This window comes from Cajanus cajan, chromosome 4, assembly GCF_000230855.2.
Source record: "Cajanus cajan strain Asha chromosome 4, NIPB_CcT2T_4, whole genome shotgun sequence".
Lineage (NCBI taxonomy): Eukaryota > Viridiplantae > Streptophyta > Magnoliopsida > Fabales > Fabaceae > Cajanus > Cajanus cajan.
In genome coordinates this window covers 45963196-46035284 of record NC_138520.1, presented here as the reverse complement: position 1 = coordinate 46035284, position 72089 = coordinate 45963196, and the positions used below count along the sequence as shown (strand labels likewise).

Genomic DNA, 72089 nt, shown 5'->3' with positions numbered 1-72089 from the left:
TATATATATATATATATATATATGAATGCTGATAAATATTTTATTAAGCAAACGAGTTTTGATAAGATTACATTTGTGGTGTGTTTGTATGTACTTTACATATGATTGTTTTCTTTTCTCACCGTACGATTTGTGGATGTTTTAGGTGAGAAAGATCCAGCTTCGAGTGGCATCTAGAATGCCAACAGTGGAATTGCGGGATGCTCTGATAGTGTGACATCGGGGAAAGGATTTTTTAGAATATAGGTTTTATATGGATTTGGAATTGTAAATGTTATTTTTTGAAAATAATTTGAAAACTATTGCATTTCATTTTTTATTATTATTGAAGGATAATTTTTAAGATTCTCATGTGAACCCTTTTACCGAAATTGAAAAATTTATTTATAAGTTTTTATTATTACAATATATATATGTTGGGGTAGTAAGGGTGTCACAACACCTTTGTCTTCTGCTCATCCAGGTAAGGGGGGAGTGAGAAACCTCGCTCTGGGTGTGGGATTGTATGTTGGGTAGTAGGATTGGCCCCCAATCCTGTGTTTGCTGTATTTTTATGTATGCTCATGTATGAGGGGTTTCTCTCAATTGTATATGTTTTGCTTATTATTTTTCTTATATGCAATTAATTGTATGACTTGAGATCTCTATGGGTTCCTATGAGAAACCCTATGAGAAAACGGGCAAAATATGAATGTTTTCTATTTTGCCTTCTGATTACTTTGTTGTGTTCCTTGTTGGATGTGATGCATGAGTATGTTGTTAATTTTGAAAATAAATATGTTTTAATATGATCTAGAGTGCTCTATGGGTTCCTGCGGGAAACCCTATGAGAAATAGGCAAAATATGAAATATTTTCTGTTTTGATTTCTGATTTTTCTGTTATATTCCTTGTTTGATGAGATGTAAAAATATGTATTTAATTTTATAAATAAACGAGTTTTGATATAAATTAAAGTGCTCTGTGGAGGCTTTGTGAATATGATGATGTAAAGTGAAATGTGATTGAGACATGGGATATGAAATGTGATAATGAAATATGATGACGAAATGCGATGATGTGATATGACCATGGGAAATGATAATGTGATATGAGAATGCATAGAGTCTTGATTGACATGCATCATTTGCATAAGTGTTTTAAGGGTACGATATGGAATACAGCGCCAGAGAAGGCCCCCTAGTGTAAAAGCTTTGGGGATTAGTCCTTGGGGATACCTCGGTTTGGAAGTCCCAGTCTCGCCCATTGTGTGCATGGGATGTATCTTGCGCAGCTTAGCTATCCTGACGAGACTCTGGTAGTATATCCTTCTAGTGAGAGTGCGCAGAGGGTGTGACCCGGCATGTACTCCTAGACTACTCTTCGTGTATTGCTAGCGGCAATATGCCATGTGATGTTTTACTAGCGTCACATGCATGATAATGTGAAGCTCGTGTCCATGCATGTGCATCCTTATTATTAAATGATGATAAATTACTATTTGTATGACTTGGATGATTGGATAAACTATTGTTGTTGATTGATCTATGAGGTAACTGTATTATTTGTGTTTGGCTATCCGGTGTGCGTTCCTACACCGTAAGCCAGAGTGAGATGTTTCTCACTCCTTTCTTTTGTGTTGTTTCCCTTGTTTGATATACAGGAGACCATCAACAGCATGAGGCTGAGGATGTGGACGATGGAGCTGAGGCTTCTATGTGGGATTTTGCTCTGATAGGACATGTGACATCGGGACATAGATAGAATTAGAATATGACATTGTTTATGATTTATTAAAGTATATATTTTGGAAAATTCAATTTTTATTCTTTGTAATTTTATTTGCTATTTGGATTAAGGACATGAATGTGAATTCTCTACTCACATGATTATTGGAATTCTCGTTTCAATTTTAAATATTTTTTTTATCCAATAAGATATTTCTTTTTATTATTATATATATATATGTTGGGGTAGAGGGTGTCACAAATCCCATGGAAATAATCGATTATGTGGGGTAATAATTGATTATCTGGAACATGGAGAATTCCAAAAGTCTCTAAAATAATCGATTATTTGGGTAATAATCGATTATCTGGTAAGAAGGAACTCAAGAGTCACTGTAATAATCGATTCTCTTGGGTAATAATCGATTATCTGGAAGTTGGAATCTGAGAAGTCACTGGAATAATCGATTATTCTATAAATAATCGATTATCTGAGTTGTGTTAAGAGAAACTACCTTCTGTAATAATCGATTATCCTTAAAATAATCGATTATCCATATCAGATTGCGTTTTTAAGTGATTTTACTGATGCAAATAATCAATTATTTGCATAAATAATCGGTTATCTGGGCGGTGTGTTTAAAATTTCCTGAAACGGTTATCTCCGCGCCAACTTTTAAAACCACCCATTACCCTTATACCCAGAGTGTGCTAGGGCATAAAACACTTCTCTCAACTGATTCTTGCTCATTCTCTCATTTTCTCTCAACCCTCAAAACCCTAACCCTCTCAAATCCTCTCAAAATCTCTCTTCTTCTTCATTTTCTTCAAGACCCATCCATGGCAACTTCATCCAAAAGACCAAAGAAGCTTGAAGTGAGGGGGAGAAAACGTCCTCTACCCTCTGGGCAACTTATTTCTAAATGGTTCCCTGATGAGAAGACTCAAGAGTACTATTTTGAGTGGTATGCTGGCCGGAGAATCATTCCTCCGAAGACCCTAAAGCTTGATTGGTTCAAGAACGAAGGTTTTAGTTTTCCAACCCTTTTGGAGCATCAAGGGCTGAAGAAATTTTTAGAGCTGGATGGTCCCTATTATCCTGAGTTGATTAGGCTTTTCCTCTGTTTTGCCACTAACAACGATGGCATTATGCAATCGGTGGTAAAAGGGAAAATGATTCGGTTGGACAGACCGACATTGGCGGCTGCTGCAGGGCTGAGCGACACTGGAGCAGAGAAACCCCAACCCTTTAACTTTGGGGATTTTGAAGAGCTGACCACATTCCGGGATTGTCAAAGGAACCCGGTGAACACCAATTATGAGAAATTCTTGGCGGGAGGTATGAAAAAGAACTCTCGTTTAATTTCTTTTATTATTGCTTGGATGTTAAAACCCAGGTTACACAATCATGCTCAAATGTCAAGGGATGACATTTTGTTGATGCATGTCATTAAGAAGAAAATTAAAATCGACTGGGTATCGGTTGTGAATGATTGTATATGGAAAGCAAGGAGAAAGGAAGATGGTCCGATTCCATATGCTCTTTTGCTATCTAAAATTTTGAGAATGCTGGAGTAGATTTGACAGGTGAAAGAAAAATTGTGTTGCATGCTTCGAATAAAATAGAGAAGTCTTCTTTGCATCACATGGGGATGCTCAAGCAAGAAGACAAGTGGGTGTTTAAAAGAGATGTACCCCCTACACCGGAGCTGGCAACAGATGAAGACGGTGTTCCGTCCCATGATGAGGATCAGCCACCACAGGTGGAAGCTGAGTCTGGAAGGGAGTCTGAACCGGAACTGAAGTCGTTCTCACCGTTTGAGCAATTGATGATCAACAAAATTGATGCGGTTATGGAAATGTCGAGAAGACATGAGTCCTTGTTTTCCGCTATGCTTGACAGATTTGATGATCTGGACCATGAAGTGAGGCTGATCAAGGCTCAACTTGGGATACCGGAGGATGAGGATTGATCTTTGTTGTGTTTCTGTTTTAATTAGGAGTTTAAATTCTGGTTTGGAACAATTAATTTCAATTTGGTTGTAAGTTTTTTTTAATTCTGGTTCTGAACAATTTGCATTCTGATGAAATTTGGACTTTATTTTGCTGATTTGATGGTCTGAATGTGGTATCATGTTATGGTTTGCTTGACTGATGCAAAAGTGCTCTGTTTTGTGAGCATATGAGTTGCTATTTTGGTTTTGATTGGAATACTCTATTTTTAATATTGTGGACATGTTTTTCTTGACTTGATTTGGTCTGAACTGTGGCTAAATGGTGCACATATGATTGATTTGGTTTGCTGAATCAAAGTTTTATTTTGGTTATTACTGGACATACTCTATACATGGCTTATATTTGAAAAACTTGGCTTACTTTGTTTTTGATAATGCCAAAAGGGGAGAAATGGTATGGTGTGTGGTATGGTGTGTGTATAGTTGTTTTTGCAGGTATTGTGCTTGTGTGTGTGTATTGTGCAAGTTGGAATGAATTGAAGGCACAATGGCTGAAATTTTTTGAAGCACAATAGCATTGGGTTGATACAATATGAATCATGGGTTGTCATCATCAAAAAGGGGGAGATTGTTGAGCTTAGAAGAGCTTGAATCTTAAAGGAGTTTTGATGATCACAACAAGTATACAACAACAACTTGGAGCACAAAAACAAAGTTAAAGAAGAGTCAAGAAAATGCTACGAAATGAAGCTATGTAATAGAGCTTAGGAAATAAATTTTTTTGAATGTGTTTTTATATTTTGTGTGCTTTGTATGCTTTGTGCATAAGCAAATCTATATCTAAACTAAGTAGAGAGTATATGATGATGAATTAAAAAGATTGGAAACTTATTTTGAGGTATAAAATGAAGTTTTAAAAACTAACTCAAAATAATCGAGTATCATTAAAAATAATCGATTATTCCAGCTAATAGGCTAAGTGGAATGCCTTGCTATAATAATCGATTATGTGCCAAAATAATCGATTATCCCAGGAACAACTCTCTGGAATAATCGATTATCCAGCTAAATAATCGATTATATTGTTCTTGGTTGATTTCTAGAAAATCTGAAGAACAAAATAATCGATTATTCTTTAAAATAATCGATTATCTGTGTCTGAAACTTTTATAAATAGTTTGAACTTTGAGAAACTTCACACAAGGAGTTAGAACTGATAATCAATTTGTGAAAAACGTTTTTGTGAGTCTTTGTGACATCTTAGAGAGTTTTCTTTGTGAAATCCAAGAGTGAAAACGTTTGTGAAAAGCTTTGTTAGAAGATCATCATCATCATATTCTTGAAAAGGGAAGATAAGGATTTGTTCAAGAATTCCAGGTGAATTCGTTCCTTTTATTCTTTGTGAATCTTTGTGGAAAATCTTGAGAAGGGTTTCTCAAGTGGTAAGGTTTCTTGTAGTGGGTTCTATAAGGGGTGCTTTCTTGGGGTCAAGAAAGTGGTTATCTTTTAGTATTGAAGTATATGCATGTGTGTGTGCTTGTAAACCTTCTTGCTTAAAGATAGTGGAACAAATCTTAATCAGGTGGTGATTAAGGACTGGATGTAGGTCACAAGTGGAGTGGCTAAACCAGTATAAAAGACTTGTGCAATCTTCTTCTACCTTATCTTTTACTTTGTGTAATTTCTTGGTTAAACTTTAAAGAAGATTAAACTTGATTAACAAGTGTATGTGAATCTTGATGGTTTAAATCTGTAATTGAACATTATTGTTGAACCTCATTATGTTGTAATCAAGTGAGCATATTGCATTCATATTTTTGTAACAAGTCTTTAGAAGAGCTTCATTTGGAAATTCTGTCATAGAAAAGTTTTGATTGAAATTAAGATCCAAAATACTCTGATAAATTTTTAAAGGGTTATTGAATCCAATTCACCCCCTCTTGGATTGTGCCATTCTTTTCTAACATTCTGGACCCCCCAGAACCAAGAAAAAATCTCAACTGGAACAGCCTGTTCCAAAATCGGAACGGCCCGTTCCAAAACCCAACAGAACGGCCCGTTCTCCAACCGGAACGGTCCGTTCTCCAACCGGAACAGCCCGTTCTCCAACCGGAACGGCCCGTTCTCAACTACGTTTTTTAGGCAAATTCTTTATTCCGAAACGGCCCGTTTCACTTTCGAAACTGCCCGTTCCATGCAACGAATTGGGCCCACGGCCCCGAAAAAATTAGCACATAACGTTTGGATCCGGAACGGGCCGTTTCGGATCCAGAACAGGCCATTCCGGCCCACATCTGATGCCTATAAATAGAAATCTTGGGCACAATTCTCAAGACCCCAAAAATTTCGTTCGGTACTTTTTAGAGCTCGAAATTTCTCTTTCTCTCTCTCCTATTGTATTTCTTGGTATTGTGAGGCAATTTAAGTGTGAAAGGTTGCCACAAAGCACCCAGATTTTCCATATCTGAAGATCTAACAAAGCTTGCCACGAGGTATTTCATTTAATCTTCTTCTGTCTCTTTTATTTCTTATTTTTAATATACATTGTTATAACAAAAGCAATCATGTAGACGTTTTAAGCCCAATCATGTAATTTAAATTTCAAGCATGTAAATAGTAATTCATAAAGGGGATCTAATATTTAATTTATTATTTCTTATCACATTAACTTCATCATAGGGTACCAATTAAGAGCACTATAGGGTTGCTTAATACCTTCCATACACGTAACCGACCCCCGAACCCAATTCTGGTTATCATGGCCATTATTGAATTTTTAAAAAACCTTTTCTTTTTTCAATGTTTTGAGTAAAACATTGGTGGCGACTCCAAGAACCTATTTTCAAAACCATTAATTAAGGATTAGTCTGGTGTCCGGGCATTCCTTAATTGATGAAATCTTTAAAAGGATGTCTAAACCATAGGTCGCAAGATCGGAAATTTTTGGGTAGCGACAGATGGCGACTCCACTAGGGAAGTTTAAAGAGGGTCAGACCCATTTAATTGATGAAGTTAATAAAATAAAAATAATAATTTAAATATTTTCCCCTTTACTTTGTTTGCTTTATTTGTTTGGCTTTAATATATGTTTGTCTGTTTAAATTTTGCATCTTTTTGAATAAAAATTGTACACAAACCTTTGCATACAAGAGTTCCCCTTACACCCGGGGGCATGAGGGTATTAAACAAAGGGAGTGGTTGATGTACGACCGGCCCAAGTTTGGCCTTGGAGCCTGCAAGCCTTGTCGGAAATCACACTCAAGTTGATAACCGGTTACTCTAGCCCGAAATACTGCGACAGACCTTAGAGTTTGTCAGGTGACGGGGATAGAGATACTGGGTCCCTATAATGGGGGCACCTTCGAGGCCTTAGAGACCAGTGAGATTAGAACTGTCCTATACAATGCACTTTTCTTGCAAGGACCACAGACCAAGGATTTAAACGTGACTGTTCGCGGGTGTACATTTGTCTGAGCATATGTGTGTTGCATTTGTTGTGTTCTCTTTTTGTTCATTTCAAATAGATAGGAATTATAGACAAATAAACAATATCACTAAAAAAAACTAACACTCTTCTGTATACCCTAACTCTAAAGCATCATATAGCACTACTACAAGATGCATATTCTACATCGGTTCTCTAAAGTCATCTACATCGGTTCTAAAACCGATGTAGAATAGAGCGACGTAGAAAATGTATATATTTTTACATCGATTCTGAAAAACCGATGTATATTTATGCTTAAATCTACATCGGTTCTGATTACCTGTAATTAAATACAAATGTATGCTCATTACATTTCTTTGCTAATAGGAGATAAATTTATAGTGTACATAAAGCAAATAGGAGGTATATTATAGTAACATCTCATACTCCCACCAGCAAGCCTTTCCCATATGGATAACAAAATTAATAGCTTACAAAATCATCATTGCTAAATTAGAGTGCATAGATTCTTTTGACAAGATATAATAAACTAGATTAATTAAAGACGCCTATAAAAAAGATGCCATACATCCACTCAGTACACTAACAATTCTATTATCCTTCTAGATCTCAAACATCAAAACCAATGCTACTGAAATTACCCTTTTGTCTCATTAACATAAGCTCTGTCAAGCAATCAACAAACCTCAGTCATGACCAAGATCTCATCACCACCACACCAAAAATAAAGAATAAAATAGCTGGCCCATATTACAAACATTAGCTAATGGCCTTCCACCAAGTAAGTGTCCGCATACCAATCTCTTAAAACAAAACATTCAAGTTCATAAACTTTCTTCAAGCAGTATTCATTCTCTGATCTCTCACTCAAAGACAATACACACAGGATAAGAGACATGACTTCTGATATCCTTAAAAATTCTGCATGGGGTCTGATCTTTTATTATTTAAAATGAGTACCTTGAACCCAAAAACATTACACTACAAACAATCAAACAGAGTGCCATGAGGTATCAGAATGGTAAGTTGTACTTATATAAGGTTAAAGCAAATGAGTTCTACCCTTGTCATTCCACATAGACCTGACAACAGGTTTGAAAAGGACTCACACTCTTGCCATATCAATAATGTGTAACCAATAAAGTAAATCTAGAATAGGCTAAGGTCTTGAAAAACGTATAACCAAATTCCTAACCAACCAATAAATGAAAGAACAACAGAGGTCCAAGCAAATACCTTAATGTATTTACAAATTAACAAAGATAAAGGGAAAGGGACCAACTCAATAGACTATTTCAGAACAAGAAAAGCCAAAAAAATGTTCATCAATACCTTGTTCCAGACCATCAATCTTGGAATTGATGATACATCTAGTTCTGACAAGACTTTGTCCACAAAATTTATCTCCTGCTCAGCCAGGGGGTGACTGCAATTCAAAAAAATAATTAACGAAATCCAAAGTCAACACCACTAATTTCACTAACTTTCTTTTCTCTAAAAATAAAGTTCCTCACAGCAGTTTCACTTGTATGTATATAACCTGATGTCAACCACATGCACCAAGAGTGATGACTCTGTTATCGCCTCCAGTGTAGCTTTGAAGGCAGCAACCTACAGAAATCAGAAGGTGGTTTTCAGTGATTACTTGGCTCTTGGGCTTAACTTATTCAACATGTTAAGTTGATAGTAAACCATGTTTTAAAAAAAATAGAAAACTTCAAAAGCATAATTTTTGTCAGACATCAAGGGAAAAATTGATTGTAAGAGAGTTATCTTTCTTACTAGTGTAGTAGGTAACTTCTGAATAAAACCAACAGTGTCATTTAGGAGGAACTCCTTTCCATTCTTCATCTGGATGAAAGCAAAGGAGCAAAGCACAACATGTTACACAGAAAAAACTATATATGTCACCAAACAAGTAGCAAAATTTATGAACGTAAAGGGAAATAAAAAGGTTGAAAAGAACAAAGAAGCATTATAATACAAACATTATTCTTTAACTCCAACTAAGTTATTACTTATTACTTATTCTCACACATCTCAGAAAGGAAATGAAGTTTGAAAAATTAAATAGAAAATTAAAATTCTATGACAATATTAGACAATTAATTAAGTATATTAATATGAAATTATGAATTTATTCAGCCACGGATATGTCAATCTCTAAGCTAAAAGGGCGGCTAGGTACAAGGCTTCCACCTAATGTGGTATGGGAAGATGTAGTCTAGTGATAGATATACGCAGCATTAGCCTCACGAGCAGAGATATTTCCAAGATTTAAACCTGTGACCTCCAGGTCACAAGGAATCCTTACCTTTGCACACAGGATTACCCTTGTATCTATCTCCAAGCTACTCGACTAAAAAGCAAAAGGGCCCTTTAATTAAAATTGTGAAAATGATTAACTATCCTACGATAAATGAAAAATGGGATATTATTTTTTTGCAATAATAAACTAATCAATATAATGGCTGCATAACAAAAGTGGTAAACTTTGTTTTATACCTGTCCAGCATCAATGAGAGCCAGCATTGCCCACCTATTGTTCACCACATGAGACCTGTTGCTTTCCAGATTTGAATACACCTGAACAAAGACAAATTGCTAGGAAGATAACTCAAGAAATCTCATCAATTAAATCGCCAAAAGTAATCCAGTCAGTGTTGATTTAAAATCTTGATGTAAAAGTTCATTTCCAAGAACCACTTGTAAGAAAGAAATATGTTTCATTAATTCGTCTTCTTGAATTGTGCTTTCCACTTATGTTTTAGCATAAGATTCCTGATTGAGTTACATCATTACAATACAAGCGACTTTCATACCAACAACTATATTTCACCAAAAGGAGGCTAAGAGTTTACATTTTGTTTTATTTGTTGAGCTTTGGAAAAGCTTAAAGAGTTTTGATGATCACAACATGAGAACAACAACTTGGAGCACAAAAACAAAGTCAAAGAAGAATCAAGAAAATGCTATGAGATAGAGCTATGTAATAGAACTTAGGATATAGATTGTTTTGAATGTGTTTCTATATTCTGTGTGCTTAGTATGCTTTGTGCATGAGCAAATCTTATCTAAACTAAGTAGAGAGTATATGATGATGAGTTAAAAACATTGAAAAGTTATTTTGAGTCTTAAAATGAAGTTTTAAGAACTAACTCAAAATAATCGATTATTGTTAAATATAATCGATTATTTCAGAAAATAGGCTAAGTGGAATGCCTTGCTGTAATAATCGATTATTTGCCAAAATAATCGATTATCCCAGGAACAACTCTCTGGAATAATCGATTATCCAGCTAAATAATCGATTATATTGTTCTTGGTTGATTTCCAGAAAATCTGAAGAACAAAATAATCGATTATTCTTTAAAATAATCGATTATCTGTGTCTGAAACTTTTATAAATAGTTTGAACCTTGAGAAACTTCAGACATGAGTTAGAACTGATAATCAATTTGTGAAAAACGTTTTTGTGAGTCTTTGTGACATCTTGGAGAGTTTTCTTTGTGAAATCCAAGAGTGAAAACGTTTGTGAAAAGCTTTGGTAGAAGATCATCATCATCATATTCTTGAAAGGGGAAGATAAAGATTTGTTCAAGAATTCCAAGTGAATTCGTTCCTTTTATTCTTTGTGAATCTTTGTGGAAAATCTTGAGAAGGGTTTCTCATGTGGTAAGGTTTCTTGTAGTGGGTTCTACAAGGGGTGCTTTCTTGGGGTCAAGAAAGTGGTTATCTTTTAGTGTTGAAGTATATGCATGTGTGTGTGCTTGTAAACCTTCTTGCTTAAAGATAGTGGAGCAAATCTTAATCAGGTGTTGATTAAGGACTGGATGTAGGTCACATGTGGAGTGGCTGAACCAGTATAAAAGACTTGTGCAATCTTCTTCAACCTTATCTTTTACATTGTGTAATTTCTTGGTTGAACTTCAAAGAAGATAAAACTTGATTAACAAGTGTATGTGAATCTTGATGGTTTAAATCTGTAATTGAACATTATTTTTGAACCTCATTATGTTGTAATCAAGTGAGCATATTGCATTCATATTTTCATAACAAGTCTTTAGAAGAGCTTCATTTGGAAATTCTGTCATAGAAAAGTTTTGATTGAAATTAAGATCCAAAATACTCTGATAAATTTTTCAAAGGGTCATTGAATCCAATTCACCCCCCCTCTTGGATTGTGCCATTCTTTTCTAACATTATTATATTCAATACAATTTACAAATACACAAAAAAAGTAATAGAAAAAAAAAACCAATTTAGATCAAAACCTTGGCAACGTCGAGACTTTGGCAATCCATAGCAGCAACTGCAACCTGCTCACACAAGGTCCATTCTGCACAAAAATTAGTCAAAAGTCAAATTCAATAAAGGTAGACCTGCAACTAAAGCATAGTAGTAAAAAAAAAGTGAGGTACAGAACAAAACAGCGCAATTAGAAGCTCCAAACATCACCGCGTAAAATTAAAAACAAGAGAATCACACAATTGAAGAGTAATAAGAAAAATTAGGTCAGTGGCGTGAGGGAAGTAACCTTCGTTGCCGATAGTGGATCGTTGTTTGGGGTCGTTCATGATGGAGAGGCCATGCTTGAGAACTTTCTCGGAACGGCGAACCTTGAGCTTCCTGACAAGGTAGAGGTAGTCCCACGCGCCGCCAACGGCAATAACATAGTGCCCACAGCCTCCTCACTCCCAACAACACTCTTAACCCCCGAATTCAGCTCAACACGCATCCACGAGTGCACGGCTTTAGCATACTCCCTGTGAATAATCAATTTTATCCAGACTCACAAAAGTGATGAAATAGACATCTACTATGAAGGGAAGGAGCTCCCGAAACATGCCGACAAGAAGACAAGACTTTAGAGGGCCCAAAAGCACAAATTAAGTATTTTTTTTTTGGGCGTTCCAGAATTGGAACGGGCCGTTCCAAGGTCCAGAACGGGCCGTTCCAAGGCTCCAAAAAGGCCAAAAAACCTTAATTTGGAACGGCCGTTCCTAACCGGAACGGGCCATTCCTACATCTGGAACGGGCCGTTCCAAGGTTGTTCCGGTCTAAAAAATTGGGTGTTATTCTCAATACTGGAACGGGCCGTTCTGATTTCAGAACGGGCCGTTCCAGTATTGAATTTCTCACACAACGGCCATGTCCAGAACGGCCGTTCCGATTTTGGAACGGGCCGTTCTGGACCCCTTCCCGAAGTCTATAAATAGACAGCTGGGGCTCATTTCTGAGGCCCCGAAAAATTTCGTCCAGTACTCTTCAGAGCTCAAAATTTTTTTCTCTCTCTCTCTTCCCCCTCTCTTTTGTATTTCTTAAGATCTGTGAGACACCTCTGTAGTGTGAAAGGTAGCCAAAAAGCACCTTCTTGATCATCATATTCAAAGATTCAACTCATTTGGTATCGTTTCTTCTCTTAATTTTTCTTTTATTTATTTATTATTATTATTATTTTATTTTTGTTTGTTTATTTATTTTTGTTTATGGTTTGTACATAGTGAATACGATTTGTTCCCTTTAAGATTATTATTTTTAAAAATATATATATTTAATATACGACCAATAATTATGTTAATTGAATAACATTTTTATCTTTAACATTATTAGGTCTTGGGGTTTAATGACTAGTCATTTGCTAGCTTAAACTCTCTTATATGAAATTTCTTTCTAAAGGGTAAAGATCTGTTGCAACCAATAACGTTAATTAAATAGCATTTCTATTTTTAACGTTATTGGAGGGATTTATTGATTAGCCATTTGCTAACTTGGATCATTGTGCAAAATCTATTTCTTGCAATAAAAATATAAACATAAATTTTCTTATGTACACTTATTTTTATGGTTAATGATATTAATTGAGTAGCACTTCTACCCTTTAATATCATGTAAGCCGTAAAAGTTAATATAATACTTATTCATTGTCCTATGCTTTAAGCATAATTTAGTATCAACAAATAAAAGTCAATAACATGGATTGAATAGCAATTCTATCTTTCATGTTATTGGAAGGGTTTATTAATTAGCCATTTGCTAACCCAAATCCCTATAATTTTCTAATAAAAATAAAAAAGAGGCATCTCAGATTAAAGAAATATATCTCACATACGTTTTTTTTAGGAATAAATTAAATATTTATAAATTTATATAATGTTGCGCAATTAATTAAAGGTACTGTTTTACAGGCGTTGTAGGGTGCTAATACCTTCCTTACACGTAATCGACTCCCGAACCCAACTTTAATTTTAAAGATTATCCTTTAAAGGGTTTTCCAATGTTTTTCCCTTGAAATAAAATATTGGTGGCGGCTCCATTGAATATAAAAATGTTAGCGTCATCCCGTCGTGATCCCGGTTACGACAGATGGCGACTCCACTGGGGATTTTTGAGAGTCAGGCCTTATTAAATTAATTGCGCAAGATTATGACTTTATAAATATTAATTTTCCCTTTTATTTTATTTTAATTTTGTTTTATTTATTTATTTTGTTTTTTTTTTTCTACGCTTGTTTTGTTTAGATTTAAATTTAAATTAGAGTTTTATTTATTTTATTTGCATGTCTGTTTATTACCCCACACACCCACTAACACTTGTACCTCACACACTTTGGGCTCTATACCCGAGCTTGTGCGAACCTAAGAAGAGAAAGTGGCTTGATGACTGTTATTGAGGGGCTTGATGCTCACTTGACCGTTGTTGAGTCACTGCTCAGGTTGTTACTAGTAGCCTGGTTTAATCATATTGAGAGGGTATGTTCCCTACTTGTGATTGATTCATGCGCTAGGTCCTTATTTATATGATAAGGGCAACCTGGGGACCAATAAATCTTGGGGAGTTTTTAGATCCACCCACAAAACCATGCACTAATAGGTGGACTTAATGACCTTCCAAAGTAGGGTGTTAACCTTAAAAATTTCCTACCCTAGGTTTGCCGTAATAGGTCACATTATACTACTCTCTATCCCTCTTCTTATATATATTCATACCAAAAAAAACTGTTAATACATTCATGCATCATACATTTATATCCAATATCATTTTTTAGGTTACTTTTCTTGCCTAAAATAATTTTTTAACAAATAAAAGATAAATGATAAAAAGTCATGCATATTAGGGGCATAGTAAGTCACATTTTAATTAAGTCTTTGTCTCATTTTTTTTCTTCTTTTCATTTAATTTAAGTCTTCATCTCATTTTTTTCTTTCCCTTTTAAACCTTAAAATAATTGATAATATTCAATATGGAGGAGATTCAAAATCATACTAGCAATGTATCAAGGTTAAGCAAGAGTATCAGGATAAATGTGCGAAAAAATGATCTCTAAAGGGTAGGTAAGATCTGCCAAAATAATAGCACATTTGACTTATAACTTGTGGTAGACATCATTTATTGAGGAGAGAATTCTCCCTTGAGTGATTGTTAATCACATTTTGATCTTGAGATGATTGATCCTTGTTTGAAAATGTGGTTCGTACTGCTACATTGCTAGTAAGATGACCTTATCCATTGAGGAGTGAATGCTCCCTTGAAATAAGTGTCAACCATTGTATGACCTAAGGGGTTTTTGCCTCTAGCGTTAAGATGAGGGGAATCGCTCTTCAATTTGAATACAAAATCAATCTTTTCCAAAATTTATTTTTTTCCTTTTCTTTCACTTTGTATTTAGAAAGTAATAAAGCAAAAAAACAAAGTGTTTCCTCGGCATCGTTACAGAACACGTTCTCAGGCCAAGATCATGGATGAGATGGAGGAACGCAACGAAGAAATGAGAAATGATATCAATCAACTGAAGGAACAAATGGCCCAAATTATAGAGATGTTGCAATCTATACAAGTGAAAAACATGGAAGGGACCCCTCCAGTAGCTAGAGGAGAATCATCAACCTCTCCTGCGTATCCACCTGGCTTTACCCCAGCCCCAGCACAACCATTAACTCTACATCTTAACAATCCCGACCAACATGTTGACCCTCCAGAGGTCCAATGGCCACAATATGGCCTTCCGCCCAACTACACACCTCCAATAATCATGGATCCTTCGGATAAGCACCAACCATTGGTGAACCAGCCGCCTAAACAAATGCCACCAACCCAACATGAGGTTCCACCCATGAATGCCACCTCTTACAAACATCAAGTTCCCTACCAAGCCCAAAATTCTAATTTCACCAACCAAGGGAATCCTCACCAAACTTCTGGGGGATATCAACCAACCTCAGGAATTGAGCATGTTCAGTCTAGCGAAAAGTTACAAATGCTAAAAGAGAGGCTAAAGGTTGTGGAAGGAGGTAGCTATGATATCGGTGAAGCTGTCGATCTTTGTTTGGTTCCAGACATAGAGTTCCCCCCAAAGTTCAAAGTTCCTGAATTTGATAAATATAAAGGAACAAGTTGTCCAAAGAATCACATGACCATGTACTGCAGAAAGATGGTAGCGTATGCTCGCAATGATAAGTTGCTTATTCATTGTTTTCAGGATTCTTTAACTGGGGCAGCTTTAAATTGGTATATGCATCTTGAACGGGCCTATATCCTCTCCTGGAAGGATTTAGCTGATGCTTTCCTTAAACAATATAAGTATAATCTTGACATGGTTCCAGATAGGTTTGAACTACGTAACATGTCTAAAAAAGATGGTGAAACGTTTAAGGAATATGCTCAGAGATGGAGAGAAGTGGCAGCACAAGTGGAACCTCCTTTGTCTGATAGAGAAGCAGTAGCCCTGTTCATTGATACTTTACAAGCACCGTTCTATGATAAAATGATTGGGAATATTTTATCAAATTTCTCTGATATAGTCATCATCGGGGAAAGGATTGAGAATGGCATGAAGAGTGGGAAGATTGCGGTTAACTCTATTGAAATAGCTGGTTCAAGAAAATTTTCAAATGGTGCAGGAAAGAAAAAAGAAGGAGATACAAATGCAGTGACATTCAACTTCCCTAGGTCACCTAACAACCAACCTCCTTATTTCTATACCCCTCACATGGTCTACCCAAATATCACTACCGTCTCACCACATCCTCAACAACCTATCCATCAAGCTCTGCAAGCTTCACCCACAATACCTACCGCACGACCACCTCAATCTACCCAGCCATGGAACCAAAATTCTAACCATGTGAGGTCACAAAATACCCAAGATCGAAAACCAATTGAGTTTGACCCTATCCCTATCTCCTATACTGACTTGTTCCCTCTCCTGCTACAAAATTCACTAGTAGTACGTTGCCCGATGAAGCCCATAGAACCACCATATCCTAGGGGATACGACGTTAATGCCAAATGTGATTATCATGCGGGAGCTATTGGTCACTCCATTGAAAATTGCAGGGCACTAAAAACCAAGGTACAAAGTTTGACTAAGGCTGGGTGGTTAAACTTTAAAGAGGACAATCCTAACATTGGGAATAACCCTCTACCAGGTCATGGAGGGCCGACAGTTAATTCTATTGAGGAGAGTAGATGGGGTCCCTCTCAGTGATCTGTGAGAAAGCTTTTGGTGTGATGGGTTTGAGTTTCCAAACTCAATAGCTATTGTTGAGCAAGACTCTTGCGAGAATGAACATGCTAGTCTGGTTCACGCTTGTCCACTGAACGTGGAACTTAACAATTGGGAGATTGTCAAGCTGCCTGTTGGTTTTTAATTCAAATTTTAAGTAATTTTCTTGTAATGTCAGTCTTATTGATCTGCCCAAGGCTTTAAGATTTATTTCTTTAAATAAGGGCTCATGCATTTCCTTTTAAATGTTAAATAAAATGCATTCATTCTTCCTTCATCTCTTGCCTTTTCCTTTCTCCCTAATCTCTTTACCAATCTTTTTCTAACTTTAAAGAATGCGAAAAAATGTGCTCGAAAGTGATAATGCTAGTGTTGCATCAGATAATTTTGATTGTGCAGTTAATCAGACTTGTGAGGAAATGGAAAATGATTGCTCTAAATACTAGATGTATGCTGATAACATCAATGCTTTACCAAATTTTCTTAATGTTTTCTCACCACCTTGGACATTTTCAATGTGGGGAATGGATTTTATTGGCCCTATTGAGTTGAAAGTGTCAAATGGACATCGCTTCATTCTGGTTGCTATTGACTATTTCACCAAATGGGTTGAAGCCGCTTCATATGCCCATGTGACTTGAAATGTGGTTGTAAAGTTCATCAAAAGGGAATTAATTTTTCGTTACGGTGTTCCAAGCAGAATCCTCACTATTAATATAACCAACTTGAACAACAAGATGATGACAGAATTATGTGTTGACTTCAAAATTCAGCACCATAACTCTTCCCCATACCGCCCAAAGATGAACGGGGTAGTTGAAGCAGCAAACAAGAACATCGAGAAGATTATTCAGAAAATGGTAGTGACATACAAAGATTGGGATGAGATGCTTCCATTTGCTTTACATGAGCAGCAAACAAGAATATCAAGAGGATCATCAACTGGGGCAACCCCATTTTCCTTAGTTTATGGAATGGAAGCAGTCCTTCCAATCGAGGTTGAAATTCCATCTTTAAGAGTATTGACGGAAGCCAAATTAGAAGAAGCAGAATGGGTCCAAACCCGTTTGGATCAACTAAATCTCATTGAGGAGAAAAGTTGAATGCAATTTTTCATGGCCATTTATACAAAAGAAAAAATGCTCGCTAGATTGAAAACCCGAAAGGGCAATCTAGGCAAAAGTTAGAGCGGCCCGCTAGATTGAAAACTTGAAAGAGCAATCTAGGCAAAAATTAAGGTCAACAAAAAAAGGGGGAAGCTCGCTAGATTGAAAACCCGAAAGGGCGATCTAGGCAAAAATTAGGGTAAAAAAAAACACAAAAAAGAGCTGGTTAGATTGAAAACCTGAAAAGGCGATCTAAGCAAATTGAAAGCGACATGCTAAGTTGAAAACTCGAAAAAGAAATCTAGCAGATAAGCATCACGCCAAATTTCAAGGTATCAATTGGGGCCAGACACGGTAGAGCAAAACAAACTGGGGCAAATACGTTGAATTATCCTCTCAAGTTTATTGGCGAGCAATCAAGGCTATTGAAGTGTAGTACTAGCATTGTTCATCTAGAAAGTATCATTCACATAACAATTACCTCCTATTGCTACCCTTGTACATATTTGTCATTCTTGTCATACAATGACTTCCTTTGTAAACACATTCTTACTCTCTTAAATAAGATTATCCTACCTCTTTGTTGCCAATTCTTTTTGCATTTTATGATAATATACTGAAAGGAAATGCATGTTACATCTAAAAAAGAAAAATTCAAGGCATTACAAATTATTTTTATGAGTTTTAAAAGCCACAGTATGCTTGATAATTTCTTGATAAATGTTACAAAGCGCAACCAACAGGATAATGTTGTTTCAACTCATAAGTGTTTACAACAACTTAAGGGTAACCCACAGGAAGTAGCCAACTATCATTCAAGACGAAAGTATCCAAAGACCTCACTCATCCATGATCCTTGACTGTGTGTCACGATGAGGAATTTCTGAAAAATAAAGCAAAAGCAAAAACAAAAAGGGAAATAAACAAAAGTTTAAGTCTTGAAAGTTGTGTCTCATAACATTTTGCATTATTGCATCACATTTCATTTGCATCCCTTGCTTCCTAGAACTTATGACGTAGAGTTTTTAGGCTAAGCACTTACTTCATATATGACTTCCTTTTTAAAGCCCAGTATCTGCTTGGCACCAGTTATATCTTTCTTTTTAAAGCCCAGTATCTGCCTGGCACCAGTTATATTTTTCTTTTTTTAAGCCTAGTATCTGCCTGGCACCAGTTACATTTTTCTTTTTAAAGCCCAGTATCTGCCTGGCACCAATTACATTTTTCTTTTTAAAGCCCAGTATTTACCTGGCGCGACCCATCGACTAATCCAGCACAAGCATTTGGTCGATCCAATATCAACATTCAATCAACCCAGCACCAGCATTTGATTGAATTGGCACCAACAATCGGTCGATACAGCACAAGCACTCGACCACTCCAGCATTAGCATCCAGTCCATCAACATTCAATCAATCCAGCACCAGCATTTGATTGAATTGGCACCAACATTCGGTCGATGCAGCACAAGCAGTTGACCACTTCATCAAGCACAAGCATTCAACTACTTCAGCATAAGCATTCAGTCGATCCAGCACAAGCATTCGACCACTCCATCAAACATTGACATTCGATTGATCAAGCACAAGCATTCAACATTAACATTCGGATGATCCAACACTAGCACTTGATGATTCCAACACAACATTCTAGCATTTGACTAGCTTCAAGCAAAAGCATTGAATCTTTCAAGAACTTACTTCATCAACAATAGCTGGATAAAATTAATTCACATCTTTATTTCTTTCTTATCATAAATGATCTAAATTACCTTATTTAGATTATTTAATAAGAAATAAATAAAGAGGGGCAACTGTGAATAATCAATTTTATCCAGACTCACAAAAGTGATGAATAGACATCTACTATGAAGGGAAGGAGCTCCCGAAACATGCCGACAAGAAGACAAGACTTTAGAGGGCTCAAAAGCACAAATTAAGTATTATTTTTTTTTGGGCGTTCCAGAATTGGAACGGGCCGTTCCAAAATCGGAACGGGCCGTTCCAAGGTCCAGAACGGGCCGTTCCAAGGTCCAGAACTGATGGGTTCCTTCTCCATGAAATGATGTAGAGATGAAGGAGAGGGAGCCTTGCCCTTGATCTAGGTTCAACAAGGAAGACAAAAGGAAGGTTTGTGGTGACAAAGGTGGAAGTTAGGCGTGAAGATGGTGTTTGGGCGGAAGCTTTTTAGGTGATGGTGTTTGGTGATTTAGGTTGGCTCACTCCAAGGTAGGTGGAGGCCACTCTAGGTTTCCTACTCTCCAAGGGTGGAGATAGGAGGAGGCTAGCCGAACTAACCTAGGGACTAAGGAAAGGATTTGAGGCAAAAATGCTCTCTCAAATTCATATAATCCAAAGTATTTACAAGTGGTGGGGTGTTGGGTATTTATAGGAGGGGAGGCATCTAGGGTTGCATTTGGAGCAATGCATGGCCGAAATTCACAAGGCAAATGCACTCCAAATGCAATGCCAAATGAACCCTAGATGCTACTTGGTGGCCAAGGATGGAATCTAAGGGGTTAGATTGGCTACAACTAGGTGCATGATAAGTCCATGCAACCTTTGCCCTCCACTTGGGCCTAAGCCTTTCTAACACCAAAAATAGATCCAAAAACCACCAAAATAGGCGTCACCTCCTAATGGAATACCCTAGCCCAAAATAAAAACCCTAATCATCTAAAGCACCCCATAATACAAGGGTAAAATAGGAAATACAAAGAAAATAAATCCTATGACTAAAATACCCCAAAATACAAGGGTAAAATTGGAATAAACCAAATAAATCCTACACTACTCAAAATTAGTCATAGCATTGGACCATGTGATGGGTTTCTCATGAAGTACCATGGATGGTCCTCCATCATACCCTCCTTCTTGAGAAGGATTTGACCACAAATCTTCAAGTTCTTCCATTCCATTGATCCTTCAAAAGAAGTGAAACCACAATTAGGGGAGTAAAATATTAAAACTTAACTATGCAATCCTTAAGTACATAATTTGTTGAATGAAGGTGCTTAGGGCAAAAGGGAAGAGCCAAAGAGGCATCACCATTTAAAATTTATTGACCCATGCAATTCATTCACCAAATCATCTAACTTAGGATTGGGTGCCTTTTATTCAATGATGGCTTTTAAAAAGGTGCTCATCCTCCATTGCCATCTTTCTTTGGCACCAAAGAAAAGAGGATGGCACAAGGGTTAAGGTTCACTTGAACCTAGCCCTTTTTCTTCAAAGGAAAAATTCTTTTTATCTTTTCTTTTCTTTTTGTTTTTGTTTTTGCTTTTCTCTTCATCATCTTTCTTAGCCTTTAGTTTGAGTTGGTCCTCATTCACTTGAGAGGGTGATAGAGGACACCACACAAACTTCTTACCTAAGTGTTGGAAACTTATTTTATTGGTGAGGCCATTATGGATTATGTGCTTGTCAAATTGCCATGGCCTCCCAAGCAAGACATGACTAACCTCTAATGGCACTATGTCACACAAAACATTTTCTTTATAGTTGCCAATAGAGATTGGTATGCTTGCTTGTTGGTTGACTACAACACCTCTTTCCTCATTGATCCATTGCATTTTGTAAGGTTTAGGATGAGGTTTTGTAGTTAAGGCTAGCTTATCAACCAATCTAGTACTACAACAATTAGAAGTAGACCCACTATCGACAATGAGAGAACAAGTACTTTCTAAGACCTTGCATTTTGTTTGAAACAAGTTCTCTCGTTGTGATTGGTCAATTTCACTAGATTGATTGTTAAGGAGCCTTCTAACCAACAATAAGTCTCCTTCACAAGGTAAAATTTCTTCCTCGGAGTCTATGGCTTCTTCTTCACTAGAGGAAGATGAAGTAGCTTCATCAAGGCTACTATAGTGATCTTGGGCTTTTAAAACCATGGTTTTCTTTGTAGGACATTGAGAAGCAATATGTCCTCTTCCAAGACACTTAAAGCACTTGATTTCACTTGACTTAGACTCTTTGGAAGGTGCTTTAAAAGATAAATTTTCTTTTTCTTTTCCTTTTTCTTTTTCTTCTTTGGGATAAGGTAGGGAAGAGTGGCCCTCCTTCTTAAAACTCTTGGAATAAGAGGGAGTGGAGTCTTTTCGAAAAGGTTTTCTTGTAAGTTGATGCTCCACTCTTGAGCAAAGTTGAACAAGTTCATTCAAATCCCTATAAGGTAGAAGTTCAACTTTGTCTCTTATCTCAAGATTAAGACCACTTTGAAATCTAGAGATTGTGGTCCTCTCTTCCTCCCTAATCCCAGCCCTCATCATTAGCAACTCCATAGATTGCCTATATTCTTCCACACTAGAGGACCCTTGTTTCAATCTTTGAAGCTTATCCATAAGCTCTCGGTCATAGTATGGAGGAATATGCCTCCTTCTTAAGGCACTACGGAGCTCATTCCAATATTGGATTGGGGGCTCATGATTTATTCTCCTTTCTTTTTCTAAGGAGGTCCACCAATACATAGCATGCCCTTGGAAGCTAAGGGTTGCTAAAGAAACCTTCCTATCTTCACTTATTCCATGGCAAGAGAAAAGTTGCTCAACTTTCATTTCCCAATCTAAATAATTTTCAACATTATCCTTGCCATGAAATGGGGGAAGATTGATGTTAGGTTCCCTATTGGAGGACTCCCTATTTCTATGATGTCTTGGGGGCCTTTGATAGTAATCATCATTGTGATGACTACTAAAGAAGATATCACTTGGAGGTTGGGTATGATGCCCTTCCTCCTCATGAGCACTTGCATACATGTGCCCCTTGCCTCTTGAAGGTTGAGGAGAAGTGACTTTTGGTCTTGAACCACTAGCCTCTCCTCCCACAACTAATCTTTCTAGCAATCTTTTTATTTCATCATTATTCTTTTCCAATTCTTTTTCTTTTCTTCTTAATTCTTCTTCTCTTTTTATATTTTCCTCTTCTTTTTTTCTTAGGTACTCTTTCAATTCCCTAAGTTCATCCCTAACACTAGACCTAGTGCTACGAGAATTATGACCATGGACACTAGAATGATCACTCATCTTTGATCAAGAAAAAGGTTTTCACAAATTGTTTTCAAAAAGGGATTGAAAATGGTTTTCACAAAGAGTGAGTGATAAAAGGTTTTCACAAATTAAAGGTTTTCAAGGTGCAAGATAGGTAGGAAAGGCCTAAGTGCACAAAGTGAACTTTCAAGGGGAGGTGGACTACAATGAATCACTTAATAACCAAGCCCTATCAAGTAAAAATCACTAAGCCTTTTCTACTTTTTCTTACAAAAACGAATTGGCACAATTAAAGGTGAGTGTGTGCACGTTACCCCTAGTAGGCAAAACAAGCCTTCTAAACGTAATTGCACAAAGATAAAGTCCTAAGCAATTATACTACTAAAAGCTTTAAAACATGCAAAAGGAAAGCACTTAAAATATGTTCTAGTCGAGGTCCTAGGTGAAGGTTTTCAAATCACCTTCAACTACACGAACTAAAACCAAGTTGAAGAGGTTTAGAAATGGCCAAATTACAAACCAAAAGAATGAAACCAAGGCCAAAAACAAAGAGGCCGAAAATAGAAAATTAAGCAAAAATCAAGTAAAACAAAGATTCAAGTCTTCAAACTCCTCCAAATGGGTTCCTTCACAATGAACAAACGTGTTAGACCTCTCCAAGTGTTTGTTCACTCCTTTATGTGTGGTGTAAGTCCCTCCAAAGGCTAGGCTTGGATTCGGTTCACCCCTCCACTCAAATCCACCAAAGGTGTGAAAATTGACTAGAGTGGGTTTTGACCTACAATGAAATTAAAACCAACCCAAAGCAAGAGTCCAAGAAATAAAAACTGAAAAGCACAATTAAGAAAGGCTAAACTCAAAGAGAATTTAAGATGACAAAACAAAAGAGGCCAAGAAAGACAAGCAAAAAATTAAGACTCAATCAAAGAAAGGAAGCACACAAAGAGAATAATCCTAGAAAAGCACTAGAATGAATAAGTGTTTAAGCTCACTTGATTAAGTCCTTTATAGTTTCGGTCCAGCCAAAGGAAAAGTCCCAAAATAAGGTCAAAATGTCATAGGTCCAACTCCCAAATGCATAGGTATTTGTCCAAGTCCACAAGTCTAGCAACAAGTCCTTTTTTGGTCCAAGAATTTTTTTGTTCTAGTCTTTTTCTTTGTTGCTCACGGCATTCTTTCTTTTATATGTCTTGGGTCCGAAAATTTTTTTTAAATTAAGCCCAATTGTTGCTTAGGTTTTGCACTTGTGGATGGTCAAAAATTAGGTTAAACTTTTAGGAGAGGAGGTGATGACAAGTGGCGTGAAATTAGAGGTCCAAAGGGAATCTTTTTAGTGGAATTGGTTTTGTACTATTTTGGACAAATAATTTTGCACAAAAATTCAGCACACCTCTTATATTCTTTTAGGGTTTCTTTAGGCATATAATAGACTAATCAAGTGAGAAATGCAAGGAAGTGGGGCGGCAATGCATGTGCAAGAAGGCATTTACACATGGATGACAAAAATCACTTAGAACATGCTAGAACTAAATAGCATGCATGAATGACTCCTAGATGGTTCATGTATGGCACGCCCACTATGTAATGCAAAATGGCATATTTTTTTGATTTGTTTCATGCAAAGTGTTTGGCACATACATGGAATTTATGTAGACAAAATTATAGGAAACAAAAAAATGACAAAACTATAGGTGGATTCAAAAATTAAAAAAAAAGCATGTTCTTCATGTTCATATGAGACTCAAGAAAATGAAAAGCATGGCAACCCTAAAACATGGAAACCTAAAATTGCATGGAAGGCTCACAAAGAACAAGGTGTGAACCCTAAAGCTATTCGGCCACACAAAGAAAGCAAGGAGTAGGGAAGTGACCGAAAGCAAAAAAAACTCAAAAAGACTCAAAGAGACTCAAAAGGATTAGATGTTACCCTTGTAGAACCTTGGCTCTTGATACCACTTGATGGGTTCCTTCTCCATGAAATGATGTAGAGATGAAGGAGAGGGAGCCTTGCCCTTGATCTAGGTTCAACAAGGAAGACAAAAGGAAGGTTTGTGGTGACAAAGGTGGAAGTTAGGCGTGAAGATGGTGTTTGGGCGGAAGCTTTTTAGGTGATGGTGTTTGGTGATTTAGGTTGGCTCACTCCAAGGTAGGTGGAGGCCACTCTAGGTTTCCTACTCTCCAAGGGTGGAGATAGGAGGAGGCTAGCCGAACTAACCTAGGGACTAAGGAAAGGATTTGAGGCAAAAATGCTCTCTCAAATTCATATAATCCAAAGTATTTACAAGTGGTGGGGTGTTGGGTATTTATAGGAGGGGAGGCATCTAGGGTTGCATTTGGAGCAATGCATGGCCGAAATTCACAAGGCAAATGCACTCCAAATGCAATGCCAAATGAACCCTAGATGCTACTTGGTGGCCAAGGATGGAATCTAAGGGGTTAGATTGGCTACAACTAGGTGCATGATAAGTCCATGCAACCTTTGCCCTCCACTTGGGCCTAAGCCTTTCTAACACCAAAAATAGATCCAAAAACCACCAAAATAGGCGTCACCTCCTAATGGAATACCCTAGCCCAAAATAAAAACCCTAATCATCTAAAGCACCCCATAATACAAGGGTAAAATAGGAAATACAAAGAAAATAAATCCTATGACTAAAATACCCCAAAATACAAGGGTAAAATTGGAATAAACCAAATAAATCCTACACTACTCAAAATTAGTCATAGCATTGGACCATGTGATGGGTTTCTCATGAAGTACCATGGATGGTCCTCCATCAAGAACGGGCCGTTCCAAGGCTCCAAAAAGGCCAAAAACCTTAATTTGGAACGGGCTGTTCCGAAATTGGAACGGCCGTTCCTAACCGGAACGGGCCGTTCTTACATCTGGAACGGGCCGTTCCAAGGCTGTTCCGGTCTAAAAAATTGGGTGTTATTCTCAATACTGGAACGGGCCGTTCTGATTTCAGAACGGGCCGTTCCAGTATTGAATTTCTCACACAACGGCCATGTCCAGAACGGCCGTTCCGATTTTGGAACGGGCCGTTCTGGACCCCTTCCCGAAGTCTATAAATAGACAGCTGGGGCTCATTTCTGAGGCCCCGAAAAATTTCGTCCAGTACTCTTCAGAGCTCAAAATTTTTTTCTCTCTCTCTCTTCTGATGGAAAAAGGTTAGGAGGAGTGGTAGATGATTTCTCCTTAGCTTCTCCTTTGCTCGGATCTTCTTCAAGGAGATGGAAACCACAATGATGAACACTAGATGGAGGATGATTCACGGATTGGAAGAAGGCTTAAGCCTTGGAAGGAAGCATCCAAGCTTAAGGTTCAAGGGAAAGCTCACTTCAAAGAAGAGGAAACCTAAAAGGGTTCCTAAAAGTGTAGCTCTCTAAATTTGGTGACTCTTGAAGAAATTTGGCTGAATAAGCTCTCAAATTTCATTATTCTCAAAAGTGAATACAAAAATGTGAAGGGAGGACTTAAGTATGCACGGAAATGAAACACATAGGCACCTAAACCAAAGCTACACAAATTGGCGCCTAAAGTTTGAATTCAAATTTGAAATTTGAATTCAAACTTTGGTGCACATGTGTAAGTCCGAAAATTTAGGTACCAAGGTGCATTTAGGTCTGATTTGAGAGTCATTTAGGGTTAATTTGAGTGTCACATGTTCAGCCACCAATGGTGCAAAACATGTGACTCAAATGTAACTTAAATGGCTTCCAAATTAAACCTAGTTTAACCTAATTAGCATACTTTAGTATTCCTTGTATTTTCCTATTCTAATGACCTAATTACATTGGTCAAACAATTACAATGGAAAGGAAAAATTACAAGAATGAAAATGAGCCCAATATTGGGTACCAAAAGCCCAAAGGCCCATGAAGCCCAAAACTAGGCCCAACAAGCCTAAAACCTAAAATGCTACTCTATGTGGTCCAAAATACAAGACCAAAATATATGATACCTATACTAACATGATGTATACAAAACATATGAAAATAGCTATAACAAAATATGGCCCATGAAAAGTTCAACTTGGGCCTTCCCAGGCCCATCAGGCCCATTGGGCCCTGACTGGCCCAAACCTTCATGTCTAGCCAACTCCTCTTGGCTCCTTCAATATGTCACCTCTTGCCTTCCTAGGCATGATTCCATCATCCCCTCCCTCTTGAAAAGGATTTGTCCTCAAATCACGAGGATGCATGGAATAAGAAACATCACCTACATACACAACAAACCATGTATAAGAAGTGACATGTTTATGATGAGAAAATGGATTATGGATCCTAAGAGGAGTCCTTATATCTAGCCTAAGAAAAAATAAACTATCAAAATTAGACTCCCTAAAAGTAGAAATAGGCTCCTCTCCTAAGCATAACCTAGAAGTAAAACCTAAGAATGTAATAACACTATGACTAAGACAATGAAAAGAATGATTTTTAAACACTACAATATCTTGCCTAAAATACCCTAAATGGTAGCCTAGGCTTTTCCTAAAATATAAACAAAAGAATACTAGAAAACATCCTAAACAATTTTGAATCATATTGTTTGGTAGATAAAATGTCTTGGAAAATCTTGAAAACTCATATAAACTATTTTTGTCTTGTAGGGAAGGGTGCAAATTAAGTTCAAATAAAGATGAACTTCCCATAAGATCAAAAATAGAATATGAAATATGACAAGATGTATCTATCAAACAATATATTCCAAAATTTGGGTGCTTTATTAGAACAACTATGGTAGAAAGATTCCTAAAGAGAGGAAGGCTATCTTCCTTGGGCACCTCCAAGGAAGTAGCACAAGAAGTGGAACTAAATGTAGTCCACTCCTTCTTCACTACATCTTGAAGTTGAGATTCATTTTTCTTTAGAATGATTTGTTCTTGAATCTCTACTTCATGACTAGTGGTAAGATTAGGGTAAGAGTTAAGGTCTTTATTTATGAAGAGAGTATTTTGTAAATGATTTTTAGTGGTAGAACAACTCTCTTCACTCACAAGTCCTTTAGAGGAATTATTTTCCTCCTTACTCTTCCCTAAGAGCAATGCCTTTTTTCTTTCTTTTTCTCTTGTTTTTCTCAATTTTTCTTTTGCTAAAAATTTTTCTCTCTTTTGTTTAATAATGTGAATTTCTTCCTCTAAAATTGCAATTTGTGCTTTTTTTTCAAGTTTTTCTTTTTCTTTTTTTAAAGCTTCTTGCTTTGTCCAAGGTGTTAGTGATTTAAGCCTTTGAGTAGAATGTGAAAAACCTTTTGGAGAGCTTAATTCACTACCACTTGAGAAATATTTTCTCATGATTAAACAAAAGAATTTTTTTTTTATATATGCTATGCAAAAAGTTATAAAATGTTTTTGGTATTTTCTAGGAATGAAAATAACACTTGGAAGTCTAAGTGTACAAGTTGCACTATCAAGGGAGGTGAGCTACAAAGAGCCACTTAATAACCAAGCCTTTTCAAGTGGAAATCACTAAACTCCTTTGTGGTATCTCCAATTCCCCAAAATTTTCACAAAAATTTTGAATGCTTTTTCACAATTTGTTTGTTTTTTTAGACTAAACTAAACGTGAGCAAGTAAATTTACACAAGTCTAGACGTTTCAAGGCAGAAAAATAAAGCAATTAAAAGACAAAGAACTTAAAGGAAACAATGTAAGCAACTAGTCGGATATCCTTAGTGGAAGCTTGAAACATATGAAATTTCCAAGCCACTTCCACTAGCACTACACGTGAGGATGCTAACAAGGAGTTAGATATACCTGACCAGCTTCTTAATACTCCCTCCAAGCTTTACAAATTTATTTTAAAATACAAGAGAGATTGCAAAATTTAAACTAGCCTAGAAAGCAATAAATGGCAGTTTTGGTGACCAATTTAGTGACGGTTTTTGTGTTCAACTTATCTAACACTTGTTTAAGTGTCTTAATCCGCCACTAATCCTTCAAATTTGATGCTACTGGACCTGCAAAAGAAACACAACAAAGAGGTTAATGGTGGCTGCCTCACAAGGTGAAAGGAATGGTCACTCAAGTGAAGGAAGTTTAGGAGAAGTTTTGGTCACTAAATTAGGTCAAATTTTTAGGTCTTAGTGTCCAAACTTTTCCTACTCTTTGTTGAGCAATGCTTGATCCTTGAGCAAGGATTTGAGGCCACTTCCAGCACAGGGAAATTATTGAAAGAAAACTAGACAAGCAATAGAAGCACAATTTGAAAGGCTTATACCAAAAGTTTAGAGTAATATGTATATATGACAAGACTCAAAGAGGTTCAACAAGTAAAACTGGAAAATAAGACTCCAAATAAAGCTAGCACTCAGTTAGGAATGTTCCTAGATAGGTACTAGAGTAGATGAACAAAACAAAAAAAATTTGAAAGCAATTGGATAAGTATAGCAAAAGTAGTAGTCAAAACAATAACAAGGAATCAAATGATTTTCTATCAATACACACCTCACGGCTTTTTCAATTTAAAATGTCTTATATATATTTTTTTTTAATTCTTTCTTTTTCTAGTCTCAAATTAAGACTCCAGAGAAGGTGTTTTCCTTTTGTTTCAAATTTTTCTATGATTCCAAGCTATAGAAACCGAGACTACAAGTTAGCCAAAAATTAGATCAAAATTCAAGTAAATTTGAGAAACTAGTGCACTAGTCTTTAGGTTTTGGTTTGGATTTCTTTTGAACTCTTTTTCTTTTGAACATTAGGTCTTTAGGCTCTGTTTTAAACTCTGTTTTCCAGCCTCTTAACTCACTTTTTTTTTAAAATTGAATCCACAAAATTAGTGCACTAGAAGTAGGATTACACTTGAAATTTTGAGTCAAAATTTTTTTATAAGATTTTCAATGGAATGTGATTTGAAAACTTAAGAACACAAAGGAAACCTAACTCTAAGGAAACTTGCTAGGACTAATAGCAAATCATGAACACAATAAGGTAAAATAAAAAGCACATATAGGTAGGCACATTAGAAATATGACCGAATCAAAAAAATGATGAACAATGTACTAAAAAACAATTAGGTCAACATGCTATTCAAGGAGTTTTTGAACATATAAGAACTAAACACAAACTCTAAGACAAAACATGGATTAAAAACCAAAATCTAATGCAAATGCATGAAGTCCAATCACGGACACATACAAGAATGGAGAGACTCAAATTAAATCAAAACAAGCACAAGCTAATAGGTCCTAAACATGTTGATTGTGGAAGAAAATTCAAAAACAATCAACCAATGGATCTATGGAACAAAATGTGATTCAAAACATATAGATCCGAAAATAAACTCAAACAAGACAAGAAGACACAATGAACACACTAGAACACAAGAAGAAACGGACTCAAAAGTGAAACAACTTATCTCCTTGAAGAACCTTGCTCTTGATACCAAAAATGATGGAAAAAGGTTAGGAGGAGTGGTAGATGATTTCTCCTTAGCTTCTCCTTTGCTCGGATCTTCTTCAAGGAGATGGAAACCATAATGATGAACACTAGATGGAGGATGATTCACGGATTGGAAGAAGGCTTAAGCCTTGGATGGAAGCATCCAAGCTTAAGGTTCAAGGGAAAGCTCACTTCAAAGAGGAGGAAACCTAAAAGGGTTCCTAAAAGTGTAGCTCTCTAAATTTGGTGACTCTTGAAGAAATTTGGCTGAATAAGCTCTCAAATTTCATTATTCTCAAAAGTGAATACAAAAATGTGAAGGGAGGACTTAAGTATGCACGGAAATGAAACACATAGGCACCTAAACCAAAGCTACACAAATTGGCGCCTAAAGTTTGAATTCAAATTTGAAATTTGAATTCAAACTTTGGTGCACATGTGTAAGTCCGAAAATTTAGGTACCAAGGTGCATTTAGGTCTGATTTGAGAGTCATTTAGGGTTAATTTGAGTGTCACATGTTCAGCCACCAATGGTGCAAAACATGTGACTCAAATGTAACTTAAATGGCTTCCAAATTAAACCTAGTTTAACCTAATTAGCATACTTTAGTATTCCTTGTATTTTCCTATTCTAATGACCTAATTACATTGGTCAAACAATTACAATGGAAAGGAAAAATTACAAGAATGAAAATGAGCCCAATATTGGGTACCAAAAGCCCAAAGGCCCATGAAGCCCAAAACTAGGCCCAACAAGCCTAAAACCTAAAATGCTACTCTATGTGGTCCAAAATACAAGACCAAAATATATGATACCTATACTAACATGATGTATACAAAACATATGAAAATAGCTATAACAAAATATGGCCCATGAAAAGTTCAACTTGGGCCTTCCCAGGCCCATTGGGCCCTGACTGGCCCAAACCTTCATGTCTAGCCAACTCCTCTTGGCTCCTTCAATATGTCACCTCTTGCCTTCCTAGGCATGATTCCATCATCTTCCCCCTCTCTTTTGTATTTCTTAAGATCTGTGAGACACCTCTGTAGTGTGAAAGGTAGCCAAAAAGCACCTTCTTGATCATCATATTCAAAGATTCAACTCATTTGGTATCGTTTCTTCTCTTAATTTTTCTTTTATTTATTTATTATTATTATTATTTTATTTTTGTTTGTTTATTTATTTTTGTTTATGGTTTGTACATAGTGAATACGATTTGTTCCCTTTAAGATTATTATTTTTAAAAAAATATATATTTAATATACGACCAATAATTATGTTAATTGAATAACATTTTTATCTTTAACATTATTAGGTCCTGGGGTTTAATGACTAGTCATTTGCTAGCTTAAACTCTCTTATATGAAATTTCTTTCTAAAGGGTAAAGATCTGTTGCAACCAATAACGTTAATTAAATAACATTTCTATTTTTAACGTTATTGGAGGGATTTATTGATTAGCCATTTGCTAACTTGGATCATTGTGCAAAATCTATTTCTTGCAATAAAAATATAAACATCAATTTTCTTATGTACACTTATTTTTATGGTTAATGATATTAATTGAGTAGCACTTCTACCCTTTAATATCATGTAAGCCGTAAAAGTTAATATAATACTTATTCATTGTCCTATGCTTTAAGCATAATTTAGTATCAACAAATAAAAGTCAATAACATGGATTGAATAGCAATTCTATCTTTCATGTTATTGGAAGGGTTTATTAATTAGCCATTTTCTAACCCAAATCCCTATAATTTTCTAATAAAAATAAAAAAGAGGCATCTCAGATTAAAGAAATATATCTCACATACGTTTTTTTTAGGAATAAATTAAATATTTATAAATTTATATAATGTTGCGCAATTAATTAAAGGTACTGTTTTACAGGCGTTGTAGGGTGCTAATACCTTTCTTACACGTAATCGACTCCCGAACCCAACTTTAATTTTAAAGATTATCCTTTAAAGGGTTTTCCAATGTTTTTCCCTTGAAATAAAATATTGGTGGCGGCTCCATTGAATATAAAAATGTTAGCGTCATCCCGTCGTGATCCCGGTTACGACACTCCCTCACACTCCCGTGAACCTTGGGAATCCTCGCAACGGAGTGGTGTTGGACGAGGAGAGTCTATCGAGCACGGTGGAGTCGATACGCACTTGAGCGCGGGATGTGGTGACGGTGAAGACGGATTAGGAAGCACTTGAGCTCTCCTTCGTTGCTCGCGGCGGATAGGGATGTTGCTGAGTGAAAGGGGATGCTTTAACCTAGAGTGTTCGCGGGGCACATATGAGGGGCTCACTTCTACATTGGTCATAAGCAAAACCGATGTAGAATAACTTCCTGATTTCATTTCTACATCGGTCAATCATAAACCGATGTAGAATTGCTCACATTTACATCGTTTCTCCTCCCAACCGATGTAAATATGTTTGCATTTTCTATTTATTTACAAGTTTACCACCGCGTTTATGATTTACATCGGTTCTACTATAACCGATGTAAATATAGCGATGTTAAACAGTATTTTTGTAGTAGTGTAGGGTAGTTTATTTAAAACAAAAAACAAAAAAATATAGCAAAAAAATATCATGCATCATCACCCTTAGTTAAAAACATGATAAAATTTAGGTATAAAATAAATATCATGCATCTCCTATGATGGAAACCTTGTTGAGAAACTGGATTGATGTTGATTCCTCTTCAAGTTCCTCCCTAGATCTTCGGCTCCTTGATTCTTCTTAAGCTTTGCTAAGGTCTCCAATGGAGGAGGATGTTGAGCTTAGGAGAGCTTGAATCTTCAAGGAGTTTTGATGATCACAACGAGTATACAACAGCAACTTGGAGCACAAAAACAAAGGCAAAGAAGAGTCAGGAAAATGCTATAAAATGGAGCTATGTAATAGAGCTTAGGAAATAAATTGTTTTGAATATGTTTGTATATTTTGTGTGCTTAGTATGCTTTGTGCATAATCAAATCTTATCTAAACCAAGTAGAGAGTATATGATGATGAGTTAAAAACATTGGAAAGTTATTTTGAGTCTTAAAATGAAGTTTTAAGAACTAACTCAAAATAATCGATTATTGTTAAATATAATCGATTATTTCAGCAAATAGGCTAAGTGGAATGCCTTGTTGTAATAATCGATTATTTGCCAAAATAATCGATTATCCCAGGAACAACTCTTTGGAATAATCGATTATCCAGCTAAATAATCGATTATATTGTTATTGGTTAGTTTCCAGAAAACCTGAAGAACAAAATAATCGATTATTCTTTAAAATAATCGATTATCTGTGTCTGAAACTTTTATAAATAGTTTAAACTTTGAGAAACTTCAGACAGGAGTTAGAACTAATAATCAATTTGTGAAAAACGTTTTTGTGAGTCTTTGTGACATCTTGGAGAGTTTTCTTTGTGAAATCCAAGAGTGAAAACGTTTGTGAAAAGCTTTGGTAGAAGATCATTATCATCATAATCTTGAAAGGGGAAGATAAAGATTTGTTCAAGAATTCCAGGTGAATTCGTTCCTTTTATTCTTTGTGAATCTTTGTGGAAAATCTTGAGAAGGGTTTCTCAAGTGGCAAGGTTTCTTGTAGTGGGTTCTACAAGAGGTGCTATCTTGGGGTCAAGAAAGTGGTTATCTTTTAGTGTTGAAGTATATGCATGTGTGTGTGCTTGTAAACCTTCTTGCTTAAAGATAGTGGAACAAATCTTAATCAGGTGTTGATTAAGGACTGGATGTAGGTCACATGTGGAGTGGCTGAACCAGTATAAAAGACTTGTGCAATCTTCTTCTACCTTATCTTTTACATTGTGTAATTTCTTGGTTGAACTTTAAAGAAGATAAAACTTGATTAACAAGTGTATGTGAATCTTGATGGTTTAAATTTGTAATTGAACATTATTTTTGAACCTCATTATGTTGTAATCAAGTGAGCATATTGCATTCATATTTTCATAACAAGTCTTTAGAAGAGCTTCATTTGGAAATTCTGTCATAGAAAAGTTTTGATTGAAATTAAGATCCAAAATACTCTAATAAATTTTTAAAGGGTCATTGAATCCAATTCACCCCCCTCTTGGATTGTGCCATTCTTTTCTAACAATTGGTATCAGAGCAAGGTTCTTGAGAGTTATTCAAGATTTTAAAAATGGCCAACAACAACTTACCCTATGGTGAGGGTGTGTCTATTCATAGACCTCCTGTTTTCAATGGTGAGAACTATGTCTGTTGGAAAATTATGATGAGAATTTTCATTGAAGCTATTGATATTGTTGTATGAGATGCTATAAGAAATGGACCCTATATTCCTATGAAAAGAGATGATGATGGTGAGCTTAAGGGAAAACATTGGAGTGAGTGGAGTGATGAGGAAAAGAAAAGAGCCCAACATGATAAGAGAGCCAAAAACATTATAACATCTGCATTGTCTATTGATGAATTTTTTAGAATTTCACAATGCATATCTGCTAAAGAAATGTGGGATACTTTGCAAGTCACTCATGAAGGAACAAGTGATGTAAAGAGATCAAGAAAGCATACTCTCATAAGAGAATATGAGCTGTTTAGAATGGAAAATGGTGAATCTATTTCTGATTTTCAAAAGAGATTTACACACTTGATAAATCACCTTGTTGACCTTGGCAGGAAATTTGAGAAGGAAGAGCTGAATTTAAAAGTGCTGCAATGCTTGGACAGATCATGGCAAGCAAAGGTGACAGCCATTGAAGAATCAAAGGATTTGACCTCCTTGACACTAGCTACTCTCTTTGGGAAGTTAAGGGAGCATGAGCAAAAGCTGCACATATTTGATGAACTTGAGCAGCAAGATAAGAAAGGCAAAGAAGTGTCATTGAAAGCCTTGAAATCTGCCAAAGGTAAAGAGGTGTGTGAAGAAACAAGCTCCGATGATTCCGAAACCGAGAACTTCAATCTGCTGGTAAAGAAGTTCATAAAGTTCATGAGAAGAAAGAAGAATTCCCCTTACAAATTCAATAAAAAGATAAACAAGAAAGAGGAAGCAAGCACATCCTCCTTTAATTGCTTTGAATGTGGAAAACCGGGACACATGAAAGCTGAGTGTCCAAATCTCTTGAAGAAGCAACAAGAGGAGAAGAAGTTTAAGAAAAAGGGAAAAGGAAAAAGGGCCTATATTGCTTGGGAAGACAATGACTCAAGCACAACAAGTGAAGAATCTGAAAGTGAGGAGAACAACCTGTGTTTGATGGCTGGAACTGACCATGACACAATTGTAAGTGATGTCGCCACCCGCCGAAACGGACACTGGCATTCGCGACGATGGTTGGACTCTTTTTAAAGTTTGGAAAAATGATGGATTGTTAGAGCGACTTATTCTCAAACTGAGACCTCATCGAACTAACAATATTTATTAAATGATTCTCACCAACCTATGTTAATCCCAAACGGGACCCTCCATAGATTAGCGGTTTTCGTAAAAAGAAGGGTTCTTGGAGTCGCCACCAATATTTTACTCAAAACATTGGAAAAAGATATAAGGCAATTGATTTTCGTAAATCAACTTTGGCCATTACAACCAGAGTCGGGTAAGGGAGTCGGTTACGTGCGAGGAAGGTGTTAGCACCCCACAACGCCCCTTTCGGGTTCCCTATGACGGATTATTTCATAAATAACAGTGTAAAGTTACTAAATTACCCCTATTTATTAGAAACGATTATAGATAAAATATTTACATGACGAAAGCTCTAAACATGCAATGCAATAATCAAAAAGCAATAAATAAGAGCAGTAAAAGAAAGGATTTAGAAAGAAACCTTCGAAGCGGGCTTTTATATATTCAAAACGAAGTTTAGGAGGCTTTTTGGCGCTCCTTCCCACTACACGTCCGCTCGCTCCTTTCCCCTAAAGATAATTTTTACTATGGAAATCAAAGAGATTTCCCTTCGACTTGTTCGAATCTCAAGCTAATGGCTCATGACTCAAGAACTTCGTCGGATCGGCTCCCGGAGAGATATCTAGGGCAGAGAATAGCTCAAAAACCCAAGAATACTCAGCAGGAGGGTTGAGGAATGTGTAAAAAGTGTGGGAGGACGTGCAAATGACGTCCTATTTATAGGATTGAGGCGCAATACAACTTGGGAGGTCAATACGGCCCGTACTGAGTTTTTGAACTACAGTACGGCCGTATTGAATTTGGTACGGCCGTACTGAAGTTCAAAAACTTCAGTACGGCCGTATTGATTTCACTACGGCCCGTACTGAGTTTTTTGAACTACAGTACGGCCGTATTGAATTTGGTACGGCCGTACTGAAGTTCAAAAACTTCAGTACGGCCGTATTGAGTTCACTACGGCCGTATTAAGTTCACTACGGCCGTATTGCAGTTCAAATGGCTCAATACGGCCGTACTGAACCTCTGGGAGGGTGTATTGAGCTCCAATCCTCGCACACCCTTTTTCTAAGCTACTCTAAGACTTCTAAACCTACAAAGAATCATCCTAGGGTCTTCCAGGAGTCCTTCCGGCTGACTTTCCTTCGGTCTTCGAGAGTCTTTGAGTCTTATTTCCGACCCGGACAATTTTAGGGGTCTACAAGTGACTCTGACCTTGAATCCAATCCGGATTATGATCAGCTCCAAGAAGCTTTTATACAAATTCATGAAGAAGCTGTCAAATTAGGAGCCTTAAATTCAAAGCTGAAAAACAAGCTGAAATGGTATGAAAATGCTTTAATTGAAGCTGAACAAGAGCTTGAAGATTTGAAGCATGAGCATGAAAATCTTCAAACTATGTTTAACTTTAGTGAAGCTCACTCCTCAAAAGATGTTTGTGAACATTGCAAAATTTCTGACGACGGGGTAGCTGAGTATTAGTCGTCGCCTCTCCAGACTCGTGCATACCTCGGTGTTTCTGACAACCTCGGTAGTGTGAGTTTGCCCTCTCCAGGGTCTGCGGTTTGCCCTCCCCAGGGTTGCATACCTCCGTGCTTCTGGTCACTTTGGTAGCGTGAGTTTGCCCTCTCCAGGGATTTGTGATGATTTTGTCTCCACAGTCCACGATGCTGCTTCGACGGTTGTTTTTGATTTTGGTGCCGCTGAGGGCTGGATAACGCAGGGATCCGTCTAGGGGATGTGCAGTTACTCATAGGTTCTTGTGTCCCAACTTTCCATTGCGTAGTTGGTGCCCACTGGGGAAATTCTGATTCCTTGGGGATGTAGACACAAAGATGCTCTTTCTGATGTGAGCGGTGCCTTATGGTTGGCTGACGTCCTTTCGACGGTGGTGGAGTATCCCGGTTATCCTTATTCGGGTGACTCTTTTGATTTTCTGTTTTGTTGCCTCTGCGTAGGCTGTTACCCTCTGGGGGATTCTGTTGTGATGATTTTGATTGGCCTCTTCTGTTAGGCGGATTATCTTGACGTTCGGTGTTTGGTTGAATACCGAATTCCGCTTGGGGAATGGGTATTGATCTTTTTGGATTTTCCTTTTTTTGGAGGAGTGCCTCTGAGTAGGCGAATGGGGATTGAGGATCTTATGTATCCCAGAGTATTATTTAGAAAGCCTCTTCAGGCTTAGCTTCACTCGTCGCTCGAGTTGGAAAGCTATCTTCCACTGAGGAAGTCTGAGTCCTTTGACTCGGATATTTTGTTTGGACGATCATGCTTCCATTGGGGAATCTTGCTGATCTTGCTCTGATAGCTTTCACTGGGAATTCGGCCCAAGAGTGCAAGCTGAGATGTCTCTAGGGAGTATTATTTCGGCAAGCCTCTCCAAGCTCAGTTATTCTGTACGATTTGGATTTTCTGAATTTTTGCCTTTTTTGTCGATTTTCGGCTTTTTCTGTACGGAGGGATCTCAAACACACTCACAGATAAAGTATACAGAGGAATGAAGATGTTGTGATGAATGAGAGGAGGAGGGACGTATTTATAGAAAAAAGTACGGCCCATACTGAATTCAGTACGGCCGTACTGATCTTATTGTTGATGTACAAAAGAATGGGCCAATACGAGCCGTATTGAATTCAATATGCCCGTATTGGTGTGGACGTTATGGCCAATACGGCCGTATTCATTTCAGTACGCCCGTATTGAGTTGAAAATTTGTTCATAACCCTAATTTTAGTACGGGCGTACTGAACATGGTACGGGCGCATTGTTTTTTCTGAAGTTTATTTTATTTTTTATTTTTTATTTTTTATTTTTTATTTTTTATTTTTTATTTTTTATTTTTTATTTTTTATTTTTTATTTTTTATTTTTTATTTTTTATTTTTTATTTTTTATTTTATTTTTTTCAATAAACAGAGAATAAGTGATCTTCCAGTACACCTATCATCTGTATGCATGTATGCGGTATGATGCACCTAATTCTATTTGATTTATTTTTCAAAAGAATTAACCGATGCGTTTCTTTGTTTGGATTTTTGCCATTCCTCTTAGACGGGCTGTGCGCTGCCGATTTCTGTAACCGAGGAATGATGCGTGTTATATCGGGATTGGTGTCATCGACCCAATGATCCTTCTCTTCCTTTAGAAGATGTATCAACCCTCCTATTGACCACTATATCTCCATGTTTCCACTAGATTATTCTAAAATCGTTTGGGACAAGAGAAAAGAAGGGAAAGATATTTTTGTTCAAAAGTTTGTGTTTTAGAGGGGATTATTTTTGAAAATGGTTTTTGTAAGAATGGCTGGCCAAGGTAGGCTTATGTGTTTAGGCTTGTTTGATTAAACACTTATGAAGTTAATAAAGTCTTGTTATTGACGTTGTGATTCGACAACTTAGATAGTTTCCCTTGAACCTTTCTTTTTGAATTCAGCTCATGGTAGCATCATGGATTTCTTTTGTTTTTTGATTGTCCTTATTTTTGCCTAAAACACCCCTTTGTGGCGTCTCAGCGGACCTTTGTTTTTGTTCATTTTTGCAACCCTAACTTTTGCCTAGGTCACCCTTTCGTGGGATTCCTAGCGGGTTCTTTGCTCTTATTTTTGCGCAGCCCCCTTTTTGGGTTTCCTGCCGAGCTTTTTTTGTTTTTCTGATTTTTGTTTTTAAAGGATTTCTTTTTTATCCATGATAGCACTTGTCGAGGCCAAGGAATGGTGCTCCAAGTTGTCATACACACTTCCACATAAGAATGATGCGGGTTTATTGTTATTAAGACAATTTTAACCTCATTCATGCTTATTCAAACAGGGTTAAAATAATGTGGTCTAGAAATTTATTGCAAGCAAGAAAAGAAGCAATAAGAAATAATAAAGAACGATTTTATTATAATTATAGCGGAAACATGTGCCCTATCGAGGCTCGGGGGTCGGGCTGTCCCCGAGGAGTAATCTCTAACAGTCATCAGGTCTATACATCCCTATCGGAAGGAGAAGAGCACTTGATGATGACGACCGGCCTTGACGCTTGTGAACCGGCCTTCCTAAAGATCTGGCTTAAAGAACGTCGAGAAGGATCTTGGTTCCTCTTCGTCCTTTGATCTTTATCCTCGGATCCTTTATTTTCCTCGGTTTTTTTTTCTTTTTTCTTTTTCTTTTCCTTTATTCTTGGGAGCTTTATCATGAAGATCTTCGGGAGTGTAGATCCTGCCACTCCTAGTCATGCCCCCAAGTCCAGCGATGTTAGAGATATCGCTGTCGGCAGAAGAATGGATGTCGTATATCCATGGCACAGCCTTATTCGATTCGTAGGGAAAAGGTCTTGGAGCAGTGATCCTTAACGGTGTCGGACCTTCCCCTTTATTCGTCTTGATTACCAACAACGGAGTTGATGTGCGTTCGCTTGGCGCGGTTGTTGGCTTACACTTAATAACAAACGGCGTGCGATCCATTCTGAACATACGCATCGGTTAATTCTTTCTTTTTATTAATGTTTATTAATGAATTACTAGGAGGGATGTATGCAAATGAATGACTATGAAATGCAAAGGCAATTGAAAGATTTCATAGATCTCAAAAATTCGATTTATTTAATCAAGGAAAGTGTACAACTTGTTATACAATGCTTTGAAGCAATTTTTTACAAAATGAGAAGAGCCGATAGAAACCCACAGGCGGGTTCATGTTTCTTCTCCATTCATCTTCGGCTTCCTCTACATGACGGGCCATTGCCTCAACTTGCGTATGGACTGCTTGGCTTATATCATCACTAATCTTTTGAGCGTCCTTCGCCTTTTGAATGTGGTAGTTGATCATGGCTTGCAGCTCATTAAGCTCGTCTTCGGCTCGATCCTTCTCCTCTTGGAGCTTAGCCATATGTGCTAGTCCTTCCTTTTCCTTCTTGCGAAAATCGGAAAGGTTTGCGGTTTGTTGTTGAGCAACTTCCCGCCATTGCTGCGCATCGGATCGAGTCAAGAGTAAGTCATCCTGCATGTACTTGATCAACTGTGCCTGCCTTGCGTACTTGGCTTCAAGGTGTGCTATCTTTGCGTCAACATCTCGGAGTTGACTACTCGGTTCGACCTTTGGCATTTTGGATGCCCGAGTAGCCTTCTCATTAAGGTTAGCACACTCGTCCTTGAGCCGCTCTATCTCATGGTCTTTTTTCTTGCACTGCCTTTGTAGACCATCAATGGCGAAACTGGATTCTTCGTTTTTCTCTTCAAGAACTCTCATCTGAGCTCCCATGATTTCCAGCTTCTTGGTCAAGGCATCGACTTGTTCTTGTAGCACCCTCCTTGTGACTGCGGTTGCGCAAGAGGTGGATGGTTGGGGCACCCCCCTCTCGCTCCTCCAAATCTCGTAGTCGGTGGAGACGGATACCCGAGGCTTTCCAAGCTCTCGATCTTCCTCGTAGATTGGTCTCTCCCACGCTCTAATGACAGCGTGCATGTCCCTCTGATGCTCGGAATCAAAGGAGAAACACAATCCTCCAAGCTCCTCTTTGGTAGGAACAATCTGAGTCCTCATAAGTTGTCTCATAGCCAATCTAGGTGAATAAGCTATGCAACCTCTGAGGCCCATCAAGGGTATGCTTGGGTAACTGCCGCATCTCATCAATACATTGCTCGGACGGAACCAAGGACAAACCCATGTGAAGTGCTCAATGCTCCACTGTTCCATCTCTTCCTTCCATTCGGAAGCATAACGGCGGCATACGGGGATCTTTGAAAAACTCCTCAACGGATCGGGCAAAGTCCCCATGTGACTAGAGGCATAGAAGTGTGTGATGCTCCACACATATAATAAGGAGGTGCAACATCGGATAATCTTCCCTTGCTTCTGCTGAGACATGTTGACAGAAAGCAAGGTGTCGGCAAGAATGGCAGGCACGGGACTCTTCATGTGCACGTCCCATGCGAAGAAAGCATCCATAGCGGCATGGTCCACTGTGTTAGCGTGAAAGGGGAATAGGATTGTCCCAAACACAGCTAACGCTAGAGTCTTGTTGAAAGCTGACCAATCTCCCTCACCAGCTAAGGAAGAAAGGTGATCCTCGATCATAGCGAGCTTCCAACCTTTGATACTGTCGTTCCCCACTAAGACAGATGATCGTGATGGTAGTTTGACTTGAGTAGCGACCCTCTCCATGGCCACATAATTACCATGAAAGACATAGACCCCTGCTGATTTGGGCCATCGCAGCATGAGCTCGTACTCCTCGAGAGTAGGAACTAAGTCATACTGGGGGAGCTCGAAGCAATGCAGATCGGGACTCCAAAAGTGAACCAATGCTCTCAGAAAGGCCAGATCCACACATATCTTCATCAAATCGAGGACTCGTCCATATGATTTCTCGAACTCAACACGAGCCTCACGTGGCATCAAAGAATAGAGGTGATCCAACCTCTCAGCACGGTATAATAAGAAGTCCACTTTCTTCAACTGCCCTTGCACTCCCCTAGATCCCTCCATGATCTACGATAAGAATGCATGATATGAGATGATGGCGTTGAATATGCATGCATTGTATTTTTTTCAACTAAGCATTATCATGTTTTCAGGATGTTCCTAAGATGATGCATGATATTGCTTGGTTTGGATAAATAATCTTTTTTTTTTTTTGGGTATTTTATTTTTTTTTGTATTTTTTGGGTGAAAAGGGAAACTACCTATATGAATGTGATGAAGGTAGATGTTAACACCATGTAATGGAAGATTCTTATTCCTATTTATTCTTATTTTAAAGGGGAATGTTGTATGTTTAAAGATTGCAATGTATGCTCAAACAATGTCACATAAACAATGCACAAACAATTCACTCATCCACGAACAGTCACGAGCGAATCACGAGGTAGGGGTATCCTGCAGAAAAGTGCATATTCAAGGAGGTTCTAACTGTTCTCACTGGTCTGAGGCCCCCAAGGTGCCCCCATTATAGGGACCCAATTCCTCTCGTCGTAATTCGATGGAAAGTTCCAACGCACTGTCGGACTTGAGTTCATGGTTATCACCTTGAGTGATGCTTTCCGACAACGGTCTACGGGCACCTATAGACCCATTCGACAACCGGCCGTACTAACATCCACTCCCTATGGCTTTCCACTCATGCCCCCGGGTATAGAAGGAACTGTTGTGTGCAAAGGTTCGTGTGCAGTTTATATTTCAAACGATTGCGAAAATTTAAACATCCAACAGTTATTAAAGCCAACTAGGTAAAACATATTATCATACAAGCGAGGGGTAACGAAGTAATTTTAAACTATTATTTTAGAAATAATCCATCACTAAATGGGACTGACTCTCGAGGCTTCCCCAGCGGAGTCGCCATCTGTCGCCACCCGCCGAAACGGACACTGGCATTCGCGACGATGGTTGGACTCTTTTTAAAGTTTGGAAAAATGATGGATTGTTAGAGCGACTTATTCTCAAACTGAGACCTCATCGAACTAACAATATTTATTAAATGATTCTCACCAACCTATGTTAATCCCAAACGGGACCCTCCATAGATTAGCGGTTTTCGTAAAAAGAAGGGTTCTTGGAGTCGCCACCAATATTTTACTCAAAACATTGGAAAAAGATATAAGGCAATTGATTTTCGTAAATCAACTTTGGCCATTACAACCAGAGTCGGGTAAGGGAGTCGGTTACGTGCGAGGAAGGTGTTAGCACCCCACAACGCCCCTTTCGGGTTCCCTATGACGGATTATTTCATAAATAACAGTGTAAAGTTACTAAATTACCCCTATTTATTAGAAACGATTATAGATAAAATATTTACATGACGAAAGCTCTAAACATGCAATGCAATAATCAAAAAGCAATAAATAAGAGCAGTAAAAGAAAGGATTTAGAAAGAAACCTTCGAAGCGGGCTTTTATATATTCAAAACGAAGTTTAGGAGGCTTTTTGGCGCTCCTTCCCACTACACGTCCGCTCGCTCCTTTCCCCTAAAGATAATTTTTACTATGGAAATCAAAGAGATTTCCCTTCGACTTGTTCGAATCTTAAGCTAATGGCTCATGACTCAAGAACTTCGTCGGATCGGCTCCCGGAGAGATATCTAGGGCAGAGAATAACTCAAAAACCCAAGAATACTCAGCAGGAGGGTTGAGGAATGTGTAAAAAGTGTGGGAGGACGTGCAAATGACGTCCTATTTATAGGATTGAGGCGCAATACGGCCTGGGAGGTCAATACGGCCCGTACTGAGTTTTTGAACTACAGTACGGCCGTATTGATTTCACTACGGCCCGTACTGAGTTTTTTGAACTACAGTACGGCCGTATTGAATTTGGTACGGCCGTACTGAAGTTCAAAAACTTCAGTACGGCCGTATTGAGTTCACTACGGCCGTATTGCAGTTCAAATGGCTCAGTACGGCCGTACTGAACCTCTGGGAGGGTGTATTGAGCTCCAATCCTCGCACACCCTTATTCTAAGCTACTCTAAGACTTCTAAACCTACAAAGAATCATCCTAGGGTCTTCCAGGAGTCCTTCCGGCTGACTTTCCTTCGGTCTTCGAGAGTCTTTGAGTCTTATTTCCGACCTGGACAATTTTAGGGGTCTACAAGTGACTCTGACCTTGAATCCAATCCGGATTATGATCAGCTCCAAGAAGTTTTTATACAAATTCATGAAGAAGCTGTCAAATTAGGAGCCTTAAATTCAAAGCTGAAATGGTATGAAAATGCTTTAATTGAAGCTGAACAAGAGCTTGAAGATTTGAAGCATGAGCATGAAAATCTTCAAACTATGTTTAACTTTAGTGAAGCTCACTCCTCAAAAGATGTTTGTGAACATTGCAAAATTTTTGAAAAAGAAAATGCTGATTTAAAATCTACACTTGCAAGGTTCACTAATGGAAATGAAAACTTGAACATTCTTTTGGGAAAACAAAGAAACACTTTTGATAGGAGTTGACTTGGTTTTAACCATAGTATGAGCATGCCATTTAAGTCAAAGAAAGAAGCTTTTGTGAAAAATCAAAATTTTAGAAAATTCAAAAGCAACTTTTCTAGACAAACAACTTGTTTTTATTGCTGCAAAAGAGGCCATACAATAAGGAACTGCTATTCTAGGAAATATGGAGTTCCAAATGGAGAAATGATTTGGGTTGAGAAGAGTCAAAGGCTGAGAACTAACCTACAAGGACCCTCCACATGGGTACCTAAATTTTTCCTCTGATTTTTTGTTGTAGGAATGCTTGAGGGCCAAAAATCTACTTTGGTATCTTGATAGTGGCTGCTCAAGGCGTATGACTGGGGATCCTTCAAAATTCACAAATCTGAAATTGAAGAATGAAGGGTATGTTACCTATGGTGACAACAATAAGGGAAAAATTCTTGGCCATGGCAATGTTGGTAATCCCTCCTCTCAAACATTGGTTGAAAATGTTTTGCTTGTTGATGGCTTGAAACATAATTTGCTGAGTATTAGTCAATTGAGTGATAAAGGCTTTAAAATTGAATTTGATGATACATGTTGCTTGATGTGATAAAAAGAGTAAAGAAATCAGATTCATTGGTAAAAGAATTGACAATATATACATGCTTGACTTAGAAAACTCTATAACAATGTCAAACACTAAGTGTCTAATAACTCAAGAAGAAAACATATGGCTTTGGCATAGGAGAGCTGCACATATTCACATGGACCATTTGAATAAATTGAGTAGGAAAGAATTAGTGGTTGGTCTACCTAAACTTAAGTTTGGAAAAGACAAATTATGTGATGCTTGTCAAAAGGGCAAGCAAGTGAAGGCTAGCTTTAAAAGCAAAAATCAGATTTCCACATCTAGACCTTTGCAATTAATTCACATGGATTTGTTTGGTCCTTCAAGAACCATGAGCTTAGGCGGAAACTACTATGGCTTAGTAATTGTTGATGACTATTCTAGATACACATAGGTTATGTTTCTTGTAAATAAAAATGATGCTTTTAATGCCTTTAGAAAATTTGCCAAACTTGTTCAAAATGAGAAGTGCTCAAACATCACCTCTATAAGAAGTGACCATGGAGGTGAGTTTCAAAACTTGATGTTTCAGAAATTCTGTGAGGAACATGCTATAAACCATAATTTCTCAGCACCTAGGACTCCTCAACAAAATGGGGTTGTTGAGAGAAAGAATAGGTCCTTAGAAGAACTTGCTAGAACAATGTTGAATGAAACAAACTTGCCAAAATATTTTTGGGCTGATGCTATTAACACTGCTTGTCATGTGTTAAACAAAGTTCTGATTCGGCCTATATTAAAGAAAACACCCTATGAAATTTACAAAGGTAAGAAGCCTAACATTTCATACTTCAAAGTGTTTGGGTGTAAGTGCTATGTGCTGAACAATGGGAAAGAGCAACTTGGGAAGTTTGATGCAAAGGTTGATGAAGCAATATTTCTAGGATACTCTACAAATAGTAAGGCTTATAGAATTTATAATAAGAGAACTCTAGTTGTAGAAGAATCTGTCCATGTGGTATTTGATGAGTCAAATAAGCAAGAGACTAGGAAAACTGAAATTGAAGATTTAAATGAGTTGCTTGATCAATCCCTATTGAAGAATGAACCTAATGAAGTGCCTAAGGAGAGTGAATCACATGAAAAAGCAAAGGAAACAAGTGATCAACTGCCTAAGGAATGGAAAACCACTAGAGACTTATCAATGGACAACATAATTGGAAGCATTGGTAAGGGTGTCTCAACTAGGAGTGCTATTAAAAATATTTGCAACACTATGGCATTTGTGTCACAAGTTGAACCTAAGAGCATTGATGAAGCACTAAAAGATGAACATTGGTTAATGACAATGCAAGAGGAACTAAATCAGTTTGAAAGAAATGAAGTGTGGGATTTAGTGCCATTACCAAAAGATTATCCAATTATTGGAACCAAATGGGTTTTTAAAAATAAGCTTGATGAATCTGGGATAATACTAAGAAATAAGGCAAGACTAGTGGCTAAGGGGTATAACCAAGAAGAGGGGATTGACTATGATGAGAGTTTTGCCCCTGTAGCAAGAATTGAGGCCATTAGATTACTTCTTGCTTATTCCTCTATAAAGAATTTCAAGCTGTATCAAATGGATGTGAAAAGTGCTTTCCTCAATGGATTTATACAAGAGGAAGTATATGTGGAACAGCCACCTGGCTTTGTGGACTTCAAGAATCCTAATCATGTGTACAAGCTCAAAAAGGCACTCTATGGCTTGAAGCAAGCTCCTAGATCTTGATATGATAGGCTGAGCAAATTTCTAATTGAGAGTGATTATGAAAGAGGAAAGGTGGATAATACATTTTTTGTCAAGAAATTTAAAAATTATACAATGTATGTACAAATATATGTGGATGACATTGTGTTTGGATCTACAAATACCTCTCTATGTAAAGAATTTGCTAAAATCATGCAAGGAGAATTTGAAATGTCAATGATGGGAGAGCTTACATTCTTTTTAGGATTGCAAGTTAAACAAATGCATGATGGAATTTTCATAAGTCAAAGCAAGTATTGCAATGAACTTCTGAAAAAGTTTGGTATGGAAGGGTGCAAGGAGGCTGCCACACCAATATCAAACAATTGCAATCTTGACTTAGATGAGAAAGGAATTGCTGTTAATAGTTCAAAGTATAGAGGAATTATAAGATCACTCTTGTACTTGACAGCAAGTAGGCCTGACATGATGTTTGTTGTGTGCCTATGTGCAAGATTCCAAGCTAATCCTAAAGAATCTCATAAGAAGAGTGTGAAGAGAATTCTTAAGTATTTGAAAGGTACAACAAATGTGGGGTTGTGGTATCCAAAGGGAGTCTCACTAAGTCTGATAGGCTACTCAGATTCAGACTATGCTGGGTGTAGACTAGATAGGAAGAGCACAAGTGGAACTTGTCACTTGCTAGGTAGTGCACTTGTTTCATGGCATAGCAAAAAGCAAGCTTGTGTTGCCTTGAGTACAGCTGAGGCTGAATATATAGCTGCTGGAAGTTGTTGTGCTCAAATTCTTTGGATGAAACAACAATTAAGAGATTATGGAGTTGAGTTGAACAAAATTCCTTTGAGGTGTGACAATACTAGTGCAATAAATTTGACCAAGAATCCAGTGTTGCACTCAAGAACAAAACATATTGAAATAAGACACCACTTTTTGAGAGATCATGTTCAAAGGAATGATTGTGTTGTAGAGTTTGTGGAAACAAGCAAGAAATTAGCTGATATTTTTACAAAACCTCTACTAAGGGAAAGATTCAACCAATTGAGAATTGAATTAGGAATAATCAATGAATCCTATTTGAATTGATTATGCTTTGAGAGTGATAATTAGAGGTGTGTGGAAGAGAGTATTTAAAAGTGACAAATAAGACTTGGTGAAATTTAACAAGTGTTAAAATTTCTGAGAAGCAAAACTTCTCTGGAATAATCGATTATCTTAAGTAATTCATGGAAATAATCGATTATCTTGGGTAATAATCGATTATCTGGTAAGAAGGAACTCAAGAGTCTCTGAAATAATCGATTATTTGGGCAATAATCGATTATCTGGTAAGAAGGAACTCAAGAGTCACTGTAATAATCGATTATCTTGGGTAATAATCGATTATCTGAGTAGTGGAATCTGAGAAGTCACTGGAATAATCGATTATTCTGTAAATAATCGATTATCTGGGTTGTGTTAGGAGAAAATACCCTCTGTAATAATCGATTATCTTGAAAATAATCGATTATCCATATCAGATTTCGTTTTTAAGAGATTTTTACTGATGCAAATAATCGATTATTTGCATAAATAATCGATTATTTGGACCATTTGAGAAGTTCCTGAAGTGGTTTCAAACGGTTATCTACGCGCCAACTCTTAAAACCACCCATTACTCTTATACCCAGAATGTGCTAGGGCATAAAACACTTCTCCCAACTTCTCTTCTCTTATTCTCTCATTTTCTCTCAACCCTCAAAACCCTAACCCTCTCAAATCCTCTCAAAATCTCTCTTCTTCTTCATTTTCTTCAAGACACTACTAGAAAAATTAAAATTAGAGAGGGAAAAAATCCGTCACTAAACTTCATAAAATCCGTCACAAATAAGTTAGTGACGGAATTTGTGACGGAAATGATTCCGTCACAAAATTTGGCGTCACAAAATATTTAGTGACGGATTATTTTCTCCGTCACAATTAGTGACGGAATTAAGGCGTCACAAACAATATAATTTCCGTCACAAATTTGTAACAATAAATGTTTAGAAATTAATAAAAATCCGTCGCAATTTGTGAGGGATTAAATCCCTCGCAATTTGAGAGGGATTGAGAGGTATGTAAAATCCCTCGCTATTTGAGAGGGATTAAATCCCTCGCTATTTGAGAGGGATTAAATCCCTCGCTATTTGCGAAGGATTTTATCCGTCACTAACTGGGATGAATCCCTCGCTAACTGTTTGATTACTGAATTTGAGAAAATTATTGTTTTAAAACTCTGGTAATTGATTATCTATACATGTAATCGATTACCAGACAATGGAAATCATATGTTCAAAAGTTATTTATATAAAAGGTTCTCTGGTAATCGATTACCCATTTATTGTAATCGATTACCAGAGACTATTATTGAAACAATATCAATCAAAACAAAAATATCAAGTCTTTTTTATGAAAATGCATGATATCATTTAAAATGAAGATAAAAGAACAATACAGACATCAAGAGGAGTTCCCAAGATTAATGATGTGCTTAATCGGCAAAACAACACATGAAAAATAATGAATGACCTCTATCAGTGTAACTATGACAATAAAGCTTCATTGGAGTATATCCATAGCCATGATACTTTTCATCATTTAGAGATCAAAATCCACAAGGCACACATTTAGGCAAAGAAATGGTTTTACCAAGTGTTTTTACTGTTATTTAACCCCAAAATTAGAAACAAGACAACTTATATGATAAAAACTACAGAAAATGATGCAGTACACGAGGACGTTACTTGAAAATTTCACTGGAAATGCAGCAGTATGACCATTAAGTCTAAGTTTTGCCCACAAAGAAACACGGAGGTTTTATTTATTTCTATATCCAACTGGTGAATTTAAATTTTATTCAAGAGAATATTAAAGGAACACATAATTATTACCTGACGTGAGTAATGCTCAGCATCCCTCTTCATGGCAGCCATTTCAACTCTCATTTTTTGCATTTCAGCCTGAAACAGAGAAACCAAACGTATCAATAATGGGAACGGTCTACTTCTAAACAGTGACATTTAATATGCATAAAAGATAGAAAATAATCAAAATATGTGCTCTAGTTATATTTATACAGAAAATCGAAAGTGCTTTGAATTGGTGGCAATAAACAACAAACGACATTGACTCTAAATATGCTATACACTTATCGATAAACTTTGTAGACAGTATGAAATATAAGGAAACCTAATAAAGTTAAAAAAATGGCCTACTTTCTTCTCAATAATCTGTTTAAATACCTGTTTTACTTGATTTGCCTCTTCTGGTGACTTTTTTTGTTCCCGGGGCACACGGGCTTCCATGTCTTGTAGTTCTTGATTTAAAGTTGCACATTCAACCTGATAATAGATGTTACCAAAAACATTTTAGCAGATTTTTCTTTCAGAATAGTAATCACTAATCAGCCTTCACATTCAAAAAGGAAAAAACGTTAACTATTTATTCATGTACCTCAAGAAGTGCCACCTTCTGCTCAAGTTCTGTGGCTTTAGCTGTCCTCTCATCTGCTACTCTCTGAAGAGAAGCAACTAATAAATCAATGTTTATATTTAACCTAATGTCAATAACAATTCCACAAGCAAAAGAGCTTGACAGGGGGAACCAAAGCAGGCTTGTTATTAACTCCTGATTTATCATTGTGGAATTGTAACTATTGCTCATTAATATTTTTAATGGTAAATCAGATATCTAAAAAAATTAAATAGCAAGACCAAAAAGCACCATATTGATGACAATATGATGCCAAACTTTATCAAAAAAGCTTGAGGGAATGTAGTCAGACTAACATAGAATTTTAGAGTAACCTGAAAAAGATACGTCACCTCAAAATTAGCAATGAATCCTATGATGTTTGAAAGAAGAACAAGGTTAAGGTATGCTACAAATACCTTTGCATGGTGGGGGTGTTGAAGCATACCAAGCAGATCATGGTAAACCAGAACCTGCACGAACAATGAAACTAAATTAGAAATCTTCTGCTTTAAGCTTTACCTAGAAAAGATTTCTTTCGTCTCTTCACCAGAAGAACAAGTGTAAAGTAGAATTGAAACTCACAAGCAATGCTTTGTTCAATTATCTGAATAATGACTAAGGGGTAACCACATTAGAATTCCATCCCTTGCTATAAGCAGTAAAGACTAAAGAGACTCAAGATCAATCTTAAAATATTCTCAAAACTCAATAATTTCTACACGCATACATATGAAAGTGGCAATATCATTCAAGAGAAACAATTAATCACGAAACAGAAAGTCCAAAACAACAATTTGATGAAACAAATAAAACAATGATCATGCATATTTAGCTATACAAAATTGGTGCCACTGCCACCAATGTAGGCCGCACTCATCCTTTAGCCAAAAGAGCAATCAGGCCAACTGACCTGTCCACTGCAAAATGGTCCAGCCCCAATTCCAATAGTAGGAATTTGAAGGGCTGCTGTTGCTGTGGCAGCAACAGGTGCAGGCACACATTCCAGAACAACAGCAAAGCACCCTGCTTCTTGCAAAGCCAATGCGGTCTCTACAACCTACACAAATTCATTTCCTTCAGTTAAAAGACAACAATAACCATTCCTGGACCAATGAGCCAGATAAGAAGTTTGTCAGTAATATTTTTAACAAGCAAGCATATGAAGCATAACTCACCAATAAGTAAATTGGTGTTCTCCTTAAGTTTCTGCATCAAGACTTTCACCTGAGAATTTATGGCACCAGATAAACATCTCATACAGACTAAATGATCTAAAAAATGATTTAATAGCAACACATTAACATTAGTCAAGGAATCTTAGGCAATCATAAAGTTAAAAAAATTAAGATAGCCAATAACCTTCAATGGAATTTTCCTAAGTAATCATAATTGATAAGATGTTAAACCCACATAAATATTTATCATATTGCAAGTGGAAATGTTTAAAAAACATGAAAGATTATTGTTTTGTAGTTGTGATTTCTTACATCATTACAATAACAAAGTATATAAATCAAAGCATCAAAGATACCTCATCTTGTCGTCTAAGCCCTTCAAATCTAAATGGCTTCAAAACTATGGCAACTGTTAATCCATTCCTGGACCTTACAGTTTCAAAAATATCAGCTGCAACAGTGTGGTACAAGCCATATCCTGCACTGGCCACCTAAAGAGGAAAAAAGGGGAGGGGGCGGGGGGGTGAGATGAAGGCCACACACAGTCAAACTATTTTAATGAATTCTAGCTGGAATCATGCATCTAATGATTTATTTTGCATAAAATATCTAACCATACACGGAATATAACATTTAGCCATGCCAACCAGCTTTACAATATCTTCTTTTTTTTTGTGAAAATAGCTTTACAATATCTAAAAGAACACATAATGTGATAGGAATCAAGAGGGAGACTTGGGCCACCTGATACGAAAATGTGGAAAATGGACCCAAGGTTTTGCATGTTTATTATAGGAGACGTAAAAAACAGAATAGGGGGGCTGAGCTGGCAGAAAAGGGAGTAAATGACATGTATTGAGTTGGTTATAAGGAATAAGGGAGGTGAGGGTGAGTGGGGGGATATTATTTTTTGTTATGTGGAGAAAGTGAGATCACCGAGAATCTTCTCTGGTGTGGGAGGCCATTAGGCTTGGGCTGATAGATATTCTTCTATCAAATTTTGCTTTCTATTTCCTGTTATTCTCTTATTTCATCAATATTATTTGATCATTTCCATTATTCGAACTCATCATAATGACAGAATTTCATTTGATCAAATTATTTATTTACTCTATGGTGATGAATAATGAATTGAAGTATCTCAGTTGACTAATGCCTGCTTCACAAAATCATCAGCTGAAATGGTTAAAGCAAACCAGGTCACTTGGACACCCATGGATGAAAATGATCACTATTGAAACAAAGATTTTACTTCAAGAGTTTGAAGGTAAGGAATGTACAAACAAGGACAATAGTCTTTGAGCATGACTTCAAAAATACTGGAGATTTGACAATTCTTGGATGAGGTTCTGCAAAAGATGACCCAAACCCAAAATATCAGTACCTTATTATATCCACAGAGAACAACAACGGATATGTATGACTATTTGATTTGAAATACATGCTAAACAAGGCACTTTCCCCCATTTTCTTTGTCTATTCTCTTTTCATTAAAAATTAACTTAATGTTTGGTAGTGAGTTGCATATTATAATAAAAAAATTAATCAAGAACATAATAGCAATTTAACATTTTTCTATCAACTTAGATAATAGATATCACAAAAATATGCCCGTACAAGATCCGCCAGTACATGATTCTATGTTAAACTAGATAGAGTATAATTATAGGCTAAAAAATAATCACTGTAATATTAAATCAAAGGAAAACCTTCTTCAATTGACCTTTGTTGTAATTGCACCTCTTGTGATTCTTTCATAAGGACATTCCTGCAGAAGATGGCTATCTTAAAAGAAATTCAAAATGCAAACACGAAAAGTAAAAACAAATTTAAATTCCAGAATATCTATCACAGCAAGACCATGCACTTATCGAGGCATACTATTTTTTTGGTAAATAATTATTTTTAAACAAAAGAAACTATTAATGAGGGGGGGAAAGGAAAGTACAACAAAGGAGGAAAGGTATCATCCAAAGCATTAAAAAAAGGAAAATAAATATAAAAAGAATAATGAATAAAACAAGGTGGCCCAATCTCTCTACACATTGGAGATGGCATTCCATTCCATCGAAACAGTGCTGGGCAGAAGCAGAAAAAGACCAAAGAGAAGCCAATAGCATAATTTTTATCACATGATAAATTTAGTGCAAAGAAACGTGTTCCACCCAAACACCCTTAAAAGATACATGTGTTCCAGCACTAAACAAATGAAACAAGATGAGAAACGTTACAGAGCATTGGCGGAAGGAAGAGGAGAAAGACTGACAGGCTTATGAGGGTGGTGGAGGCGGCGGGGAGGGGTTCGTTGGATTGCACGATGATGGCGTCGATGTCGGAGACTTCAGTGTAGTATTCGAGAACCTTCTTGCAGTAGAAGCGGGAAGCACTAGTCTCCCACCACGTAAGGCCGGATGTGGTGCCCGCGGAAGGTCATGAGCTTATCCCAGGGGCGCGCGAGAGGGAAATTATTTTCGTTGAAGAGGGCTCCCTTCTCCCCTCTTTTAGGGTTTCTTAAATTACCCTTTTGCCCTTCTAGAAGGCTTGGGTCAAATTGGGCCCAAACTGATTTGAACATTGCAAAACAAGGCCCAAAAAGTTTCCAGATTCCGTGGGTCATTTTCGGGCTCCATTTTGACCGTCTTAGGCTTCGAATTAGGAGATGCACATTAGTGATACATTTGTAGCTTTTTCTCTTAACTTTCCAACGCCACCAAGATTGCTCAATTCGGAGTCCTGTAGCTCTAGATAGAGCCAAAAAACCGAGCGAAGGTCAAACTGTCCAGAAACAGAAATTTGATTAGTTTTGCAATTAGGCCCATAATTCAAATGACAGGAAGTTTTTAAATTATAAGTTAAGAACTTATTAGTTAAGAACTGAAAAATTATTAGTTAAGAACTGAAAACTTATTAGTTAAGAACTGAAAAATTATAAGTTTGTGAACTAGCTAATTGAATTGGAAGTTTTTTGTAGGATAATTGATAATTATAAAATGTCAAGAAATAATTCTTATAACGAGGATGAGAAAATGACAGGAAAGATAAAGTAGTTTTTAAATTAAAAAGAATAAAAAATAATTTCAAAAAAATAATAAGGTTAAAAAAGTAAAAAGAATAAAAAAAAAGACTTACAAACTGAGTTATTTCAATTAATTTATAAAAATAAATTATAAAAACCCATACTAAACAAGCTTATTTAATCGAATTAGCTTGTAAACTAGTTAAAATAACTTAATAAGCTACTTAAATGCCTTCTCTCAAACACAATCTAGATCAACAGATTTAAAAAAAAAAATCACTCTTAAGTATACCATATAACAACTCTCTGGTAGTATTGATTATTATTCTCAAATAACAACCGAGTGATTTGAAAAGATTAGAGTTAGTTCTTAAAATATTTTAATATTGATCATTCAATTAAATAAATTAAATTCACATAATCAAGTCAAGAGATCAAAGTAATTGTTAAATATGTTTTTATCTTCATTGTGAAATTTAAAATATAAAAAAAAGAAATTAATATATATATATATATATATATAACAACACATAAATTTAGAAAAATTAAAGCTAACTATATATAATTTTTTATTCATATTTATCACCCGATTATATAAAATTTGAAAATGAAATCAAGATAAATAAATTCAGAAGATAAAATCCAGAAAATCAATCTAATTCTAAATTTTTTGTTATATTTATAGCCTAATTCTAAAACAAATATGGAAATCGAGGATACTCATCACTCATTTAAGTAAACATTGAAATTGAAATCAAAACAAATCTAGAAAGGTCAAACAAATTCTAAAAAAGAATATTTTTGTTAAAATTTAAATTCATATTTTTTTACTATAAATGAAAATATATAATATAGTATGTGACAAATTATAATGCATATAACAATTTAAGAAAAAAATAGTGAAAATAAAAATAATTTAATTGGAAATAATGTTATAATTAAATTTATATTGACAATGAATGAAATAAATGAAAAATATAATAGATTGTGTGGCAAATTATAAAATTGTCTAAATCCTCAATTCTAGCAGATAAATTGACTATTTGTTTGAAATTTATTGTCTTGGAAACTTTTTCTTTGTCATATGAAAATATTTTGCACACATTAAAATTAAAAACAAGATTTTCTAGTAAATATTATCTTATATTAATTTTTAAAATTATTAAATATTTAAAAATTAGCTAATATTTATTTTTATAAAATTTATTTTAAAAATCTCAACATATAAATATATTTTTAAAATTAATTTTATCATGATGGAATCAAATTATCATATCTAACCTAATAATTTAAAATTTGAGATATTTGAATTGACTTAATTATCCAAACAAAATATTTTAAGAATGATAGAAATTGAAATCAAAGTAATTCAAATACCAAGAATTAAAAATTCCTTGAATTTTTAAAATTCTTCATCCAAACACACCATAAGAGAATGCAATTGTAAGAGACAATTATATGAGTAAGATGTTTATTGTATGGATTAGAATACTATGTAGGTTCTTAAGAGAACCCTGAGAGAAACAAACAAACTATGCAAGTTTATATTTTGCTTTTTGATTGTTCTGTTGTATTCTTTGTTGCATGACATGTATGAATATCTATTTAATTCCACAAATACATGAGTTTTGATTTGATTTAAACATGTTTGGTATTTCAATTATGAAAAATATTATGTTATTCAATTTTTGTTATTTGTGTTATGGTATGTGGGGTAGAGGGTGTCACACAAATGATATATATTTATTATTAATAAATACATAAAATATATATATATATATATATATATATTATATTTTTATAATATTATTCATAAATTAATATCAATAATATTATTAGTATATTTATACATAAACTAATAATTTGATAAATATAACTTATTATATATTAATATACTTTTACAAAAATATAAATATACATATCTTATCTACTATATTTATATTTTTGTAAAAGTATATTAATATATACTAAGTTATATTTATCAAATTATCAATTTATCTATAAATATACTAAAAATATTATTGATATTAATTTATTAGCAATATTAAATTATTAATAATATATAAATTTTATTTATTTAGTAATAATAAATATATATCATTTGTTACATTAATAAAAATTATAGTATATGTTAACTTAAATAAGCAAATAATTGTATAATTTTAAATTATTATTATTATATATATATATATATTAAAATTTTAAAATTATTAAATTTTTAATGGGAGAGATTCAAATTGCACAATTATGATTTTTGAGGGACTATAATTGTTCAATTAAAAATTAAACGACTAAAATTGCACAATTACAATCCTTTAGGGACTAAAATTATCCAATTAAAATCTTAGGGATCAAAATTGCACAATTACAATACTTGAGGGATCAAAAATGTAATTAAGCCAAAATTAAATTAATATTTTTTTTAATTTCACAAGTTTTTTTTATAAATATTTTTAATGAATGTCTTAGTTTCTTATGTTCAAAATTGACAATTTTTTATTTAATTAAATGAATTTCATAATTTTTTTAGTCCTTTAATGAAATAAAATATTTTTAATTTTATTATTTTCTTAAAAAAAATTTAACATATTTTCTTTAATTATGCATAATTCTTAAATATAAAAGTTTCATAAATAAAATTTAATATTTTGAGAGGAAACAATTTGTCACAAATTTTTCACAAAATATTTTAACCTATTTGTGACGGAATTTTGAGAGGGAAAAATCCGTCACTAAATTGTTTCATTTTAGTGACGAAATTTGTGACGGATTTTTTAGAGACGAAGTTCATTCCATCACAAAATCCGTCACAATTTTTTTTTTTATTTAGCGATGAAATTTGTGACGGATTTTTAGAGACGAAAATTTTTCCGTCACAAAATCCGTCACATTTTTTTTTTATTCAGTGACGAAATTTGTGACGGTTTTTTAGAGACGGAATATATTCCGTCACAAAATCCGTCACAAAAGTCAATAAATTCTAGTCCGTCACAAAACTTAAAATTCCCTCACAAAATCCGTCACTATTAGCGATGCTATTTTTTCCGTCACAAAATTTGTCACAAATATTAATTTTTCTAGTAGTGAGACCCATCCATGGCATCTTCATCCAAAAGACCAAAGAAGCTTGAAGTGAGGGGGAGCAAGCGTCCTCTTCCCTCTGGGCAGCTGATTATAAAGTGGTTTGCGGATGAGAAAGCTCAAGAATACTACTTTGAGTGGTACGCCGGTCGGAGAATCATTCCTCCGAAGACCCTGAAGCTTGATTGGTTCAAGAACGAGGGTTTTAGCTTTCCAACCCTTCTAGAGCACCAGGAGCTGAAGGCATTTTTAGAGATGGATGGACCCTACTATCCTGAGTTAATCAGGTTATTTCTCTGCTTTGCCTCAACTAATGAAGGGGTTATGCAATCTGTTGTCAAAGGGAAGCTGATCAGGTTGGATGGACCGACATTGAAAGCGGCTGCGGGTCTGAGCGGCACCGGAAAGGAGAAACCCCAACCCTTCAACTTTGGGGATTTTGAAGAGCTGACCACATTCCGGGATTGCCAAAGGAACCCGTTGAACACCAATTATGAGAAATTCTTGGCGGGAGGTATGAAAAAGAACTCTCGTTTAATTTCTTTTATTATTGCTTGGATGTTAAAACCCAGGTTGCACAACCATGCTCAGATGTCTAGAGATGACATTCTATTGATGCATGTGATTAAGAAGAAAATAAAGATCGATTGGGTATCGGTTGTGAACGATTGTATATGGAAAGCAAGGAGAAAGGAAGATGGTCCGATTCCATATGCTCTTTTGCTATCTAAAATTTTTGAGAATGCTGGAGTAGATTTGACAGGTGAAAGAAAAATTGTGTTGCATGCTTCGAATAAGATAGAAAAGTCTTCATTGCATCACATGGGGATGCTTAAGCAAGAAGACAAGTGGGTGTTTAAAGGCGATGTACCCCCTACACCGGAGCCAGCAACAGATGAAGACGGTGTTCCGTCTCAAGATGAGGATCAGCCACCACAGGTGGAAGCTGAGCCTGGAAGGGAGGCTGAACCGGAACTGAAGCCATTCTCGCCGTTTGAGCAAATAATGATCAACAAGATGGATGCAATGATGGAAATGTCAAGGAGACATGAGTCTTTATTTTCTGTAATTCTTGACAGATTTGATGATTTAGATTATGAAGTGAGACTGATCAAGACCCAACTTGGCATTCCGGAGGATGAGGATTGATCCGTGTTCTGTTTCTTTGATTAGTTTTAATTAGGACTTTTAATTCTGTTTTGGAACAATTAATTTCAATTTGGTTGTAAGTTTTTTTTGTTCTGAACAATTTACATTCTGATGAAATTTGGACTTTCTTTTGCTGATTTGTTGGTCTGAATATGGTATCATGTTATGGTATGCTTGACTGATGCAAAAGTGCTCTGTTTTGTGAGCATATGAGTTGCTATTTTGGTTTTGATTGGAATACTCTGTTTTTAATATTGTGGACATGTTTTTCTTGACTTGATTTGGTCTGAATTGTGGCTAAATGGTGCACATATGATTGGTTTGGTTTGTTGCATCAAAGTTTTATTTTGGTTATTGCTGGACATACTCTATACATGGCTTATATTAGAAGAACTTGGCTTACTTTGTTTTTGATAATGCCAAAGGGGGAGAAATGGTATGGTGTGTGTGTATAATGGTATGGTGTGTGTATAGTTGTTTTTGCAGGTATTGTGCTTGTGTGTGTGTATTGTGTAGGTTGGAATGAATTGAAGGCACAATGGCTGAAATTTTTTTGAAGCATAATAGCATTGGGTTAATACAATATGAATCATGGGTTGTCATCATCAAAAAGGGGGAGATTGTTGAGCTTAGGAGAGCTTGAATCTTCAAGGAGTTTTGATGATCACAACGAGTATACAACAGCAACTTGGAGCACAAAAACAAAGGCAAAGAAGAGTCAGGAAAATGCTATGAAATGGAGCTATGTAATAGAGCTTAGGAAATAAATTGTTTTGAATATGTTTGTATATTTTGTGTGCTTAGTATGCTTTGTGCATAATCAAATCTTATCTAAACCAAGTAGAGAGTATATGATGATGAGTTAAAAACATTGGAAAGTTATTTTGAGTCTTAAAATGAAGTTTTAAGAACTAACTCAAAATAATCTATTATTGTTAAATATAATCAATTATTTCAGCAAATAGGCTAAGTGGAATGCCTTGCTGTAATAATTGATTATTTGCCAAAATAATCGATTATCCTAGGAACAACTCTTTGGAATAATCAATTATCCAGCTAAATAATCGATTATATTGTTCTTGGTTGGTTTCCAGAAAACCTGAAGAACAAAATAATCGATTATTCTTTAAAATAATCGATTATCTGTGTCTGAAACTTTTATAAATAGTTTGAACTTTGAGAAACTTCAGACAGGAGTTAGAACTGATAATCAATTTGTGAAAAACGTTTTTGTGAGTCTTTGTGACATCTTGGAGAGTTTTCTTTGTGAAATCCAAGAGTGAAAACGTTTGTGAAAAGCTTTGGTAGAAGATCATTATCATCATAATCTTGAAAGGGGAAGATAAAGATTTGTTCAACAATTCCAGGTGAATTCGTTCCTTTTATTCTTTGTGAATTTTTGTGGAAAATCTTGAGAAGGGTTTCTCAAGTGGTAAGGTTTCTTGTAGTGGGTTCTACAAGGGGTGCTTTCTTGGGGTCAAGAAAGTGGTTATCTTTTAGTGTTGAAGTATATGCATGTGTGTGTGCTTGTAAACCTTCTTGCTTAAAGATAGTGGAACAAATCTTAATCAGGTGTTGATTAAGGACTGGATGTAGGTCACATGTGGAGTGGCTGAACCAGTATAAAAGACTTGTGCAATCTTCTTCTACCTTATCTTTTACATTGTGTAATTTCTTGGTTGAACTTTAAAGAAGATAAAACTTGATTAACAAGTGTATGTGAATCTTGATGGTTTAAATTTGTAATTGAACATTATTTTTGAACCTCATTATGTTGTAATCAAGTGAGCATATTGCATTCATATTTTCATAACAAGTCTTTAGAAGAGCTTCATTTGGAAATTCTGTCATAGAAAAGTTTTGATTGAAATTAAGATCCAAAATACTCTGATAAATTTTTAAAGGGTCATTGAATCCAATTCACCCCCCCTCTTGGATTGTGCCATTCTTTTCTAACAGAGGAGACCTTAGAGCCACCACGGTTTGGTGGAGAACTCTCCCAAGAGACGCCAGTCCTTGATGAAGAGATAAACCTCTTCAATTCTCACCACACTCTTCTAGTGAAAGGGATAAGAGAATTGGAAAAATATCAAAGAGGTTTAGGGAATTTTAGAAGAGAGAAATCTAAGTAAACTTCAGAAAATAATTCTCAATATCTCAAAAAGTTTCTTACAATGAAAGGAAAACAAATATATAGCAGTAGGAAGCTTAGAGAGCAAGCTAGCCTTAACCATGGTTCACTAGGAACCATGGTAAGGTCTAGCTAACCATCCATGGTCTAGAGGCTTGGAGAGAAAGCTACTCACTTAGCTTGCTTGGTAAGCAAGCTAAGGAGAAGCTTGTGCTTCAAGCTTCTAAGCTTGAGAGAAAATAGGCCATGTGAACACAAGACAAGGTGGGCGGCTCATGGGCTTCATTTTACTCCAACCGATTTTGAAAAATGTTGATTTGGTTTAGTTAGGTTCATCCAATGTGAATGGAACGTAGCTAAATCAAATCTATGAAAAATTAGGAGTAAAATGAGTCTAATATGTAAAATTTAGCCTAGGTCCATCTCTTGGTCCAATTGCTAGTAACACTCTCTAGCTTGCTAGTCACACTCTCTAGCTTGCTAATGCCACTCCCAATCCTACTACTAGAAAAATAAGAAAAAAGTGTATTTCTAGATTAGGTTAAATGGAGTCAAAGTACCCAAGTAACCTACCCTAGAAACAATATACAATAGCTACTAAAAAGGAAATAAAGTGCCTCTCAAATACAAAGGAAAAAATACACCTATACAAATATCTACTATATACAAGGTACAAGAAATCAAACTATACAATGTATTTACAATAGAGACTCCTTAGATCAACCTTCACTCTTCTTGGTTTTACCTCTTCCAAAGGGATCCTTGGGGATTAGATTTCCACCATACCCTCCTCATTCGAAAGGATTTGTCCTCAAATCCAGTGGTCCTTCCACAAAGATAGCATCACCTACAATGAAAACAAGAAACAAAGCATTAGGGATGACATATTCATATAACATATGTGAAAAGTGCACCCTATGAGGAATTCCTTCTATAGTCCTAGCGAGGGTCCTTAGACTAGGAAGGATGGGTTCTCTAAGCATAAGAATAGTGATGGAGGAGGCCCATGGGCTAAGGGCCCAACTACTAGAGCAATGGCAAGAAGGATGCATGAAGAGTGGGCCCAAGCCCAAGAAAGGCCCATCACTTTATTTTGTTGGGCTTTAGCCCAAGCCCATTAGATTAGGGTTAGAATAGGATTGGGCCTTAGTGCCTTGTATTTCTTTTGGGTCTTGTATTTTCGGCCTTGTAGTGTAGGATTTTCATTAGAGGTCATGTGAATTTAGAGTTAATTAGGTTACATGTGAATCTACATTAGCATGTAATTAGAAGCACATTTGGAGTGCATTTCGGCCATGTGCAACACATGTACATGGTGTGATCCGAAATGCAACTCAAATGGCCTCCTAATTACATGCCAAATGAGAGCACATGGAGGGGGTGGCCGGTTGGCACCAAAATTTGAATTTAGAATTCAAATTTTGGCGCCTAGAGTTAAGTTAACCATACCATGGTTTTACTTAACTCTAGGTGAACCCAACTTAAACCCTTAACCTAATTTCTATTATAAATTCCTTTATGGCCGGATTGTGTAACACTTTTGGATGATATATTGATGAGATTTCTTTCCATAGAAATTACCTATCCGAAAGTCACCCTCCCTAACTCTACCCTACTTGAGATCTTCTCCTTGTAGAGCTAGGGAATTCTTCCTTCTTCCGGACTTAGCTAGACGCAAGCTAGAGTCACATTGGTGCTTCTTGGAGTTTCCATTCCTTGTCAATCTTCCAAGGAACCGAGGAGCATTGAGGGAATTCTTGAGGATTTCCAAGTGGAACCTCATCAAGTGGTATCAAGAGCTTCGGTCTTCAAGAGATAAGTTCATCTTCTTGAATTTTGATCCGTGGTTCCAAATTGTTCTTGTGTTCATCTTGAGTTCATCTTGTTCAATTTTTGAGTTCATGTCACTATTGAGTTGATTCCTTCCTAGATCTAGTTTTTGTTTCAAAATTTGATGGATCTAGTTTGTATTGCTTGAATGATTCATATGCGCCTATGTTATATGCTTTCATGAATCATGCTAATTTCTTCTTGTGTTTAATTAGGAATTTTCTGCCTATTAGCCTTTGATTTTGTTTGAGTCTTCTTTGCATCTGATTCGGTCAATTAAATGTTTGAGTCTTTTATTTTTAAATCCATGTCTAGTAGGTTTGTGTAGTTCTTATATGTTCATCTATCTTAGCTATGCTTGTTGATCCTTGTTAATTTTTGATTTGCATCTTGAAACAATTTTCTGGATTTGGCCGAGATCCATTTCTTTTCTTTGGTATAAGCTCATGAATTTTGTTTCATTTTTGAGTTCATAAACTACTACTAGATCATTAGTAGTTTTCTTAGAATTTTAGGCTTCCAAAATTTTTTGAAAATGTCTTACACAAAAATTTTAATTCCGTGAGGTTTGATTTTGTTTCATTAGTGTGTGCTGGAAAATTGTGTTTGGATTGCAATTTGAATTTGAAAATTGGAGCCAAAACCGTGCATGTGCTACATAAACCAACCAAGCATCAAAAGCATGTCACATGTTCATTACCTTTTGACCTAATTTGTGTGGCATTTGAATTTCAATTTGAATCCGGTTTTGGTGCTTCATTTAAGGTGTGACCGAGAATTTGTGAGGTTCTTTTAAAGAAAAAGGCAACTCCTAAGATTTAAAAAAAAAAAAAAAGAAAGTTCAAAATCAAAAGTGAATTTAAAAAAAAAAAAATATGCTAAACCTAATTTGAAAAGCAAAAGCCAAATTAAGGAGTTTAATTTCTCAATTTGTTCTTCTCGGTTTCTACTTGTTTTGGATTCATTAAAAGAAATTTTCAGCTCACCTATTTTTGAGTGTTTGGTTTTGTGCATCTACTCTAGAACCTTTCTTAGGTTTGTTCTTCCTTGACCTAGTTTAATCTTGTCTTTTGTCATCTATATTCACTTCTTCTACTCTAATCTTCTTTCCTATAACTCTTCCATACTTGTGTTGTTTGTATTCATCATGGAACTCAAATGTGACCTATGCCTGACCTAGTTTATCTCCTTAGAAGCTAGTTCTACAAGGGTCATCAAAAGAGGACTAAGAAAAGGAGGAGGAAAGGGAAAAGGAGGCTTTCGGATTTGGCTATCAAACACCAAACACTTGTGGCTGGAAATTTGAAGTGGCTGGACTAGCATTTCCGTGGAGAATTCTTGGAGATTCAATTGAAGATTGTATTTGAATTTTAAAAAAAAAATGTATAAGCATTAGTGACGGATTTTAGTGACCGATTTTACCTTACTAATTTGAATTTTTGTTGCAAAATTTGGTCACTAATCCATCACTAATTCTTTGTGGCTGTTTTTAATACTTCATTTCAGCCACTTGTTCTTTGTTGTTTGTACTTTGTATTTGGCCTTTACAAGGAGTGTCTTGGGAATGTCTTTGGTACACAACCATCTCTCCTTAAGATTACAATTTTCGTTAGTACTTGGTGGGAGTGGTCCTTGATTGATCTTTGGTATCTCTCAAGCTCTCACCTTAGGACACGTTTAGGTAGTTTAATTTTTGTTGCTTAATCCTTGTTTTACTTGCTTTCATACGTCTAGCTTATCATAGTTCACAAAAACATCAAAAAAATCATTTTCATTGAAAAGAATTTGGTAGAGGTTAACTACAAAGGGGATTAGTAATTTTTACTTGAAGAGGCTTGGTTTTTAAGTGGCTCTTAGTAGCTCACCTCCCTCCAAAGTTCAATTTGTATACATAATCCTCTAAGTACTTAGTCTTAACCTTGCATAAAAACAATTGATTTTCAAAAATCATTTCTCAAAAAGCTACTTTCTCCTATAATGGAAGAGTTTTCTACTCCTCAAAGTGATAGTAATTCAAGTGATTACAATGACTTGTCAAAAGTAACACATGAATTAAGATCACTTAAGCTTTGGAAGAAGCAAGAAGCCAAGCAAAAACTTAAAGAAAAACTTGAAAGAGAGGCTCAACTTGCTACTTTAGAGGAAGAGATTCGAATATTAAAGGAGAAAGAAGAAAAATTACACCACAAGCACCGAAGTAGACATAGCTCCCACCATAGTTCAACTCTAGGAGAGTCAATGAATGATGATAGTCTTGCTTTAGGAGATCATTATCAACCACCTCCTAGAAGAATGCATAGGACCCCCAAGCCAAGGGAATCTAGGGTAGATCTCCCTTATTTTCATGGAAAAGATGATGTTGAGGGGTACCTAGATTGGGAAATGAAGGTGGAACAAATTTTCACTTGTCATCAAGTGAATGAAGAAAGAAAAGTCTCCTTAGCCACCCTAAGTTTTCAAGGTCACGCCATGTATTGGTGGACTTCTTTAGTGAGAGATAGGCGTCTCCATAATGACCCTCTAATTCAATATTGGAATGAATTAAGGAGTGCCTTGAGGAGGAGACATATTCCCTCTTACTATACTAGGGAGCTTATCAATAAGCTCCAAAGACTCCATCAAAAAAATATGACTGTGGAAGAGTATAGACAAACGATGGAGTTATACTTAATGAGGGCTGGCATTAGGGAAGAAGAAAACATTACCATTGCTCGGTTTTTAAGTGGATTAACTTTTGAAATAAGAGATAAAGTGGAGCTTCTCCCTTATAGGGATTTAAATGATTTGGTTCAACTTTGCATCAAGGTTGAACAGCAAAATTTGAGAAAAGGATTTAAAAGCTCATACTCATCATCTTATTCTAAGGTTGACTACAAGAGGGAAGACAAGAAAAATGATTTTGAAAAGAAAAACACTTTTCCCTCCAAAAACCTAGACAAGGGCAAAGAAAAGGCAAAAGAGAAAAACACAAACACTTCACACACTAGCACTAAGACTAGTGACATAAAATGCTTTAAGTGTCTTGGGAGAGGCCATATTGCTTCTCAATGCCCTACTAAGAAGGTTATGATTTTAAGGGGCCAAGACATTTATAGTAGCCAAGATGAAGCTACTACTTCTTCATCTTCAAGTGAGGATGAAGAAGAAGCAAGTGAAGGAGAAACATGTGAGGTCACTTATCCTTATAATGGGGAACTTCTTATGATGAGAAGGGTCCTCAACAACCAACCTAGTGATACACAATCCCAAAGAGAGAACATCTTTCATACAAGATGTAACATTTCAAACAAGGCTTGTTCTCTCATAGTGGATAGTGGGTCTTGGTGCAATTGTTGTAGCACTAGGATGGTTGAAAAGTTGGGTTTGACTACCACACCCCACCCAAAACCTTATCAACTTCATTGGCTTAATGATGATGGGGATATGGTGGTCAACCAACAAGTGGAAGTAGAGTTTTCTATAGGGAACTATCAAGATAAAGTTAAATGTGATGTAGTTCCTATGGAGGCTTGTCATATTTTATTAGGTAGGCCATGGCAATTTGATAAACAAACTCATCATGATGGCCTAACTAATAAAATAACTTTCACACATAAGGGTAAAAAGTTTGTGCTTCATCCTTTATCACCTTCACAAGTGATAGAAGATCAAGTACAAATGAAGGCCAAACGTGAGCAAGAAAAAGGAAAACAAAAAAAAGTTGAAAAAAAAAAAAAAACTTCTAAAAATTGATGAAAAAGAGGATTCTAGAGAGATTAATGTTCCCTCTCTAGAGATAGTTCAAGAAGAGAGTTTTCAATCAAAACCTTTACACAAAACTTCTCTCTTTCTTGAATCATCATCTCATATCCTCATGTGTAGAGGAACATTAACTTGCACTGCCACATCTTCTTTGGAAACTACTCTACCTCTTGAGGTGAAAAATCTTTTAGATGAATTTGATGATATATTTCCCAAAGAAGGTCCAGTTGGACTTCCACCTTTTAGGGGAATAGAGCATCAAATAGATCTTGTGCCTGGGGCTAGTCTTCCAAATAGACCAGCTTATAGGACTAATCCACAAGAAACCAAAGAGATAGAGAAGCAAGTACAAGAGTTGTTGGAGAAGGGCTGGATTCAAAAGAGTCTAAGTCCTTGTGCTGTACCTGTCATTTTGGTGCCAAAAAAAGATGGAAAATGGAGGATGTGTTGTGACTGTAGAGCCATCAACAACATCACCATAAAATATAGGCACCCAATTCCTAGGCTTGATGACATGCTTGATGAATTGCATGGGTCATCCATATTTTCCAAGGTAGATCTTAAGAGTGGATATCACCAAATTAGAATCAAAGAAGGTGATGAGTGGAAAACCGCTTTTAAGACTAAGTTTGGATTATATGAATGGTTAGTAATGCCTTTTGGGCTTACTAATGCACCTAGCACATTCATGAGGTTGATGAATCATGCCCTTAGGGATTGCATTGGTAAGTTTGTAGTTGTTTATTTTGATGATATTCTAATCTATAGCCAAAGTCTAAGTGATCATGTGGATCACCTAAGACAAGTATTTCTTGTTCTTAGAGACAATCACTTGTTTGCCAATGTAGACAAGTGCACTTTTTGTGTAGATAATGTTATTTTTTTAGGTTTTGTGGTGAGTAAAAATGGGGTTCATGTGGACCCCGAGAAAATCAAAGCCATCCAAGAATGGCCTATTCCTACTAATGTAAGTGAAGTTAGGAGCTTCCATGGATTGGCAAACTTTTATAGGAGATTTGTTCCTAACTTCTCTACATTAGCTTCACCTCTCAATGAGTTGGTGAAGAAGGATGTGGTCTTTGAATGGAAGGAAAAACATAACTTAGCTTTCCAAGATCTAAAGCATAAGCTCACTCAAGCACCTGTTCTAGCTCTGCCTGATTTTTCTCAAACTTTTGAGCTAGAATGTGATGCTTCAGGACTTGGCATAGGAGCTGTGTTGTTACAAGGTGGCCACCCAATAGCTTATTTCAGTGAAAAACTTCATGAGGCTACCTTGAACTACCCTACCTATGACAAGGAGTTATATGCTTTAGTTCGTGCCCTTCAAACTTGGGAACATTATCTTGTGACCAAGGAATTTGTCATACATAGTGATCACGAATCACTTAAATATTTGAAGGGACAACATAAATTAAATAAAAGGCATGCAAAATGGGTTGAGTATTTAGAACAGTTCCCTTATGTCATCAAATACAAAAAGGGCTCTACTAATGTAGTAGCTGATGCTTTGTCACGAAGACATGTTTTATTGAACACCCTAGGTTCTCAAATACTAGGGTTTGATGACATCAAGGAGTTGTATGAGAAAGACCTTGATTTTGCTAACTTTTATTCTTTATGTATTCAAAAACCTTACCAAGGTTACTATATTTCTGAGGGGTTTCTTTTTAAAGAAAACAAACTTTGTATACCCCAAGGATATATTCGAAAACTTTTGGTTAGGGAGAGCCATGAGGGTGGGCTCATGGGGCATTTTGGAATTGAGAAGACTCTTTCTCTTTTGAGAGAGAAATTCTTTTGGCCTCATATGAAAAGAGATGTCCAACGGTTTTGTAGTAGTTGCATTGCTTGTTTACAAGCAAAGTCTACCACTAAACCTCATGGGCTATACACACCCTTGCCTATATCCTCTTCTCCTTGGGTCGACATTTCCATGGATTTTATCCTTGGTTTGCCGCGCACCCAAAGAGGAAAGGATTCCATATTTGTGGTTGTGGACCGTTCTAGCAAAATGGCACACTTTATTCCATGCCACAAAGTGGATGATGCAAGTAACATTGCTAAGTTATTCTTTCAAGAGATTGTGAGACTCCATGGGTTACCCAAAACTATAGTCTCTGATAGAGATGTTAAGTTCTTAAGCCATTTTTGGAAAACTCTTTGGGCAAGGCTTGGAACTAAACTGCTATTTTCTACCACATGTCATCCCCAAACCGATGGGCAAACTGAGGTAGTAAATAGGTCTCTAGGGACTATGTTGAGGGCAATCCTCAAAGGCAATAAGAAGTCATGGGATGACTATCTTCCTCATGTGGAGTTTGCCTACAATAGGGTGGTTCACAAGACCACTAACATGTCTCCATTTGAGATTGTTTATGGCTTTAATCCTCTTACTCCATTGGATTTATTACCTCTTCCGGATGTTGCTTCCTTTATTCATAAAGAAGGCACATCTAGGGCTGAGTTTGTCAAGAAATTACATGAGAGGGTTAGAGATCATATTCAATCCCAAACAGAAAAGTACCAAAAATACAATAATAAGGGTAGGAAGGAAGTTATCTTCAAGGAAGGTGACTGGGTTTGGCTACACCTTAGGAAGGATAGGTTTCCTTCCAAAAGAAAGTCAAAGCTTAGTCCTAGAGGAGATGGACCCTTCCAAATCCTTAGGAAAATCAATAACAATGCCTATGTTCTAGATCTCCCTTCTGAGTATGGTGTTAGTTCTAGTTTCAATGTTTCTGATCTTTCTTTGTTTACAGGACTAGCTACCCACGAGGCGGACACTCTGGATTTGAGGTCAAATCCTCTTCAAGAGGGAGGGGATGATGGAGGAGGCCCATGGGCTAAGGGCCCAACTACTAGAGCAATGGCAAGAAGGATGCATGAAGAGTGGGCCCAAGCCCAAGAAAGGCCCATCACTTTATTTTGTTGGGCTTTAGCCCAAGCCCATTAGATTAGGGTTAGAATAGGATTGGGCCTTAGTGCCTTGTATTTCTTTTGGGCCTTGTATTTTCGGCCTTGTAGTGTAGGATTTTCATTAGAGGTCATGTGAATTTAGAGTTAATTAGTTTACATGTGAATCTACATTAGCATGTAATTAGAAGCACATTTGGAGTGCATTTCGGCCATGTGCAACACATGTACATGGTGTGATTCGAAATGCAACTCAAATGGCCTCCTAATTACATGCCAAATGAGAGCACATGGAGGGGGTGGCCGGTTGGCACCAAAATTTGAATTTAGAATTCAAATTTTGGCGCCTAGAGTTAAGTTAACCATACCATGGTTTTACTTAACTCTAGGTGAACCCAACTTAAACCCTTAACCTAATTTCTATTATAAATTCCTTTATGGCCGGATTGTGTAACACTTTTGGATGATATATTGATGAGATTTCTTTCCATAGAAATTACCTATCCGAAAGTCACCCTCCCTAACTCTACCCTACTTGAGATATTCTCCTTGTAGAGCTAGGGAATTCTTCCTTCTTCCGGACTTAGCTAGACGCAAGCTAGAGTCACATTGGTGCTTCTTGGAGTTTCCATTCCTTGTCAATCTTCCAAGGAACCGAGGAGCATTGAGGGAATTCTTGAGGATTTCCAAGTGGAACCTCATCAAATAGGATCTTCACTATAGTGTATTCTAAGTGTAAAACTAAATCCTAAAAATGTGAAAGTGCTAAAACTATAAGAAACTAATGAAGTAGTCCTATATACTAAGATATCTTGCCTAAAGTACCCTATGTAGTAACCTAGGCTTCTATAAGAAAACAAAGTGAATATAATAAGGAAACTACCTAGACAACCCTTGATCATATTATTTTTTAGATACAACATGGAAGAGGGTGTAAAGATTTTAAAAGATTCATATAGTCTAATTTGGTCTTGAAAAGAAGTAGTAAAGTTAAGTTCAAAGAAGTTTGAACTTCCCCTAAGATCAAAAATAGAAAATAAGACACCATGAGATGTATCTAATAAACATTATAAACCAAATGTCGGGTGCTTTATTAGAACAACTAAAGTAAGAGAAGTCCTAAATAGACAATGGCTGTCTACTTTGGGCACCACCAAAGTAATAGCATAAAAAGTAGAACTAGGTGAAGTCCACTTCTTCTTCACTAGACTAAGAACTTGAGATCCTTTCTTTTCAAAATTATTTAGGTTATGGATCTTAAGCTCTAAGTTCGTGGCAGCAATAGAAAAAGAGCTAAAATCTTTGTGAAAAAGAAAAGTCTTTTTGCAATCATTTTTAATAGAAAAGTGACTTTCCATTATCACAAGATTTTTGGAGGAGACACTATCCTCCTTACTCTTTTCCAAGAGTAGTGTCTTTTTAGCATTGAGAAGGTAAAGAGATTGTTCAACTAGAAGGCATTTTTTAATAGAATGTTCTATTAAAAATTGACTTGTAGGAACAACTTCCTTGGAGGAGACACTACCCTCCAACTTTAGAACCTTCTTTTTCTCCTTTTTTTTTTTTTTGATTTTATAAATACTTGATCCTCCAACACTTGTGAAGGTGAAAGAGGAGTCAAGGTGTGTTTCTTTCCTAGGTGGACTAGGCGAATTTTTTTTGTAACACCATCATGAATGGCCTTCCTATCATGTTGCCAAGGCCTTCCAAGTAAAATGTGGCTTGCATCCATTGTAATTATATCACATAAAATTTCATCTTTATATTTTCTAATGGAGAAAGGAACATTTAATTGATCCTTAACTTCTATAGGTCCATCATCATTAAGCCATTGAAGTTTATAAGATTTAGGATGGGCTATAGTAGTTAGGTTAAGCTTATCAACCAACCTTTGGCTTACAAAGTTATTACAAGATCCACTATCAACAATGAAAGAACAAGTTTTCTTAAAAATTTTGCATCTAGAATGGAAAAGGTTTTCTCTTTGTGATTGGTCTTGATCATTGGGTTGGTGGGTAAGTAACCTTTGAGCAATGAATAGGTCACCTTCACATGGTGCTTCCTCACTAACTAAGACTAGCATCTTCTTCACTTGAGGATGATGAAGAAGATGAAGTGCTTTCCTCACTTAAGATCTCATTGCCCCTAGTGATCATGGTTTTTTTTTTTGTGGGGCATTGGGAAGCTATGTGTCCCCTCCCTAAGCATTTAAAGCACTTAATAGAACTAGTTCTAGGCTCATCGGAAGGTTTTTCTTTTTCTTTTTCTTTTTCTAGTGGTCTATCCTTTAAATAGGAGGATTGACCCTCCTTCTTGAAGTCCTTCCTAGGGTATGAGGTAGATTCCTTCCTAAGGCTAGGATTTCTCCTAAGTTGTTATTCTACCCTCACACAAAGTTGAACTAATTCATTAAGGTCTCTATAGGGTAGTAGTTCAACCTTGTCTCTAATTTCTAGGTTAAGACCACTTTGGAACCTAGCAATGGTGGTTCTCTCTTCTTCCTTAATTCCAGCCCTTAGCATAAGCAACTCCATTTGTTGCCTATATTCCTCCACACTAAGGTTCCTTTGTTGGAGTCTTTGGAGCTTTTCCATTAACTCCCTCTCAAAATAAGGAGGAATGTGCCTATTCCTTAAGGCACTCCTAAGTTCATTCCAATATTTAATGGAGGGCTCTCTCATAATTTGTTTTTCTCTCATTAGGGAAGTCCACCAATGCATGACACTCCCTTGAAAACTAAGGGTGGCCATAGGAACTCTTTTCTCTTCACTCACATTGTGGCAAGTGAAGAGTTGTTCAACCTTCATCTCCCAATCTAAATAATCATCAACATTGTCTTTTCCATGGAAGGGAGGAAGGTCAAACCTAGGTTCTCTAAGATTAGTTGTTTCATGACTA

At 36.3% G+C, this 72089-nt stretch overlaps 3 protein-coding genes and 2 long non-coding RNA genes across 6 annotated transcripts; 1 reads left to right on the top strand and 4 right to left on the bottom strand.

The window, feature by feature from the left end:
* Positions 1–6560: 6560 nt before the first annotated feature.
* LOC145957061 (uncharacterized) lies at positions 6561–9147 on the bottom strand. The gene is made up of 3 exons (XR_014433486.1): positions 8623–9147; positions 8441–8534; positions 6561–8068 (listed from the first exon to the last, which is right to left on the bottom strand). It is a non-coding gene; the product is annotated as an uncharacterized LOC145957061 (long non-coding RNA).
* A 7912-nt stretch (positions 9148–17059) lies between these two features.
* LOC145957320 (uncharacterized) lies at positions 17060–17716 on the top strand. The gene is made up of 2 exons (XM_083073554.1): positions 17060–17245; positions 17387–17716. Exons 1-2 carry the CDS (start codon positions 17060–17062, stop codon positions 17714–17716), a joined length of 516 nt encoding a protein of 171 aa, XP_082929680.1.
* An 8404-nt stretch (positions 17717–26120) lies between these two features.
* Positions 26121–51409, bottom strand: LOC145957319 (uncharacterized). The gene is made up of 8 exons (XM_083073553.1): positions 51251–51409; positions 51063–51209; positions 50569–50622; positions 50467–50484; positions 50132–50194; positions 49921–50019; positions 49570–49638; positions 26121–28665 (listed from the first exon to the last, which is right to left on the bottom strand). The coding sequence occupies exons 1-8, from the start codon at positions 51407–51409 to the stop codon at positions 28657–28659; spliced, it is 618 nt and encodes a 205-aa protein (XP_082929679.1). The 3' UTR covers positions 26121–28656.
* On the bottom strand, positions 30354–49523 carry LOC145956804 (uncharacterized). Its single transcript, XM_083072491.1, has 2 exons — positions 35885–49523; positions 30354–32926 (listed from the first exon to the last, which is right to left on the bottom strand). Exon 1 carries the CDS (start codon positions 41926–41928, stop codon positions 40069–40071), a length of 1860 nt encoding a protein of 619 aa, XP_082928617.1. The 5' UTR covers positions 41929–49523; the 3' UTR covers positions 30354–32926; positions 35885–40068.
* Positions 51410–51824: 415 nt separating the features above from the next.
* Positions 51825–53820, bottom strand: LOC145956805 (uncharacterized). 2 transcript variants are annotated; one of them, XR_014433067.1, is made up of 3 exons: positions 53594–53820; positions 53037–53095; positions 51825–52676 (listed from the first exon to the last, which is right to left on the bottom strand). It is a non-coding gene; the product is annotated as an uncharacterized LOC145956805 (long non-coding RNA). The 2 variants fall into 2 exon arrangements; XR_014433068.1 differs by lacking the exon at positions 53594–53820 and adding an exon at positions 53559–53580.
* Between the last annotated feature and the right edge of the window lie 18269 nt (positions 53821–72089).

Bases quoted from the DNA above. Each gene is read 5' to 3' on its own strand.
- LOC145957320 (XM_083073554.1), top strand. From the start codon at position 17,060: ATGTATGCTGATAACATCAATGCTTTACCAAATTTTCTTAATGTTTTC. The intron at 17,246-17,386 runs GTGACTTGAAAT...TTCAAAATTCAG, and splicing joins AAGCCGCTTCATATGCCCAT to CACCATAACTCTTCCCCATA.
- LOC145957319 (XM_083073553.1), bottom strand. From the start codon at position 51,409: ATGAGATGTTTATCTGGTGCCATAAATTCTCAGGTGAAAGTCTTGATG. The intron at 51,210-51,250 runs GTTATTGTTGTC...GAATTTGTGTAG, and splicing joins GGCTCATTGGTCCAGGAATG to GTTGTAGAGACCGCATTGGC. The intron at 50,623-51,062 runs GTCAGTTGGCCT...TTGTTCGTGCAG, and splicing joins GACCATTTTGCAGTGGACAG to GTTCTGGTTTACCATGATCT.
- LOC145956804 (XM_083072491.1), bottom strand. From the start codon at position 41,928: ATGGAGGGATCTAGGGGAGTGCAAGGGCAGTTGAAGAAAGTGGACTTC.